Source organism: Phyllostomus discolor, chromosome 3 (assembly GCF_004126475.2).
Source record: "Phyllostomus discolor isolate MPI-MPIP mPhyDis1 chromosome 3, mPhyDis1.pri.v3, whole genome shotgun sequence".
In the NCBI taxonomy this organism is placed as follows: domain Eukaryota; kingdom Metazoa; phylum Chordata; class Mammalia; order Chiroptera; family Phyllostomidae; genus Phyllostomus; species Phyllostomus discolor.
In genome coordinates this window covers 147061183-147133271 of record NC_040905.2, presented here as the reverse complement: position 1 = coordinate 147133271, position 72089 = coordinate 147061183, and positions in this window count along the sequence as shown.

Below are 72089 nucleotides of genomic sequence, written 5' to 3'. Positions count from 1 at the left end.
AGTGAGCTTGAGTTCCCTACTGAATAAAGTTCAAACTCAGTTCCCCTTAAAATAATTTTTAGTGTTTTATTAGACAAATATACCAGAATTTATCTACTTTTCTATTCTTGAAGATTTATATTTTTTCTTTCTTTTGCTATTATGAGCAATGTTCCCTTAGTATTCTTGTAAGTAACATGATGCATCAGTCACTTTTAAAAGGGCATCTAAAGAATTTTATTCACAGAACTTTACGGCACTTCATTTAACATGTAGCACAAGATTCATGTTTGTTAATTACTTGCTCTGTGAGTAACAAATGGACTAACTCTGCCATGGATTAGTGAGCTATGAGCTACAGAATCTCAGGTTAATGAATACAGTTCCAATAATTAAGTTCTAACAGAAAGCATCAAAAGTGAAATAAAAAAGGTGGAGAAGAAAGAACATGAAAGAGCCTTGAGAATTTAATACACTAGAGTTAGTGCAGATAAGTCCAGCTGCTATAACAAATAAACACCTTATTAATTGTTTAACACAAAATAAAACTTTATTTTTTACTGAAGTAATAGTTTAATATTGATCTTTATGTTTGGAGAGAGAAAGAGGGTAGATAGCTATGGTGGTAGTTATGCAGGAGCTGGGCTGACAGAGGCTCTGTTGTCTTCAACAAAGTAGCTTCCAAGGGTGCTAATGTCTAGTAGGAAGAGCAGAGAAGAGGAATGGTGAATAAGGCATACCTGATTCTTAATGACCTTGACCTGGAATTACTAGTTACATGGCTCTATTTAGATCAAATGGTGGCTGGAACAAATAGTCCCTGGTTGGGCAGCCTCATCTCAGCAGCGACTCTGCACCAGGGAGAGGAGCTGAAAGGGAGAGACAGATGGAGGACAGCCATCTGTCTCTCCTACATCGGCATTAACTGAAAAACACAAAATGACTTAAAATCGAAGTAGATCACATATACATGGAGGGGAGAGGAATTTAAAGGAGTGTACTTTTGGTCTTCCTCATTTTACTTCTCTCACCATCAAAATAGTGTTCATATATTCTTTGTTTTCTTTATCATTGAGCATGAGTCTTAAGAGTAGCCTCTCTCTTCTATTTGATACTTAGGTTGGAAATAAATACAAGACTAGGTAACTGCTGAACTCACACTTTCTGAATGTGAGTTACCATTGTAAAATGGTAAGAGCCTGGGGTTTTGAATCACACAGATTTAAGCTTACACACTGGCTAGCCACAGCTAATTATGTGTTTTGATGCAAATAATTTAACATGTCTTAGCTTCAATGTGCCCATCTGTAAAATAGGGAGAAGCATTTGGCTGGCATAAGGCAATAAATGTAAAATGCTTGGCTTCAGTGTTTTGCCTTTTTAAAGACTTGATCCCACCCAGAATGGATATGTTAGGTGATCTTACATAATGTTGAAAAATTTATTTTCCTATTTCACCCATTCTTATTTAATCTATAGCTGGCTCCTTTTTCTAGACTTTCTCCCTATATGGTAACAAAGCTACTCATTCCTTCTGCTTTTCTCATCATATCCCTTTGTTTAATGGCAAATCTAACTTCCCTCTGCTAATAAAATCTTAGCTTGTTTTCTGAGATTTAGCTAAGATTCTGCAAACAAAATCTTAGTTTTTTTTTATCTCTGTTCTAGTCAAATTCACTCATAATCTCTTCTGAGTAATTCTCCTCTCAACTTAATGCAGAGCCTGAAATGCTCTTTTTTGTAGACTCCCTTTGTGATTTCCCTGTTGGTTTTAAAAAACAAATCAATATATCCCTATTGCCTTCCTCTGGGTAAATCCCAGAGCCCTTAAAACCATTCTCCTGCTCTCTGCCCCCGTCCCATTTTGAGCCTTCTCTCCGAGTACAGAGAGATACTTGGTAGACTGCACATGTGAGACTCTCACACTCTGCTAAGGATTGTCGTGCAGGAGATTCATTGATAGGCCTTCTTGCATGTCTCTCTGAAAAATACAATTTTTACTCAGACCATGCTGTTGTAATCTTGGCCTCAAAGAGAGTTAACATAATTCTGACTTTCACACTATCATATTTTCTGATTGTTTTACATTGACAGACAAATAAACACAGGCATTGCTATCATGGGAACAGGAATATGTCCCAAGCTTCAGCCAACTTTTCCCTCTTCTTTTTGTCTTTCATTTACCAGCTACAGAGGACAGAAACTAAGCCTCCATAAGTGGGCTGCATTAACAAATATCTCGGGTTCAGCCAGGCACTCCTCACTTTCATCTCCTTGCATCCTTGCCACAAACCATTACATTCCCAATGAGAATGGTGTGTTCCATATGTAACTTCATGTTTGAAGTGGGAAAAACACTTTGCATACAGGCAAAACTGCATACTGAAAACACTTGCTGTTATTTCTGGCTAGGCAGCAATCAAGACCTTATTTTATTTTGGGGAAGTACCTCCTGCAACCCTGTATGTGCCTTGGTGAGAGGTAGGCACACTGGCTTAGGTGTTTCTTTTCCAAACAGCCACCTGGAAGCTTGAGCATGCGACCAAGGCTTGACTAATCAGCTGTTTCCACCTGGCAGTGTTATTTTACACTCTTCGGACATGAGGTGATTAATGCAGTAATAGATAACCAAGATATGCTATCTAAGTGTATTTATTATTAGATGAATGAATAAAGATCTCACTTGAGCTTTCTCTTGTGACAACCCATGGTAAATGAATGAGATTCTAGTAACATGCCTTAGAGCATAACTAGCTGCCACATGACCCAGGAGCCACCACATCTGCTGAAGAATGGGCTGATATATCCCAGTACTTTGTTTCTCTGAGAGTACCCTTGACCTCCTGCCATCACTGAGTCTTATGCAGCCAATGGCCTACAAAGACATTTATCTTTTATAATCAAATATTGTATTTTATTTTAAACAAGAAAATATTTTTAAGAACACAGCTTAAGTGTCCATCAATAGGTAAGTGGATACCTGTGATACATTTATACAATGGAATACCATGCAGCAGAAAAAAGAAGTTCCTACATTTGGCAACAGCATGGTTGGAACTGGAGACTATTATGCTAAGTGAAATAAGCCAGTTGGTGAAAGGTAAATACCATGTGATCTCACCTATAAGAGGAATATGAGGAATAAAATAAACCAATGAGCAAAATAGAACCAGAGGCATAGAAGTATGGAACAGACTGACAGCAGTAAGAAGGGAGGATGGAAGAGGGGACTATTCAAAAGAGGGTAAAGGAAATAAAGAACATACATGAATGACCCATAGACAGTGGTGTGGGGACTGATTATGGAAGTTGGGGGCAGGCTGGTTAGAGGGGGCAAAGGTGCAAAATATTGGGACAACTGTAACAGTAAAAACAATACTAATAAAAAAGTGTGCTATAACCTGAAGTGTTATTTGGTTTTGTCCAGAATCCAAACTTCTTTTTCTCTATCAGAATATTTTCATACTAACACTGAGAGCAATGGGGGAATGTACCTGATAGCCACCTTCGCTAGAATATCGACTCATAATTGAGGGTATCCCTAGGGATGTAACTCACAGGTAAACATGAACAGTGACAAACAAAGGTAAGATGAACAAAATGCAAGACAAATGTCCAAAGATTTTCCTGCTTTGACAAAATATCGATGTCTCTGGCTACATCTCACCTGACTACAACTCCAGGGGTAACTGGATCACAAAAGACTCCTCTGCAGAGGAAAGAGAGTCTTTGGCTGACAAACTTGGATTCTGAGCCTGCATTCCCATGGGTACCTCTGTAAGAAATACTCGACCAGCATTTGGGATGAATCCAGTCTAGATAAATGTTTTAATGTCTTACTACAATATTTCTTCCATTCAGGTCATTTAATGTCTCTGAGTCTCAGGCTCCTGGGAAAATGGTACCAGCCATTGCAAATATTCAAGATATAGCTAGCTAATGCTTGTAAAAGAGCCTGGGTCAAAATTGGACTCTAAAAGTGGTCATTATTATAACCAGCTGTCTCCTACTTGGGAGAAAACAAATCATAACAGGTCCTCCCGGGGTTCCAATTTTCTTCTAGAATAGGATAAATAACTGTTTAAAAGGAAATCCATCTTTTAGGCAATCTGTTTTCCTCTTTTTTTTTTTTTTTTTTTAAATTACCTGAGCCCAAAACCGGTGACTCGAGTTTGGCTTGAAGAGGATGGCTGCCATAAGAGCAGATCAACTTTCTGGGGTGCAAGAAACAATGCCCTGGAATTTTAAGTGACATTGGGGTAGTCCTTGAAGCAATTTTGTATCTTTACAGAACGCCACAAAAAGAATTGTTGGCTGTCCTGGCTATGTTCCTTTGGAATCTATGCCCTGGCTTGCCTGGTAACTCATCTAAGAGGCGCTGCTGGTTGAAAATAGCATTGGGTCTGCCCTGTTCCTGCCTAGTGGGAGCAGACAGGAACTGAGTCCTGTGCAGGCAAGGTCATGTTGGCAGTGGGAGGTCTGTCCTCTTGTTTACAAAATGTTATAAATATGTTCCTGCAAGAAAACCTGGAGAGAAAGAACTCTAAACTACGTACTGAATAGCAACAATATTTAAATTTTTGACACACACCCAAAGGTTTGTCTTATTTCCAAAAGTGCCACTTTACACACATATGTATGGGACCATCAACTGAGACAGCTAGTTCATTTACATGTGATTTTGTTGATTGTAGAATGGTCTAAATGTTTAACATTCCTCCTTAAAATTTTACTTGGGACACTACCTAGAATCACCTCTGACCCCAACCACATCCCTAGCAGTATCTTTTGCTGTATTTAATCTCACGGTTTTGCAGACTATTTACACTACTGTCTCTTCTACTAGAATGGGAACTCCCAGAGAGAACATAATTTCTTTTTGCATTTTTATGTTTATATTACCCTTATATCTATATCCTTTCATTTTACATTTATTTTTGTATATGTATATAGCAGTTAGTGGGGGTTTAATAAGCGTGAGTTAATTAAGCTAAACCATCTGCTCCCCACGAAGCCCAGTACATGCAGTGTTAGAAATGTTTTAGACACTTGTTACACCTCCCACATTGGCTTACCCGGAGCTTAAATTTAGAGGAGCTTAAAATGGAGGGCAAAAAACACCAAGTCCAACTAACAAACATTACACATAATGGCTCTAAAAGGCAGAGAGGTTAAATAAATTACCTAAGGCCGCAGCTCTGACCAATGGCAGAGGCAGAATTGGCATCAACTGACTCTTCAGTCAGTATTTTTCAGATGATATGTAATAAAACATCATTTTAAAACCAGAAAGCCCTTTCTTTCAGTGTTAGTGTTTCTTTGGTTGCCCATGGCAACTAGGTTAGAGTGGGATCTCGCCTGGTCCATGGAACCCACAGCACTAGCTTCCTGATCTCCTCTCCATCCCACTCCTTAAAATTCTGCCTTGGATGTTCCAAAAGGAAAATAAAAATTCTCCCTGAGGATCCCATTCCGATTTTCCATTGGAACATTCATCTTCTTTTTGTCAAAATCAATTGAAAACAAAATTTAAAGTAGTGTTTTTTTTTCCTTTTTGGATAATTTTCTTGCAAATTGGAGTCATCACCACTTCCCGAAGTTTTAAAACAAAATATTGAAACTTGTTTGTGACAGATCTTAGGAGTGAGATATTTTAGTTGGGTTTTCTTAAGCTGAAAAGAGTTTTATCAACTGTACAAACTGAAGACATAAACATCATTTAAACTGCTATATCAGCTATGTTAGGGTTTGAATCCTGTTACAAAGTTGACAAAAAAATGTTTATTTCTATTGAGATTTTTCAGCATTTCATCCTAGAAAGAATTCTTTTAAGAAGAAAAAGTTAAGTAGGAGGCCTATCCTCAAAAAAATATGGCACATAAATTATAAACTTTAAATAGGTTAGCTTTAAAAAATAATAATAATGACCAACATTTATATTTGGCGTTATTATGTGTCAGGCATGTTTCTGATAGCTTTGCTTTTCTGTGATTCAATGCTTATACCCACTGTATAAAGTGCTCACTACTCCTGTGCCTATTTTACATAATAACAATAATGTCTAGCACGAGAACATCTTCTGAGCAACATCTATGTGCCAAATGCTAAGTTAAGCACTGCATGTACTTTTCATGATTTAACTCTCATGTTGCTCATGAAAGATTAGTAACATCTCTAAGTAAAAAGCTGAGGTTCTGCAAAGTCAGGTCCTTTGCCAAAAGCAAAGTGAATGGTGGAGTGAGAGGCAAACTCACTTCTATCTAATCCAAAGCCCATGTTCAGTCCACAGGTGGCAGCTCCCCTGAACACGGGCAGAGATCTGTGATTTCTCTCCAACCTTTGTTGAGGAACTTGGTGAACCTCTCCTCCTACCCTACCGCTATCGACAGGTTGAGGTTCATACACAGACTTGGTTATGCTTAGGGTGATAGTCACTATATTTCTCAAGCAGAGTTACATGAATACTAGTCCATTACCATCACTGGGTCATAGACCTGGAGAGGGGGTCGGGGTCACTCCAGGCTTTATTCTTGTCTGTGTCTGTGTGTGTGTGTTACTCAGGAGTCTCAGGACAGTGCCTGCTTATCAAACACCATAGAAATATTTTAACATTTTTTGAAGTGATACTTGTGTAAAGCAAAGGAACATCGAGTAATAAGTTTCATGAAAAAAGAAAAATCCTGGCAAAATAATCTCATGACAGGAAGTAATTAACAGTAGTATAGTATAGATGCTAGGAGCTTAGTCTCTGGATCCAAATTACTGCCTCCTAGTCAAGTGATGTTGACGAATTGCTCAGCCTCCATGCCTTGGTTTTTTTCATCTGTGGATGAGGTACTGTAAATGCCCCACTGGTGGGAGGGAGGGGAAGGGACTTCCCAGGCAAGAGAAGAATATGTACAAAGTAACAACACAAAGGATAGAAAGAGTGTGATGCATTCAGGGAACCAGGAAGAAGCTCAGGTGGCTATAGAGAGTGATGCACGTGGGAGGGTATTAGTGAAGAGGCAGGTAAGAGGATCCAGAACAAGAGGAATCTTATGTGCTGTTCTCAGGAACTTGGATCTAATCCTGTTGACAAAGGATCTCCTCAGGAGTGACCTGTCACAAAGAGAACACAGAGTCAGTGGCAGCAGTGGCAGGACGATCTGAGGGGATGTCAGGAAGAAAGTTAGCTTTTCATTTATGCTCACTTGTATTGACAGTGGATATGCGATATCCCTTTGCAGTGTGACACCCGAGACGCGCCAGGTAGCAGAGGGCAGCCAGACTGTGAGTCATATACTGTGCTGTGGACAGCGCTCTCAACAAGGTAGGCCTGTGCTCCTGGAAGGAGACTCCCCTACACAGGCTTTATGTGTCCCTAACTTGCATTCCCACACCATTTGTTTTGATCTCTACAGTGCTCTTAGCACAGAGACTTGTTCCTTTCATGTCTACCTGACATTTTGGAATTCAGCAGCCAAGAATAATGCCTCTTCCTCAGGCCCGTAAGGTTTGTGAGGCACAGGGTATGAGAATAGGCAGCAGTGTGACCCGAGCTTCGGGTGGAAGCCCTCATTGATGCTCTGTTGCACTTTGGATACAATCCCAACAGATTCCTTTTACTTCCCCTCGACAACTTCCCAACACAGTGGCCTAGAGCCCTGCCCACAGCAGGATGTGTCCACATGCTGTTCCCTCAGTCCCCTTCTCTCCTCCACCTAACTCTGCAAGGCTGACTCTCATTCTTCATCAAAATGTAAGTATCGCTTCCTAGGGAGGTCATCTCCCTCAGTAGCAGGCTCCCTCGCTGTCTCCGTACCTGTATTCTTCATCACTGTGCCTTTTTGCCCGTTTGTAGCAGTTGTGGCAGTTTGTAATTATACCTCCTTTTTTTTAATGCAGTGTAACTCCTTATTGAAAATTCACAGTATGCAAAGCATATTAAAGGCTCTGAAAAGAACTGTAGTTAAAAATGTATTTTAAACTTTGTTTTATGCTGTGTTTATCAAGCTTTTTGGAAGACAGAAACCCCCCTTCCTGACTTGGTTTTCCCCTCAGGAACCAAGCACAACATTCTTTGGGACTAGTGTCTGCAGAGCATATTTTGCAAGTGAGAGGTAACTGGGATGTGCTGACCAGGGCGTATTTAATGCTATCACCTAGAAAGGTCATGGCTTCATAAAAGGATACAAATAGAAGACATATTTTCAGCTCCCGCTCCAGGCAGAAAGAAATTCTTCCCTCTGAATATCTAAACAGCCCACTCCAGAGCCACGGCTCCCAGAGCACAGCGCAGAGTCTCTTGGAGGGGCTGGCAGCACACAGACGCCCCACAGGCACAGCTCAGGCGAGTCCTGTACCGTCTGTAGCTGTTTCTGGACAGTAACATTAGCCTAGTGCACATGAGGCCACCTGGAACCAGCACAGTGGGGGGCAAGGGACAAGCCGTTGTGGGTCAGAGAAGAGCCTGTCTCCTTCAGCCACTCTGGTCATGGGACCACTCCTATGATGAGGGGGGCTGGAGGCCCTATTCTGACCTCCTGGTATAAACTTGATACATGTTTAAAAAATACTCACGACAAGCAATGTACATTTGCTCATGGAGCACAGTCTTTTATACAAATTCTTGTCGCTGCCTGCATTTTTCTGAAGTAATAATTCTAGGATTACATTGCAAGTTGCCCCAGCTGAGCTCTTTAAAGAAGTCTGTATGTTGGCAGGTTGGGTAGATTATTTGCATAAACTGATATATTTGAGGTTTTATCTTTTGAGTGGGTTGGAGTAGGAGGGAGGGATTTATTTTACCCTACTTCCTCTCTTTTGTCTTCTCTCTCTCCTTCTTCAAGATAAGGAGGTGAATGGGTGGGCTGGGGGCACCACCTTAGTCATTGGTACCAGGTGCCCACCGTGGTGAGGGATTATCTGTGCTCCTGGCTGGGAGAGTGCAGGCTGTTGGGAGGCCCAGGTGCCAAATGGGTGGGAGGCACAGAACCAGGAGAGAGCTAGTTCCTTGGCACATGGCACACATGCAAACACATATATACAGACATGCACACATGAGCACATATATCCACATGCATGCACACATACATGCTCATCCTTTGTCTCAGATGACATAGCACCTTTGTAGCCATGAGAGCTCAAGCAGCATAGTCCTAGAGAGCACAGCCAGCAGACGCCATGACAAGTGCTATAGATGTGAATGTTTGCATCCCTCCTGAATTCCTGTGTGGAAACCCAATCCCCAACTTGATGGTAGAAGGAGCTGGCCTTTGGCAAGTAATTAGGCTATGGGAGTGGAGCCTCATAAATGGAGTAGTGTCCTTATAAAAGAGACCCCAGAGGGTTCCTTTGCCATGTTTTCCATGTGTAGACACAGCAAGAAGACACCTGTCTATAACCAAGAGCAGGTCCTCACCAGAACAAGCAGATCTGCAGGCACCTTGATCTTGGGCTTCCCAGCCCCTACAACTGTGAGAAGGAAGTTCCTGTCGTTTATAAGCTTCCCCTGCCTCCCCACCCCCTGCAGTGATATCCTGGTATAGCAGCTCAGTGGGCTAAAACAACAGGGCTGCAGTGGAAGGATGTGAGGAGCCTTGTTCCCGCAGACGCAAGAGATACCAGGGACCCACACTGGTGTCCTTTGCCTTTGGACCAGGGTCCTGAGCTGGCAGATTGGGCTACAAGCCATTGTGGTTTGGGTGTTAGTGTTAACTTGTCCTCATTTGTGTTTTTTGAGAAATGGAAGAAATGTAGAAAAGTTCAAAGGATAATATATTGAATACTCATATTCCCACCACCCAGAATTAACAATTGTTAATGTTTTGTCATTGTTGCTGCCTGTTTATTAAGAAATATTTACAGATAAATCTAAATATCTCTCAAATATGACCCTCTAAGGCTCATTACTTTCCCCACTTTCCCAGAGGCTATGACCAAAATAAGCTTTGAATGTATACTTCCAAATTGGTTTTCATTCTTTTATGTGTATATAGTAGTATCCATATGCTGTCATTTTATTTGTGTGTTTAAACTTACATGTCCCAGTCAGGGTACATGCCTGGGTTGCAGGCCATGATCCCCAGCAACCGCACATTGATGTTTCTCTCTCTCTCTTTCTCCCTCCCTTCCCTCTCTAAAAATAAATAAATAAATCTTTAAAAAAAAACTTACATGTCAATATGTAATTTTGAAATTTTTTTCACTCATCAATATTATTTTTGGATACATTCATGATGATTTTAACTGGTCTGGACCATCATATAAGTTCCACCACAATTTTTTTATTTTTTAAAATATTTTATTGATTATGCTATTACACTTGTCCCATTTCCCCCCTTCACTCCCCTCCATCCTGCATACCCTCTCCCACGCACATTCCCCCCCTTTAGTTCATGTCCATGTGTCATGAGTTCTTTAGCTTCTACATTTTTTTTTTTTAAAGATTTTATTTATTTATTTTTAGGTAGGGAAGGGAGGGAGGTAGAGAGAGAGAGAGAGAGAGAGAGAGATATCAATGTGTGGTTGCTGGGGGTTATGGCCTGCAACCCAGGAATGTACCCTGGCTGGGAATCGAACCTGGGACACTTTGGTTCCCAGCCCGCGCTCAATCCACTGAGCTATGCCAGCCAGGGCAGCTTCTACATTTTCCATACTATTCTTGCCCTCCCCCTATTTTCTACCTACCATCTATGCTACTTATTCTCCTTACCTTTTCCCCCTCTCTCCTCCTCCCACTCCCCTGTTGCTAACCCTCCATGTATTCTCCATTTCTGTGGTTCTGTTCCTGTTCTAGTTGTTTGCTTAGTATCTTTTGGTTTTGCTTTAGGTGTGGTTGTTAATAATTGTGAGTTTGCTGTCATTTTACTATATATGTTTTTTATCTTCTTTTTCTTAGATAAGTCCCTTTCACATTTCATATAATAAGGGCTTGGTGGTGATGAACTCCTTTAACTTGATCTTATCTAAGAAGCACTTGATCTGCCCTTCCATTCTAAATGAAAGCTTTGTTGGATAGAGCAATCTTAGATGTAGGTCCTTGCCTTTCATGACTTTGAATACTTCTTTCCAGCCCCTTCTTGTCTGCAAGGTCTCTTTTGAAAAATCAGCTGACAGTCTGATGGGAACTCGTTTGTAGGTTACTGCCTCCTTATCTCTTGCTGCTTCTAGGATTCTCTCCTTCATTTTTACCTTGGCTAATGTAATTATGATGTGCCTTGGTGTGTTCCTGCTTGGGTCCAACTTCTTTGGGACTCTCTGAGCTTCCTGGATTTCCTGGAAGTCTATTTCATTTGCCCAATTGGGGAAGTTCTCCTTCATTATTTGTTCAAATGAGTTTTCAATTTGTTGGTCTTCCTCTTCCCCTTCTGATACCCCAATAATTCCGATGTTGGAATGTTTAAAGATGTCCTGGAGGTTCCTAAGCCTCTCCTCATTTTTTGAATTCTTGTTTCTTCATTCTTTTCTGTGTGGTTGTTTCTTTCTTCCTTCTGGTCCACTCCACTGATTTGAGTCCCAGTTTCCTTTCCAGCACTATTGGTTCCCTGTGCATTTTCCTTCATTTCACTTATCATAGCCTTCATTTTTTCATCTAATCTGTGACCAAATTCAACCAATTCTGTGAGCATCCTGATCACCAGTGTTTTGAACTGTGCATTTGATAGGTTGGCTATCTCTTCGTTGCTTAGTTGTATTTGCTGTGGAGCTCTGATTTGTTCTTCCATTTGGGCCTGTTTGGGTTTTTTTTTTTTGGTCTTGTCGTGCCTGTTATGTATGAGGAGCAGAGCCTTAGGTGTTCACCAGGGCAGGGCAACCCGGTAGCTGGGTTGTGATGCTGTGTATGTGGGGGCAGAGTCCAAGAGGTAACAATGGCACTTGCTCTACTCTCAGTCAAATTTCAGTCCCTTCTGCTGGTTTCCCCAAGCAAACTGGGTTCTCTTGGTGGCTGTTTCCCATGTGGGTGGGCTTGTGTACATTCTAGGACCTTGTGGGTCTCTCCAACAAACTCTCCTGTGAGTCTGGAAATCTCTCCCTACACCTTAACCCCCACTGGTGTTTTCAATTGGTGTTTTGAGGCTTTATTTCCCAGCGCTGGGACCCTGGGTTGCACAGTGTGTCTCGCTTCCCAGTTTCACCTGGTTTATCTGTACGTGAATGCGGGACCACCTGGTCAGCCAGCTGCCTTGTGCACAGTGCCTCGCTTCACAATCACCGCCTTGCTGAGTCTTCCCATTGCCACCCCATGCCCAGGGTCTGCCAGCTGCTGCCTGCACTTCCAGGGTCCACCCGCTGCCATCTGGTGCACCCAGGGTGTCTTGCACGCCCAGTGCCACCACTTTTTGTGCCTTGACCCCTCTCCGCCTGGCCACCTGACTCCGCCCTTCCTACTGGTCTGGATGAATGTGTCTATTTTAACTCCTTGGTTGTCTGACTTCCATACACTTCAATTTCCTGTCAGTTCTGGTTGTTATTTTGTTTTTAAATTGTCGTCGTCCTTATTTTGGTTGTGCGAGGAGGCACAGTGTGTCTACCTATGCCTCCACCTTGGTGGGAAGTCTTTTTTTTTTATTTTCTTACCAATAGAAATTAAGGGAGTAGTCAATTTTATCTATTTACTTATTGATAAAAGGTACATTGCAATGAACATGTCTAGATTGAGAGGGTTTCTGTTTTGTTTTTAAAGAAATATACTTAGGTGGAAAAGCTGAGTCACAGGGCAAACACACTTTCAGTTTTTCTATATATTTATCAAGTTGTTCATGAGAGTGACTTTAGCAATTTACACCTGTGCCAGCAATGTGTGAAAGTGTAATTTACCCTATGTGAGTACCAATATCTGCTATTCTCATGCTCTAAAGTTGCAATACTTTAGATATCATAGGCAAAGGGTGACTATACCTCACTGTAGTTTTAATTTATATTTTCCAAATTATAAATGAAATTGAATTATATAGAGGCCCTACCCCATTTTTTGAAGACTTGGGTGACTACAGAAGGTTAGGTTAGATAGCCAATCCTTTTATGGAATTGCGCCTTAAGTAGGCTTTATTTTTCTATCAGGGTATCATAAACATCACACCTGTGCAGTTGTTGCACATGGTAGTTGCATGAATGAAGGATGGAAATGTGATAAGTAAATGGAAGAAGGACCAGTTAAAAAGCTACTTAAATGTCTTTTAGACTTGTTATTTATCATAGCTATACCCATGAATAATATTACTGGGGATCCACAGCTTTTAAAAATAAGCTAGTGTTATTTTTCAAAGTATTATTAAAAACTTTTAGAATACATTGCTTTCTAAGCAAATGGATTTTTAAAAGAGTTTGAAAGTAATTGTGTTTTAATATTGCTTCTCCGATGCACCTGCTTGAGAGCCCTTTGTATTTTTGTCATGGGCAATAATACTGCAGCTGCATTTTCACATACACAAATTTTAATTAGGGATATAGTCTCAATTTAGTCTCTAAATTGGGTTCACCATGTTGAATACAGAAAGACATAACCACCGTATTTCTGTTTTCAAAGAGGTCTTTATGATTCTCCCTTTTCTTCACATAAAATTACAGAAACTATTTATGTTCATCGTAACAAGTCAAGCAGGATAAAGGGAAATTAACAACAGTATTCATTTAATCCAAAAATATTTATTGAGGGCCCACTGTATTCCAAGCAATCTGGTAAAGCAGGTGGATGTAATGAGATAAATAGGTGGGAAATTGGAGGTTCACACCCATTGCTGTATATTAGGCACTAACTCATGCCCTGAGGATACCAGAATGAGTAAAACACCACAATTGCTGTTTAAGAGCTTTCTACCTGGTAAAGACGTAATAACAACACAGGATGGTCTCTACTAGAGAAGAACAGAGCACACAGTTTTATGGGATCCCTAGGGGAACTGAAGATTCTTGGTTGGTTGGGGTGAGGTAAACATGCCAGTGTGCCAGCCTAGAGAGTCTGATAAAATAGTAAGCCCCACAGCTGAGTGGAGTAATCAAGGCAGATGACACAAATGAAAGTTGCAAACTGACATCAAAGGCCAGAGTCAGATCTAGTTTCTCAGCAACTTTGAAGTTTATAATACAGTATTGTTGTCTATAATCGCTATGCTGTGCATTGGATCTCCAGGACTTATTTTATCTCCTGGTTACAAGTTTGTACCCCTAAATAACACATTCCCGAGTACTTTCACCCACCCTTCCCCTAGCACCTGGTAACCATCCTTCTACACTCTGTTTTTATGAGTTTGGCCTTTTAAGGTTCTGCATGTAAGTGATCTCATTCAGCATTTGTCTTTTTCTGTCTGACTTATTTCACAGAGCATAATGCCCTCAGGATTTATCCATGTCATGACAAATGGCAGGACTGCATTCTTATGGTTGAATAATATGCCCCACAAATTCTTTATCTTTTCACTTACTGAGGGACACAGTTTGTTTCCATATCTCAGCTATTATGAATAATGCTTCAAGAAATATGGACAATATGAAGGCATCTTAAGTGTTCTTACCATACACACAAAACAATGATAACAATGTGATGTGGTAAAGGTATTAGCCAATATGATGGTGGTATATGTAAGTATATCAAATCAACACACTTAAACTTACACAATGTTATATGTTAATTATATCTCATTAAAAGTAAATTTTTAAAAATGGTCAGGGATAAACTGGAGGCTGGAGACTGGGAAGGCATGGAGTTAGGGGTGGTGAACTTGAGATACATAACAATAGTGAGTTCAGGCAGAAGCTGTAGCCAATATAAGGGTGACCAACATGTGTTTTCATGTGGTGTCAGCTGTGGGATGTGGAACCAGGACTGTTCAATTAAAGGAGCCCAGTATGACCACATGGACAGATAGAGTGGCATGGGTTTGTTTCTTAAAGAATGGGTAGCAGGCAGATGAAATGGGGTGCATTACTGAAAAGGGGGCAGGAACTGGCCAAGGCATTAGACACTTTAGAGGACCTGAAGTTCCAGGCAATGGTGGGGGATGTAACTTCAGCAGAGGGTAGGTAGTGGTGTGTGGCAGGCAGAGACTGTTGTCAGGGAATGGTAGGAAGTTTAGAGATCATCAAATTGCTTTAAGTTATGAGAGAGCTTGATTAGGTCTATGTTTTAGTTACCAATGGAGTGTGTACAGGAGAATACTTAGAAAGGCATTGAAACAGGTCAGCAAGAACAGAAATAGGGGGTGCAAAGTAAAGCATTTGACATGTGAATAGAGAGAGGAGGAGCTAGGAAGTTCAGAAACATGTCAGGATTCAGGGAAAGAACATTTCTTGTTCTGAAATAACCAACTGCAGAGAAAATATAAGAATGGAATCAAACATTTCTTACTCCTTTTTATACAACTTCATTTTTAAAAGGAATTTAACTAAATTGGAGAGAATATTACAAGTACAGTGTGAGAAGCATTTTTCTTTCAATTTCCTCTGAAGGTAAGAAATATGCAACTACATCAAAATAAAAATTTAGCACAAAAAACTTTCCAAACCTTTAATAGAGGTCTGTGTCTGCCCTTATGTTTTCTGATACAGATTTTTTTTTAACAAACTGTAATTGATTTTCAATGAAGCTATAAGCATGGTAAATGTGTCTTATGTTAGAGAATAAGAACATTCATCTGAATCCTCTATCTTATTACACATGTGTTGGTGTATGTAATGTATTACTATACTGACAGATGAAAAAGAAATAAAATGATAAAAGAATAAATTCCACTTCTCATAACCTGAATTTCAAATCCTAATGTGGGAACAGTTTCCTCTCTACAACAGTGATAGACATAAGATCCAAAGTATTCTCTTAGAAGCACAATTTTAAGTTGCTTTTCAAAGAATCATTAATCTTGACATGTGTCCCTGGCTTCAATAAGAAAATAATTTCCTTAATCTTTCTTTCCCTGAATCTGGCCAACTCCTCTCTCTAATCTGTTTTGTTTTCCACAAGGTCCTTTCAAACATGAAATGCCCATATGTGTGTTCCTTTCTGCCCTTCAGCAGCTGCATTCTCCGCCACATATTTACATAATCTGGTGGCCAGCTCATCAGTCCAGTCCTTCATGTGGAAATCACTGGAGTCCAAAGGCCTCTCTGGGGTGGCACTGCACTAATTATTTGTATGACATTGCTAGGGGAGCCATGCTTGCTCCAGACTCATTTTGAACTTATCAAGGAAGGATGTGGATGACATCAGGGAAGGATTTTACAAGACTCTGTCTAGACTGCCAAAACAATCTGTGGTGAAAGAAAATTGCGTAAATATGGGCTACCAGGAAACAGTCATTTTTCTTCTCCCCTCCTTGTGGTCTTTTTTTGGTGTGGGACAGAGTGCAGCCTGGGCTGGCAAGTCTGTAAATTATACTCTTTGAATCATGTAATAATAACTCAAGGACCAGAATGATTTAATGCCATATGGTAAGTGAATGTGGGAATCATCTCAGACCAAATAAATAAATAGAAGAAGCAAGTGACTTTGAGCTAGTTTTAACTTACATGTTTCTTCCAAATTTCTTAGCTTTATCCATGGTTTTGTGGGCATTTTAGATAGACACTCCAAGGATAAATAGTAGAGGGACAAGTGATGATCCAGTGTTTCTCCTTTGGATGGAAGACAGTGAGGGCCCAGAACCAATCCATGGGAATATATGAGACTCTCTTCACCTGCACCTTCTCCATCCACTCAGGGATCTGACAGGGTCCCTGGTCAGTTAAACTGGAAAAAAAAAACCCTACCAAATTTCTCCCATGTGCTGAACAATGTGCTTTTTTTTTTCCTGTCCAGAAACACAAAGATCTACTGGCTTAAAGTGATTATTTGCTTGGTTCAATCCCTAAAAAGTATGACTGGGGAGTTTTCTTCATTAACTATCTTTTTCATTTCTTGCACCCAGGAATAATGACCAAAGAAAGAGAGAGAGGGAGAGGAGGGGAGAAAGAGAGAAAGAGAGAGAGAGGAAATAAATATACTCCTTGAAATTTTAGGTCCAGGCAAACGTGTGCTATGTGCAACATTTTTCTCTATTTTAAATATAACCTGGGACACAAGAGAGTTATATTTTCATTTTCTGGGTTTCTGTTCCATCTTTGGTATAAATTGTCTTCTCCTGGCCCACCGACCACCATGTATGTTAGATCACCCAAATCTGTTCCAAACTGGCCTATTTTGGACCTGAACTTTTCAGACACTTACTGAAGGTCATTGACATTCAGATCAGGGGTTAAATTACCAATTATACTGCATAAAAATATCTTAAAAACTTATTGGCTTAGCCCTGGCTGGTGTGGCTCAGCGGATGGGGTGCCAGCCTGTGGATCAAAGGGTCACTGGCTTGGTTCTCAGTCAGGGCACAGCCTGGATTGTGGGCCAGGTCCCCGGTTGGGGACATGTGAGAGGCAACTGATGGGTTTTTCTCTCCCTCTCTTTCTGCTTTCCTTCTCCTCTCTCTAAAAATATTTTTTTAAAAAATGTATTGCTTTAAAACACAACAAATTTTACTATATTTTATGATTCTTTGCATTGGTAAGGACATGGTTGGGTGGTTTCTCTATCTATCTCTGTCTAGTTGAGGCTTCTCTTTTTCTCTTTCTTTTCACAATTTACTTTTGATTTTATTTGTATTGGTTTTAGGTGTACAGCTTAGTAGATAGATAACAATATAATTTACATAGAGTTCTCTTTGATATTTCTAGTACCCAACTGGCACCATACATAATTATCACAATATTATTGACTACCATATTTTTTGGACCATAAGATGCACGTAGCTTTTAGAGGAGGAAGATAGGGAAAAAATTGAAGCAAAAGTGTGGTAAAATATTTAATAACATAAATAACATAATATTTTACCAATGTAAATGTAAACAGAACTCAACAGCAACATTAACAACCATTATTCCTCACAAATTTGGGCGGGTATGCCTTATAGTCTGAAAAATACGGTATATTCCCTATGCTGTATTTTATATCCCTGTGACTATTTTGTGACTACCAGTTTGTACTTCTTAATTCCTTCACCTTTTTTACCTAGTTCTCCAACCCCCTTTGAAGTTTCTTATAAGGTTGTAGTCAGATGGCCGTTGGGCAACTGATGGTACTTGGTGGTTGATGCCTTGTTACTCCTCCACAGTCCCCTTTTCACAGGCCTCTCATCTTCCAGGGCCTCCCCATATGGTCTCTCTCCCCATCAAGGTAATCTGGATTTCTGACATGGTGGCTTATGGTTCCAAAATAAAGAAAGCAAAAGCTTCTAGGCCTTCTTAATGCCTGGATTTAGAAGTCTCAGCACATTACTTTCTTCATAGGCCTCATCTAGATTCATGGGTAGGAAACATAAGCTCCACCTCTTGATGGGAGAGACAGTGTATATCCACATGGAGACAGAATTGTTTGGGTTCATCTCTAAAGATTAATTACTATACGAGACGAGAGAGAGAGAGAGAGAGATTGAGAGAGGGAGGGAGACAGGGAGAAGAAGAAGAAGAGGAGGAGGAAGAAAAAGAAGGAGGAGGAGGGAGAGGGGGAGGGGGAGGGGAGGGGAAGGAGAAGAAGAAGAAGAGGGAGGAGGAGGAGAACTAGAAGAAAAGAAGGAGGAGGAGGACAAGGAGGATGAGGAGGATGGGGAAAAAGAATGAATGAAAGAAGAAAACAAAGAGAAAAACAATGTCATCAAAGTCATGTGCTTAAGAAGTACACCTCTTCTGTTGGGTATGTTAGGCAGTATGAGTACATTGCAGGGGAGATGATTTGAAGTACCCCTCCTGCTCAGATTGCACTTTGTGGAGACATTTTACAATGCCTGAAGTCAGTCTATTCTGGTCACCCTTCCACATCTCTCCTGAAAGTTACATAGCCTCCTCATCAGCCTTCATTTACAAAGAATTGGAGAGGACCAACTAGCCTCATTACACACCGCAGTCCTCTTCCACACAATGTGGAATCTTGGAGAATGTATGAGTTGGATAGGTAGTAGAAGCTATATATACCTATAGCTGGGTAGAAGTAGAGGCAAGCAAGGGTGACATTAGTGTATGCAAAGGCTTTGAGACCGAAAAGTATGTGGTGTGGATGAGCAACAGTGAGCTGGGATTAAAAGGGAATTTAGCATTTAAAACCCAAGGTTCCAGTCACAATCCTGTCATTTGCTGGCAATGTGATTTAAAAAAAATCATTGGAGCTTTTGAACATCCAGTTTCCTCCACTGGACAATGAGGATGTAAAGCTGCCAACCTCATAGGTTGTGGGATAGAAAATAAAAATAAATGCATGTGTAAAGTTCCTTTGTAAAGTCTGAAGTGCTTTGCAAAATATCAAAAGTATGAGATGAAAGATAATAGGAATAAGGTAGAAAAATGGCTTATTACAGATCATACAAAGAAAATAATAGGAAATTTAAGTTTAGTGAATCTGAAAGAAATGAAAAAGCACATAAGCTGCATAGATGGCCCAAGTAATAAATCTGTTAAATCTAAAATTACACTTTAGAAATCATAATTTAAAAATAAAAAATTGCACTTTCCATTACCCTTAAAGTTGAATTTATACTCCTAGTTCTTTGTAAATTATTGTAAAAGTTTTAGTTAGCTAGTGTTAAATGTAACGACTGTATAATTGTTTTCACTTGTTTTTTTGAGATAGGTCTGTAATGCTATGAATTTCCCTTTTAGGACTGCTTTCCCAGTGTCCCACAGATTTTGGATTGTGTTATCCTTATTTTCACTTGTTTCAAGGTATCTTTAGATTTCTTCCTTGATCTCTTTGTTGACCCACTCATTGTTTAATAACATGTTTTCAGTTTCCATGTCTTTGTGTATTTTTCAGTGTTCTTCATGTGATTGATTTCTAGTTTCATAGCATTGTGGTCACAGAAGATGCTTGATATGATTTCAATCTTCTTAAATTTATTGAGACTTGCTTTGTGTCTTAACATTTGGTCTATCCTAGAAAACATTCCATGTACACTGGAAGAGTATGAATATGCTGCTGCTTTGGGGTGAAATGCTCAAACATATCAATTAAAGTCATTTGATCTAGTGTGTTATTTAAGGCTGCTGTCTCCTTGTTGATTTTCTGTCTGGAAGATCTATCCACTGAAGTCAATGGGATGTTAAAATCCCCAACTGTGACTGTGTTTCTGTCAGTCTTTCCCTTTATGCCCATCAAGATTTGCTTCACACATTTAGGTGCTCTTATGTTGGCTGTGTAAATATATACTAGGGTTACATCATCTTCTTGGATTGTTCCCTTTATTAGTATGTAGTGTCCTTCTTTGTCTCTTACTGAAGCCTTCATTTTAAAGTCTGTTTTGTTGGAATAAGTACTGCTACCCCAGCTTTTTTTCTTCCCATTCACATGAAATATCTTTTTCCATCCCTTTACTTTTAGTCTGTGTGTATCTTTCACTCTAAGAAAGGGTCTCTTGGAGGGAGCATACATATGGGTCTTGTTTTCTTATCCATCCGGCTACCCTATATTTTTTGGTTGGAGGATTTAAGCCATTTACATTTAAGGTGATTACTGATAGACCTGTATGTAGTGATACTTTATTGTAAGACTGTTTTCCTCTGTTTTCTTCTTTATTCTCCTCCCCTTCAACAATCTTCTTTTTCTCCTCCCTCTCCCCTCCTCTCCCCCTCCCTCTCCCCTCCACTCCCCCTCTCTCTCCCCACTCCTTCTCCTCCTCCTCCTTCTTCTTCTTTTTTCTTCTGGTAAGCCCTTTAACATTTGTTGCTGTATTAATTTGGTGTTAACAAACTCCTTCAGCTTTTTCTTGTTTGGGAAGCTCCTTATTTCTCCTTTGATTTTCAATGATAGCCTTGCTAGGTAAAGTAGCCTTAGTTGTAGGTACTTGCTTTTCATCATTCTGAATATTTCTGGTCACTCCCTTCTGCTTTGAAATGTTTCTGTTGGGTAATCTGATGCCAGTCTAATTGGTGCTGCCTTGTAGATAACTACCTGCTTTTCTTTTGCAGCTTTTAGGATTCTCTCCTTGTCTTTAAGCCTTTTCACTTTAATTTTGATGTATCTTGGTGTAGGCCTCCTTGGATACAACTTGTTTGGGACTCTATGAGCTTCCTGGACTTGTGTGTCTTATTCCTTCACCAGATTAGGGAAGATTTTGGTTATTATTTCTTCAAATAGGTCCTTAATCCCTCATACACTCTCTTCTCCTTATGGTATTCCCATGATGCAGATATTATTATGCTTCATGTTGTCCAAAATGTTTCTTAAGCTCTCATTTTTTAAAAATTCTTTTTTTCTGCCCTGGCTGGCGTAGCTCAGTGGATTGACCGTGGGCTGGGAACCAAAGTCTCCCAGGTTCGATTCCCAGCCAGGGTACATTCCTGGGTTGCAGGCCATAACCCCCAGCAACCGCACCATTGATGTTTCTCTCTCTCTCTCTCTCTCTCTCTCTCTCTCTCTCTCTCTCTCTCTCTCCCCTCTCCCTCTCCCTCTCCCTCCCTCCCCCCCTTCCTTCTTTAAAAATAAATAAAATCTTTTAAAAAAATTCTTTTTTTCTTTTTGCTGCTCTGCCTGAGGGTTTTTCTACCTTGTCTTCCAAATCACTGATTCAGTTTTTACTTCACCTAACCTACTACTTATTCTTTACAGTGTATTATTTACTTTAGATGTTGCATTCTTTATTTCTGACTGATCCTTTTTATGGTTTCTTGTCTTTTTTCATAGTGATGAATATCCTTATAATCATGCTAAACTCTCTATCTGATAAATTGCTTGCCTCCATTTCATCTAGTTCTTCTTCGGGAGAATTCTCTTGTTCTTTCATTTGAGGTTGTGTCTTTGTCTTTGCATTTGGGCTGCTTTATATTTTCTGTCTTAGTTGTTAAACTAATCAGGCTGTAATCAGTAGTCTGGCTTAAGCTCCACTGGGTGAGGCAGAGTAATTCCTGTGGATGGGGCTATTGCTTTCCATCAGGTTGATGCCACTTGGAGAGGAGTTCTGTGCCTGAGAAAGATGGTTTCTGCAGTATGGGGAATGACTCAGCACAGAAATCCTGGTGGCTATTCCTTCAGTTCTCTCCCCATTACCACCAAACCCAGACTTTCTTCAAGTATCTCTACTTCACTCTGCCCTCCCTCTTTCAGAGCCCAGGGTAAGTGGCTGCAACAGAAATTGTGTTCATTAGCTTGTTAAGAAGCTCTCTGAGTCTCCAGCTGTCTTTCCCTTGCTGACAGAAACTCTGCTGCTTTTCACAGCTGTGTGTTATCTGAATTCCCTTCTGGCTCTGGTGCTGTAGGCTGTGGGGCCCTGCTTGGGATTTAGACCTCGCATTTCTCAAGGGAAGCCCCCTGGCCACTTAAATATCCCTCTGGAATTTCAGCTGTCACTCATGGGAGCCCAGCCAGTCCTCTTGTGCCTCCTCTGCACTCCCTACCAGTCACGTTGTGGTGAAGTGGCTTCTTTTGTCTGCCCTTGGTTATAAAACTTCTCTCCAGCTACTGTGTAGTTAGTTACTCAAGGTGATTTCTCTATAATTTAATTGTAATTCCAGATTGGTCCTGGGAGGAGGTGGCACTTACTCCTCTGCCACCTTGGATCTCTAAGTCATTGCCTTCCAGGAGTAAGCATTCATGTTCCAGAGTACTCTTCATCAGGCTTTCATTGAAGAGTTAAGATCAAGGCAAAAAGAAACAGCCCACAGTAGTGGAACCAGTCCCTGGCCAGCTTCAACCATGGAATGGAAACCACAGGCACTGACAAGCCCAGCATCAGGCAGCTAAAGCTACAGCTGCTTTCCTTCTTCCCAGCATTCACTGCCACCATCTGCTGCTCTCCATGCACCTGCTACAATTGCTTTTAAAGCAGAGAAAGCAGAGATAATTTATCAAGAACCTGAGATACTACTTTATTTTAAGTTCCATAGATGTTGGCCTTTCAGGTCCTAAGACAATTAGCAAACTTGCACAAATGTTACAGTTGGCACATATAAGACCTCAACAACAACAATGAATCACAGGGGAAATTGTTTTACACTGAGCAATTTACTCCTTGTCCTTGACTCAGAATAATTGACTGGTTTTTGACCAGATGTAGTGAGGACACAGGGAGTACAAAAGTGAAAAAGCTATTTCCCCTGCCCTAGGCACATGGTTCAAAGGGTGTGTCTGTGCATGACACACTGGGCCAGCACTGACACAGGAGTTTTCACACACAAATGGAGTGAGAAGTTAGTTGAGGGTGTGCCTGCAGCCCTGTGTGGGTTTTCCTTTGTTTTCTTGATGAAAAATAAAATGCTGTGTTCATGTATAAAGAATGACTCATTTGAAGAGCCTCTTTTGAAACCTGAGGCTCCTCCTGGAGTAGTAGATTAACCTTTGTGTAATCTCCAGGAGGACCAAAGTGGTCCAGAGCTGAACAAGCATGATGGAGCACTTGCCAGCAGCCAATTGCATGGGATTTGAGATGGTGCAATTGGTAATGATTCAGCATTTGGGAAAGTGGATCAAGGCTTGGGGGTGATCCTGCCTTTTCCCCACTTCATTCAAATTGACATTGAAATTGATGACTCCTTGAACAAGTGAGGATGTCACAATGACTCATGTTTATATTTTATCACCTGCTCTTGAAATATAGTATAAGACCAGTCCATGGATTTCTCTCTCTTCCATAGTTGAAAATCTAGAAAGCACTACCACCTGAAGAAAGCCTGATACAGGAGTCTAAAAGAGCAAGATCCAAAGGTATATGATGGACTGGTTCTTGGGGAAAGAAAATTTCTTGGCATATTTGATTTGGGAACACAGCATTTAAATTTTACAACAAAGCCAGTTTTGAATTTTAGGAGTGGATCCACAGATAAAGTGTCCTCACACGTGTCATCCTTGGATTCAAAGAATAGACACAAGTACTTCTAAAATAATTCCTTTTAAAAATTATTCAGTTTTGCTTATATATTTAAAACCCTAGAATGAGAATATCTTCAAATTTTTATTTTTAAAAAAATTTTAGAGGAAATTTTTGCACCAATGTTACAGTTGGCACATATAAGACCTCAACAACAGTGTAAACAATATTTTATTGTTCTTTAACTTTTTTTTATTGCTGTTCAAGTACAGTTGTCTCCATCCCCCCACTGACTCCAGCCATCCCCACCTCCCTCCCCTGATCCCACCCGCCTTGGTTCTGTCCATGTGTCCTTTATAGTTGTTCCTGAAAACTCTTCCCTCTTTTCTCCCCATTATCCCCTCCTACCTCCCTTCTGGTTACTGTCAGTTTGTTCTTAATTTCAGTGTCTCTGATTATGTTTGGCTTGCTTGTTTGTTTTGTTGATTAGGTTCCACTTAAAGGTGAAATCATATGGTATTTGTCTTTCACTGCCTGGCTTATTTCACTTAGCTTAATGCTTTCCAGATCCATCCATGCTGTCACAGAGTATAGGAGCTCCTCCTTTCTTTCTGCTGCATAGTATTCCATAGTATAAATGTCCCATAGTTTTTTGATCCATTCATTTACTGACGGGCACTTAGGTTGCTTTCAGCACCTGTCTATTGTAAATTGTGCTGCTATGAAAATTGGGGTACATAAGTTCTTTTGGATTGATGCTTCAGGGTTGTGAGGGTAAAATCCTAGCAGTGGAATTTCTGGGTCAAAAGACACTTCCATTTTTAGTTTTCTGATGAAATTCCATACTGTTTTCCACAGTGGCTGCACCAGTCTGCATTCCCACCAACAGTGCACTAGGGTTCCCTTTTCTCTGCCTCCTCTCCAACGTTTGTTTGTTGATTTTATAAAGATTTAACTCTGGCTGGTGTGGCTCAGTGGATTGAGAGCCAGGCTGTGAACTCGATTCCCAGTCAGGGCACAGCCTGGGTTGCGGGTCAGGTCCCCAGTTGGGGGCTTGCAAGAGGAAACCACATGTTGATGTTTCTCTCTCTCTCCACTCTCTCTTTCTCTAAAAATAAATGAATAAAATCTTTTTAAGAAAGACTTATTGGTACTACCTACATTATTTGAGTGTCAGTGTTTACTTAAAAAGGAAAGAGGGGGTCTTGGAAGAAAAATAAGTACCCAGTTATTTGAGGACATAAATGTCTTTTGGACCCCTTAAGGCAAATTAAGTTAAAAGATAAGATACCAAGGAGAAAATTGCTGATAGCAAGTAGAAGAAGAGGAAAAGGCTGTCTGACCTCCAGTGGCCTCACATAAACTCCATTAAACCTACCATTCTCCTGGTGGCTCTGTGGGATTTTGGCTCTAAGAGAGGTAGAACTATGCTTTGAAAAACCAAGTAGAGCTGTTGAATCAGTCACAGCAGTAATTCCTGTCAGCAGAGTTAAAATCTAAAACAGGAAGCCAAACCCCTATCCATGATACCAAAGGACTTCCTTCTGAAGGTGACTCACTTGGCACTCTTCAACTGAATGGGGCATTTAATTGATCCTTTAAAAAAAATCTCCTACTAATTTCTCTTTCCTCATGTGAATTATCTCAGGATGTATTTGAAACACAATGATTTGGTTCTTTTATTTTCCTTAGCCTTCTTAAGAAACTTATTCCAGAGGAGACAGAAAAAAAAATGTGTGTGTGTGTGCACACATATGTATGTATATACATACAACTAGATAGATATAAGTGTAGTCTAAAGTTGCATCTACATGAAGCCCAAATGATTCAGTCAAATCAGTTTGGCATCGCTATTGTCAAAATTATGCTTTGTTGGTTTTAGTTTTTAAATTGGCATTATGTATAGGAAAAGCCTATACATAAAAAGAAGTGCTGACTACAAAGATTTTTTTCCTGTCACATGTACTTTTAATTTGTTGGAGAAAGAAGTGCTGACTACAAAGAGAATTTTTTTCTGTCACATGCACTTTTAATTTTCTCTGTCCATTTACGATGCAGAATATTGGGGTAAACTTCTCAAATTCACATATTTATTATGTAGATAGTTCATGGAGATGTCTCATCTATATTCTGTTTCTGGATTCAGTTTTACTGTTTTTATTTTTAAGCTTTACAGAGAAATAGGAAAGAAAGTGTGCTTGCTTAAAGACTAATTTCTACGTGTAGTAAAACGATTTTGGGTGGGTCCATGGGTGCTTTGGGAGACTAGGCAAAGAGATCTAGAGGTGGGATCAAGAAACCTGGATTTTAGTCTCAACTCTGCCTTTCCTTGATCTTACTGAGTGAGTTAACCACTTGGGTTCTACATTTCCTAACCCTGTAAAATTGACCAGAAAGTGAATGATTTTAGGTTGAACATTCTATTAGCTTACAAAGAATATAAAAAATACATGTGGGAAGAAAAAATATAATAGATACCAGTTTACCTAGTCTTACTTTTCTTTCTCTGATATTAACCCCAAGGAGAATTTTATGATGGAAAATCCATGTTGATTTACACTGAAGAAACCCAAAGCTTAGAGACAGCTCTTAAGTGCCAATCATGTTGCCTCAACAATATTTTCATACTTCAAATATGAAACCTTTCCTACCATCATTTTCAGAAAAAAAAATAGATAACATAAGCTTTTCTTAACAAATTAAGAACAAGACTGTGATGCCTTCTCTTTTTGATCTCTTCATAGGCAAGTCCATCCAATCTCATAACTATTATAGGCATCACTATTATTTTTATATGGACAAACACCTAAGCACCAAACCAATATTGTCTGTGGAAAATCTCCACTTGGAAGATTGCCTCTGTGATGGTTTAAATTCAACCTTGCCTTCCTGCCAAAATTGCTCCTCCTCCTGGGTTTCATACCTTAGTCGTTGGATCTTTCTGCCAGCCATCCAAGTTAAAATCTGGCACTTATCTCTACACATATTTCTGCCTCACATACCACAATCAATTGTTTTAAGAATTAGGAAATTAGGAATGACTCCATTTGTGTATATGTGTGTATGTGGCTAAACTGTTCTTATTTTCTTTGCAACAAGATGGAAATTTCAGTGAACCAAGAGACAGAGCCCAGTTAAAGAATCTCACATTAAAATGTATTTCCTGCCAAATGCAATACTCCCAAAGAATTGAATATTACCTACGTGACTTTTAGTTCTATGTTTCAGTGCGGAAATTTCTAATTGTCCGAGTGGTCCTAACGTTGAAATTAATAAGGCTCATTCATGATTGGGGCAAATGACAGAACTCATTAACCAAAACTTACAAACTGAAACTCTGAAGGTAATGTCAAGGCTATATAGCTTCCACAGGAGGAAAAGGATGGACTAGTCTCTAGATTACTTTTCTTTAAAAGAGTTTGAAATAGCTCTTTCATTCACCCCAATGGGCTAATACAATTAGCTCTTACCCAGGGTGAAACCCACTAGCCTTAATCAAAAGGAAAAGCCTTTATGTATGTACAACAGTGGATCTCAAAGCATAGTACCTACATCAGCAAAATGGATGCTACTCCAGACCTACTGAATCAGACAGAAAGTCTGGACATATGTGCAGCAGTCTGCTTTAACAAGCCCTCTAGGTGATTCTGATGCACACTAGTCTGAGACCACTGCCCTCTTAGAACAAAGAATTGCAGACATTGAATTTAAATTTACATCAAATCTCCTTCAGTGTAGATATGCAAATATGTATCAGAAAGGATATTGTGACCCTAGACCTGTTTGTTAAAAAATAAGTCAACTATTATAACAGGCAAGATTATTAATCATTTAATCTGCAAAAGAGGAAAAAACTTGGATGTAATGGATCTAAATCTTACAAGTTTGGGCCCCCAAAGAAAGGGGGCCCAAACTTGTTTGCAAATTTCTTTATTTTGCAAATTTCACTATAGAATCCTTTTTTATAGCCATGTTCTCATGTCTGTTCTTAGCATTATGGCCTGAATTTATGTCACCATCATTTACAAAAGCAATTTAGTAGCCTCTGAAATGTTCACAGATAGTCATTCTTCACATGGCTAACTAAGTTATTTTTCTGAAATTTTGTCAAATCATGTTACTTCATTTTCTCAATATTGCTTTGTTAAAGTTATTTTTCCTATTTTTTATATTTATTGCTAATTATTTCCTCATGCCTTGGGATTCAAACCTTCTTCCTATGTTGTCTTATTTGGTTAGAATGGATCATTCACCACAGCCCAAATGTGTGTGTGTGCTTCAACAACTCTGCCCCTACTCATTCTGTTCTGCAAATTAAATCACCTCGCCACATCAGTTAAAGTCTATAGCTTCGTCTCTGATACTGTCTTTGATTCTTCTTAATGGAATTAATTTTATTCATCCCTAACCCTGAAAAGAACAAAATAAATATAATACATATTAGTTTAGCACTCTCTGTGTACTATCCAATTTAGTTATTATGATTATATAAAGCCATTCTTATGGACCCCATTTTACAGATGAGGAAGTTGAGGTTCAGAGAAATTAAGTAACTTTCCCAGTATCACACAGATAATAACCCTTAGAGACATGGTTCAAACTCAGATCTATTTGTGGTACAGGGCTGATAATCTATTGATTTATCATAATATGTCTCTATCTAACTTTTATTTCAATACCTCTTATTATTATATGTGACTACTATATCTTTCATAAACTACTTGAAGGAAGGTATGAATTCCTTCTTTCTATCTTCCTTGCAATATATATACATTTAGTCAATGAAATGTGTTATGTATGTAAATAAGTGTTCATTGTTAATTAAATTGAATCCAATTTCTTTTCAGCCAGTTTCAACTGACATATTTCTCAAATGCAGTAATATCTCATCACTGCATGAGGGGGTGAGGGATCAATGCTGACACTGGTAGAATTTTCATTTTTTTTTTACTTCTGCAATGCTGACAATGCTGCCAGTGTATGACAGACATCTTGGCTCAGCTCAGACTTAATAAGCCAAACTGTTTGTACATGCTAATGTAATAGATGGCACCCTTTCTTCTTGCAGAAATTGCAGCTTGATTATTAATTATGAACACCCAAGACTGTGTTTTCTGCAAACCAGAAGTCCTTACTTGTCAAAGCTTTTCTTATTTTTCAGAATGAAAAATGAAGAAATGAACCATATTTGTATAAAGGGATATAGCAGTGGTTTTGAGAATTTAATTACTATTGTCAAACTGCTTAAAAGCGACTGAAGCCAAATAATTGACTTCAATTTCTGCTTCACATATTCTTTGTAGAGGCAAAATAGATTGACCCATCCAAACCAAGAAGTTTTATCAGAGCAGCAACTGGCTTGGCTCTAGACCTGTGTAATTCTCTCCTAGCTTGATCTCCTCAAGAACTGGAGAGTATCAGCACATTTCTCCAACTCCCAGTTGCCCAATTAGCATCTCCTACTGCCCTATGCCCAATCACAGGCTTATCAAATGATTGGAGCCCTGATTGGCTACATCTTGACAGATGTTTTTTTCTCTAGACATCATCTTCCTTTCCTCTTTATTGGTTTTTCTGAGGTTCTTTCTTTGAACTTACCTGTTCTTTTGAAGGACCCAGCAGGCTTCTTGTGTTCAAAGCAGATGCAAGGGTTGAAAAGCTCAGCTAACTTACACTGTAAAAACAAAGTCCAAAGGGACAGAGGGAAGGAGGGAGAATTAAGATAGCTCTAAGAGAGGCAATGGTGGAAGTGAACTATTGATTTTTCTGTAGAGATCAAGCACCATCTGGGAGGTATAAGGAGAAGAAAATTAAGCTGAATCAGTTATCTATTTTAAGACACCCAACACAAATGATCAAAGCAAAGAATTTTATTAAATGACTTGAAATATCATTGGTTATTGAAGACATAAAAATTATTTGAAGTCATCAAGATAACCCCTATTTGTCTAAATCAATGGAATTATTCAATGCTCATCCAGTATTTGAGCACAGCAAGGAACTATGAGGATGAGCAACATCCTGGTTATTTTTACAACCTTAATTGCTTTCTTACATTTCCAAATGAAGCAATTCACTTCAGAAAGCCACTCCCAACTGAATTTCCTGCTCTTCATCTATTTTTCACCAATTTCTCTTCGTGACCTTATTCTTTCACTCACCTTTTTTTCTCAACATCTTTTCAAATTTTCAAAGAAGCAAACATTGGGGCATAGCCAGGTTTGGGCAATAAGCTTAGGGCAGGAAGGTGTGGTTAGGGTGGAGGTGGTAAGAGGCATTCTAGTTCTTTTATTTTTTCATTTCAGGTCTGGGTAAAAATGCAGCCTTTGTATGTGTGGGTGTTTTCCTGTGATGCACAGGTATGCAAAACTCTATTCCCTCAAATGACTAACTATGAGTATGCCCATCTTGGAATGGCCTATGAATTTATATTAGCTACAATGGAAATTGTACACTCATATGCGATTTCTCATGAGTGCTCAACTTTTCAAATAATGCAAGCAAGCAAATTAGTTCACAATAAATTAGGAAGATTGATTTTTTATTTGATTTTTATTTTAAATGTGAATAAACATATGCTTTCTTTTCAAAATATCATTCTGAATGGATAAATGCCTTTATAGGCATGAGTCAGATTTAATTCAACTTTGCTTTCATAACATCAACATAATGGAAGTGATATAGTAGGCAGTTATACAGACATAAGTACAGTAGGAATATAGGCCATGTACTGAAGGCCCAGGGTACCTAGCAACAGGCAAAACTGGGCTGGGACCTTGCCTCCAGGGTGAACTTTCCTTCCTTAGCATGTCACAGGTCATGTAGTTTAGAACCCCTGACCTTTCATATCTCACTGGTCATGAGGTTTGGATCCTCTCCTGACCTTTCCTCTCCTGGCATGTCACTAATCATGTGGTGGAACCCCCTAGAAGATGAACAAGGGGGCCAGAGAATTGCCTCATACAACTCCCATTCAAGCCATTGCACAACCACTTCCGTAAGCATTAAGCCCTAGAGCAGTGGTGTCAGACTCATTTTCACGGGGGCCACATCAGCCTCACAGTTGCCTTCAAAGGGCTGAATGCAATTTCAACTCCTTAAGAGTTAAGGAGTAGTTACATTTACAGAGTCTTAAAATTATTTCAGCCCTGTGAAGGCAACTGCAAGGCTGATGTGGCTCCCAGTGAAAATGAGTTTGACACCCCTGCCCTAGAGATAACATCTAGGCCTCAGTTGTGTTTCAGCTCCAAAAGCACACAAAGCCAGGAGGGGCAATGCCATGGCTAACACCAGGAACAGCTGCATGACTAATGACCCACTGCCCTCATGCCAACCAATCAGTAGAGACTACCCCTCTGAAAAGACACACCTGGGAAACTGATGAATATTCTCTTGAGATTGTCCCCTGAGACCTCCAGATAAAAACCCTTAAGGCAAAGGACCCAGAGCATGCTCTCTCTAACACATCCATGCCTTTTCCCACCCCCTTTTTTCCCCAGCATGCTCTCTTTTTTTTTTTAGCAGGCCTTTACCTATCCTCATCACCTTACCCCAGGAACATTTTTGCTTTCTTTCCTCTAAGCTCCAAGGGCCCTTCTTTTGCTTCTGTAGGTTGCTTCCTGAGCCCATGCAGCCCAGCTGGCTCTTTTTCCACAGCTCACTTCTACCTCTGTGGCTTTGTAAATAATCTTTTGCCTGTATTTGACTTGTGGCTCTAAATTCTTTCTTAGCCAAAACTCAAGGACCAACATCTATCATCTGGTGCCATTTCATCATTAACAAAATTATCCTGGAAATATTAATTTCCCAAGAAAAAGGAGATACTTTAGTGATGTACAGGGGATTTCTAAGACTATGTGCCCAGAATCTATATAGAAAGATGGTTTTAGATGGTCTATGATTTGGGGGTTGGGTGGTTAGAAATGATGCTCCAGAATCAAAGAGTGTTGAAGCAGCAAGAGACCTTGGAGACTACCAAATACAATCTCTCATTTTATAGACAAAGGTTCCATAGCTCCCAGATGAGTAACTCCAGATAGTCCATTCATGAGGAGCAGACACAGGTCTGGCTTTTCTGCACTTTTCATTAAACCACACTCCTTTTCATTCTAGGATACTATGACTCTGAGCAAACTCCATTAGGTTTTAAGTAATGACAAAAGTACAACACTGTTGGGTTTTTAACATTATAAAAAATAGTGTGTCCTTTGTAGGTGTTCCTGAAAACCTTTCCCCTTTTCCCCCTCATCAACCCCTTCCACGTCCCCTCTGGTTACTGTCAATTTGTTCTTAATTTCAGTGCCTCTGGTTATATTTTGCTTGCTTGTTTGTTTTGTTAATTAGGTTCCACTTAAAGGGGGGAAAATGCAGACAACTATACTTGGACAATAATAAAAAAAAGATAGTGTGGATGGAATAAATGTTTATCACAAGTTAAATTCAATCAGCTATAGTTGTGTTCTTATTTTAATGTGCATATACTGGTTTTGTCTCTTGCCAAAGTAATTATTTTATACTTATAGCCATCTAAAAAAGTCCCAATGGATTGTAAATAAATGTTTGTAATATGTGGGAAACATTATGATTCCCAAATTCATGACAAATGTCACATAAGGAGTATAAAAGAGGATAAATTTCACCTTTATTTCTTATTAGAAAAGTCAATATATATTTTTAAAGATTTTACTTATTTATTTTTAGAGAGCGGGTAGAGAGGGAGAAAAAGAAGGAGAAAAACATCAATGTGTGTTTGCCTCTTGCATGTGCCCCACTGGGGACCTGGCCCACAAACCAAACATGTGCCCTGGCTGGGAATCAAACTGGTGACCTTTTGGTTTGCATGCCAGCATGCAATCCACTGAGCCACACCAGCCAGGGCAGAAAAGTCAATATTGAATTGAAGTTTTCCTGAAAGTAGATTTTCAATAGTAAAAGAAAATAAGTGCATCAAAATGACTGAATGAAAATTACCAGGTTGAGTGGAAAAGCCTTGGCTAACTCCTAGGAGAGGATCAATTCCATCCTGATCTTACTAAATGACATGCATTTATTCTAAATAGTCTCTAGATTTCAACACTGAAAATGACTGAAAATGTCATTTTCTTTTTAATTTTTAAAAATTTAAATCTACTTTAATTGTTTGACATGGAATGATCTGGGGGGAACAAGAAAGTAAATATGAAGCATAGTCAGGGTAATTAACAGATATTATTTTCCCTAGTCTTAATTCTGTCAATTTGTATGCATAGATCTACCAAAATTACATACTTCTGTGCAATTTCCAGATGCAGCCTAAAATATTTCTTCTTTCCATAATTTCACTTTTCCTATTTTTCCCTGTGACATCAGAGAAGAGAAAGGGGAACAAAGTGCAACAGAAAGAGAATATACATAAAGCTTATTCTGTTTCTGTTTATGATCAAGATTAACATCAACTGTGATAAGTCATATTGACAGCATATACTTTTGACATGCTGCGATTACAGAGGCACTTTACCTCTGTGGTCTCTCTCCCCAAAACACACAACCTCAATCTAATCATGAAGAAACCATGAGTCAAATTCCAGTTGTAGGGAGTTCTATAAAATGCTTGACTAGTACTCCTCAAATCTGTGAAAATTATCAAAAGTAAGGAAAGTCTGAGAAACTGTCAAAACCAAGAGTAGCCTAAGAAGACGTGTATTAATTGTTCTGTGGTATCCTGATGGAACCTGGAACAGGTAAAGGATATTAGGGAACAAAATGAGGACACCTGATAAAATAAGTATGGACTTTAGTTTATAAAAATATGTCAAACCTGGTTCATTAATTGTGACAAATGTACATACTAAGGAAAATGTCAATAATAGGGAGAATTGAATGTGGAGTGTGTGGGAACTGTCTGTACCATCTGCATAATAATTCTATAAATCTAAAGCTGCTCTAAAATATATCTCTTTCTTTCTTTCTTTTACAACACACTGGGGGTTGCCCTCATTGGTGTAGCTCAGTGGATTGAGCCCTGGCCTGCAAACCAAAGGGTCTCTGGTTTGATTCCCAGTCAGGGCACATGCCTGGGTTGCAGGCCAGGTCAGTCCCCAGTAAGGGGCATATGAGAAACACATTGATGTTTCTCGCCCTCTCTTTCTCCCTCCCTTCCCCTCTAAAATAAATAAATAAAAAATTTAAAAAATAAATAAAACACATTGGGTCTTTGTACAGATGAGGGAAGAAAGGCAGGGAAGGTATTTCAGCAGAAGGTACATGTGCAGAAAGGCACAGACATCATAGCCTATTTCCCTCCTCTCCCTCCATTTTACTTTTGAAGAAACCAAGACCCAGGAGCCTCAGTATCCTACTTAAATAAGATTATTGAAAGAATAATGAAATCAGAGGTAGAAGTCTGGGCTTCATTATTGTTTCTGCTTCTTTCTAGTCATTTGACCTTGGGCAAAGTGATTAAATTTTTTAAGCTTTTACTCTCATTTGTAAAATAAAACTAACAATGTCTGCTTAATTAGCAAGACTGTTGTATGGATCAAATGGGAAAAAAAGGATGGCAAAGAACAAGTGGGTTATTCCCCTGTCACACATTCTGAGTGCTCTTTCCGGTTCCGCCCCTTCCAACTACACCCCAGACCCACGTGGTAGGAGATTGACTGTTTTTTCCCTAATCAGCCTCCTTGTGCTGGAACAAGGTGCAAAGCTGCAACACCAGTAGTGAAGAACCATGAGCCTGGTCCTGGGCCTCACTTGGCCACATCTGCAAACCCAGGAGATAACTTTACTGGGAGTGTTTTATTTATTTTTTTGCCCATTGCCTTTTTTAATTTATAGTTTTTATTATTTTTAATTACAGTTGACATACAATATTATGCTAGTTTCAGGTATACAACATAGTGATTAAACATTTATATAACTTATGAAATAATTGCCCCATAAATCTAGTTCCCATCTGATGTTGTACATAATTCCCTGTGCTGTGCTCTACATCTTCGTGACTATATTGGAATGTCTTCATGCAAGCATAGCATCTGTGGTCAGAAAGCCAAGATTCAAAACTCACATCCATCGCCCTTTGCTGCATCCATTAACAGTTCTCCTTTCAGTTCCTTCACTCATAGATGTGAATTATATTATTTACTCTACCAGTTCCCTTAGCCTCCTAAATTTATAGCAAATTCCATAAAATAAAATTTTCCTGTTACTTTGTCTCTATAAGATTGTATATTCCTTCATATCATTAAGCAGTTCTTGTTTACAGTTACATACTCAGTATTGAGATATATTAGAGGCTAAACAAATGACTGGTACTTTTAAGATGGGAGTTTCTATGTGTCACATTTCATACCCATGACAAAATCCATGATCTCATTTAACCTTTAAAATTACTCTGATAGGAGAGAATTATTATGTCCTTTTAAAACTTAGGTTTCGAGAAGTGGCCAAATATATACTCCCATTCCAAGCCTTGGCTTGTGCAAATCTGAATACCTCTGTCTGGAATGTTCTTTTCCCTGTTTTCAACAGTTCACTCCCTCACCTCTTACAAGTTTTTATTCAAATGTCACTTTCTCCTCAAGGGCTTCTCTAACCATCCTACATGAAACTTCAAACCTTATCTCCACCCTCTCTTTATTCTCCCATAGCACACTCCATTTTTCACTTTAACAATTATTATATTCTGATTTTCTAAATAACCTACTTTCATAATTTATTTACTACCTGCCATCCTATTTGCCCCCCTCAACCCCACCCCACACACATACTCACTAGAATGTAAGCATTATCAGGCCAGAGTTTTTTGTCAATTTTGTTTACAGCAATTTCCCCAGAGCCTGAAAGAGTGCCTGGCACATTGAGTAAAGGAATAACTAAATGAATAAAAGAATGAATGAATGAATGAATGAATGAATGAATGAATGAATTCAGTTTAATCGCATTTATCTTAGCAGGATGACTTCAGGGAAGATGATATGTCCTTTGAGGTTGTGTTGATATTGCTGTTATCTTATTTGTTTCAGTGTCACTTAGATTCCTTCATTAGGGATTAGAAGTACTGCTCAGAATGTCCCAAATGAAATGTCAGTTGCCTAAGCTGAGCTGTAGAGAAAGAATTGAAATAAAATGAGAAGTTTTTTTACAACACCTTTAAAGAATCACTGGCTTACAATGTCCCATTTGTACTAAGGGAAAATAAAAACACAGGATGAGAATGGTGGGGGTGGAATAATTTTAAGACTCAAAAAGATTACAGATAGCACTGACTGGTGTGGCTCAGTGGATTGAGTGCCAGCCTTCAAACTACAGGGTCATCAGTTCGATTCTCAGTCAGAGCACATGCCTGGGTTGTGGGCCAGGTCACCAATAGGGGGCATGTGAGAAGCAACTACACACTGATGTTTCTCTCCCTCTTTCTCCCTTCCCCTCTGTCTAAAAATAAAATAAACAAAGTAAAATAAAAAGATTAGGGACAGAAAGGGGTGGTATCTGAAGGTCAGAAGGACAATTAGAAAATTATATTTGCCAGGATGGTCTTCTTCTTTTGACCCATATTAGCCTAAGAGTTCTAATTTATATAAAAATTCTTTAGATTTTCTGTGATGTGAGAGGAACTAATTATTTTTAAATTCTAAGTTTATTAATGTCTTTCTGTAAGTGTGAACTGGGAAGGATTTAAAGAAAGTTTGACACATACACTAGTGGTTTCATATTAAGAATCACTTAGAAAACCTGCAAAAATACAAATTTGGGAGTATTTCAGAAGCCCCATTAGATAGTAAGCTCCAGGAGAGTATGGCTTTGTCATTTTTGTTCACCGAAGTGTCCTCAGCACTGACAGTTCCTGACACATAGCAGGTGCTCAACAAACACTGTTGAGTGAAAGAGTGAGAATCTGGGGTGGAGGAGTCATGAGAGCTTGCATCTTTAAAAGTCCCCTTGGTGCTTCTGCTGTAGGTGGTCCCCCCACTCAAACACAACTCAGAAGCCCTCATTTATAATTTCAAATTATTCACCGCCGTATAGTAGAGATGTCATCACTATTGTATGGTTCTGCAGTGCTTAATATTTGTAACACTTTCCTGAATTTTCAACACTCTTATTATTAAAAATCACGCACATAGAGAACATTTAAATATCAACTTCATGAACTATTTTAAGATAAATAGCTTGTACTCACTAGCCACGTCAAGAAATAGAAAGCTGCCATCCTCTAGAAGCCCTCCTGTGCCTTCTCCCGCTGTAACAGCCTCTTTCTCTCCTGAGGAGACTCATAATCATGACTTTTCTGGTACTCAAGTCCTGAATTTTCTTTACTGTCTTCCCATTCAAACATGCATCTGTAGACACAATAGTTTATTTTTGTTTATCTATAATGAAATCATACAATAATTATTATTTTGGGTCAACCTATGTTTGAGCAATTCATCCACATTGCTGTGCATGTTTGAGTGTGTTCAGTCTCTTGCTGTTTGCCACTCCATCACATAAAGGGTTAATCTGCATGTCCTTGTTATTATTACTAGAAGTGGAAGTCAGAGTGGGTTTCCTGAACTTTTCATCAGCAAGAGGAATTATAGGTATAAATATATAGATACCATGCAATGTGCTACATATAAAACTATATCTTGCAAAGCATACCCAATGGACAAGTTGTGTTCATCAAAATATGTATAACTGCTGCTCCGAGCCTCTGAGTAGCTGAGTTGGTAAGTGCTCTCTGCCTCTTACAGTGAAGGGTGCAGAGCCCAGGGAGTGTCCAAAGCTTAATGTGGATGAGCGTGGGCTTTGGAGTCAGGCTGCACCCGTTAGATCACTGCCTCCAGTATTTACTATCTTAGTGCTCTTGAGCTGCTTGTTTACTCCTCCTGAACCTTGACTTTCTTGTCTATAAAGTGAGGATTTACCTAATATTTACCTCATAGGATCATCGCACTAAGTTAAAAAGATGGTGTTTGAGAAGCACTTGATTAATTCTGGTCACTTGCCATGTGCCAGGCATGCTACTAAGCCTTCTAAAGGCTTTATATGTAATTAATTCACTTAACCCTGCTTTACTTAGAGACGAGCAAAGGAAATATGAGAAATGCAAAGGTATGAAAGACAAAAGCAACCTGAGGTCTGAGTTTCTAAGGTCAAATGAATTTGATTCCAGTTCTCCTGAGCATTTTAAAATAGCACAGAATAACTTCTAAAAGTGAGCCTTGGAAGTTATTTAGAGATATACTTGTAAGGGATGCTATTTTTCAATGTCTTTGCTTTTTTAATGAAGTGACTCATTTTATAAATAAAACTGTCTCTCTTCGGTTGTTTCCTTTGAACAAAGAAACTTTATGCTGACAGTTTATACTAGATCAAGAGCTTCTTTATCTTTTTCTAGAAAGGCATACATTATAGATCTAGAGCACTATATAAGTGAAAAGAATCTAAAATGAGAGATATATCATGAGAAAGGTCTTACTTAAAACAGTAATGATACTTAATATTTATTAGCTGCTCATGTTTGGACAGTAATGAGGCACTAAAGTACACACAATAAAATGATGTTTTGAGATAATAATGTTTGTTTTTCTCTATATGTTCTTTTTTCCTTTCACCTCACTTAATTAGAAAGTCAAAGCAGGCCCTGGCTGGCATAGCTCAGTGGATTGAGCGCGGGCTGGGAACCAAAGTGTCCCAGGTTCGATTCCCAGCCAGGGTACATTCCTGGGTTGCAGGCCATAACCCCCAGCAACCACACCATTGATGTTTCTCTCTCTCTCTCTCTTTCTCTCTCCCTTTCTCTCTCTCTCCCTCCCTTCCCTCCCTAAAAATAAATAAATAAAATCTTAAAAAAGAATATATATAAAAAAAGGATTCTTTAAAAAAAAAAAAAAGAAAGTCAAAGCAGAAGGAGAAATGGGACCTGGGCAGGATCTCAGCATTGAGCAGCATGGTCCTGCATCTCCTTCTACCACTCTCAGTCACCTTGTGGTTGTACAGGAGACTGGAGCTGTGCCCAATATGTGAGCCATGAGACCCATGTGCTGTGAAATGTGCTATGAATGTGAAATACACACCAAGTTTTGGTAACTTAGTACAAAAATAATGTAAACAGTCTCATTATATTGATTGTATTTTAAAATAACTTTTTTGATATGAGTTAAAATATAATGTATTATTAATATCAAATTTATAAGTGAAATAAATCGGTCAGAGAAAGAAAAATACCATATGATTTCACTTGTATGTGGAATTTAAAGAATAAAATAAATGAACAAACAAAACTGAAACAGAGTCATAGATGTAGAGAGTGGACTGGTGGTCACCAGAGGGAAGGAGGGGAGAGGCACTGGGTGAAAGAAACGAAGGGACCAAGAAGTACAAATTATTAGTCACAATATAGTCATGAGATGTAAAGTACAGTCAGTTTACAGTTGTGAGTATGTGAAACACAGAGTTTATTCTTGTATTATTATTTATCAATTACTGTATTATTTTCCATACGAACAACTATACACTTACTTTTGTCCCACTCTGTAATCAATAATATTGTGATAATTGTGCATGGTGCTGGTTGGGTACTGGAAATATGGAAGGGAACACTTGCTAAAGTATATGATTTTCTAATCACTATGCTATACACCTGAGACTAATACAAAATAATATTGAATGCAAACTGTAATTGAAAATAAAATTTAAAAAATTGTTTTTAAATAAAGAAAGTTCATTCTGGATGAGAAAAACATCAAATTCATGTGTTTCTTCTAGCTTTTAAAAATATGGCTTGTCAGAAATTTAAAATTACATATACAGCTTGCATTGCATTTCTATTAACTGGTCTAGAATGTGGGAAAACTCAAGAGAGTAAAGGGGCAATCTGTGAAACACTGAGGTTAAGTTTCAAAGCAGCCAGTGCAAGAAGTTTAAAAACAAATTAAATTGAGTTTTTAAGATAAAGTCCTATTTCTTACATGCCTGTGTTTGGGAGTTGATACTCATAACTAATGCCTTTGTCTGACTTCTTTGAATCCTCACAACAGTCCTAAGAAGATACTATTCCTATTTTAAAGCTGAAGATACTAAAAGTGGAAGAGTTAGTGAGTCTTTTCCTGAAGGTGAAGAGAGGGCAGAGGCAGATGGAAGACAATCACAGAGATGTATCTGTGGGCCAAGATTTGAGTGAATAGAAACTTTTACAGTGAATAAAAAAGAGGAGATTCCAAGTAGAGGGAACAGTTTGTATGAGGACACAGGATCTTAGGAGAAAATAGCTAGTAATGCCATAAAGCTGGTACCGTGGGGGACTTGCAAGAGAGAGTCAGGCCGTGCTTTGAAAATGTGAGCAGATACTAGATCACAGAGCGGGGGTTGCACCACACCCTCAGGAAAAGTCCCTGAAAACTCACTGGAGGGTTTGGAGAAAGAATGAAAATAAAAATCACTCTAAAGGAAAGGAAATGTTTAAGAAGGGAGAGAGAGAAAGAGAGAGAGAGAAAGAGAGAGAGAATATGAGGCACTGAAGGAGAAGAGCAGACATATGTGAAAGATTTGAGACATATGTGAAAGCAGAGTGCATAAGATTTGGTGCCTGATAAAGTACTTGTGATGGCTAATTTTACACATCAACTTGACTGGGCATGGGCTTCCCAGATACTTGGTTAAACACTATTTTATTTCTGGGTGTGTCTGTGAAGTTGTTCTGCATAAGATTAGCATTTGAATCCAATAGACTGAGTAAAGCAGTTTGGGTGGGCATCATCTAACTGAATAGAATAAAAAAGCAACAGGAGAGAGAATTTCCTATATTTGCCTGATGTCTTCAAACTGGGACTTTGTTTCTTCTTGCCAAATACAGATCGATTTCTCATTTCTTTTTTCTTTCTTTGTTTCATTCCTTCCTTCCTTCCTTCCTCTCTTTCTCTTTTCTCCCTCTCTCTGTCTCATATTGATATATATATATAGATAGATAGATAGATAGATAGATAGATATATAACTATATATCTATCATATATATATAGAGAGAGAGATAGACATAGATATATATTTCATATTGGTTCTGCTTCTCTGGAGAATACTGACTAATACATATATTGAAGGAAAGGGAGAGGAAAAAGGCAATGATGACTTCCAGGTTTATGATTTGAGCACTTAGAGATATTGGGGATGTTGACCAATTTCAGTGATGCAAAGGCAAAAAAATCACTCTCCATTTTTCAGATGATGATAGTTTTCCATTTCCTCCTCTTTCTAGTAAGCACAAATTCATCAGAGCTACAGTTTTTACAAACTCACATGTATACACATTTAGCTCTCTTTCTCCAAGTAGGTTTGACTTTTTGTGTACTTTTCCTTGTTATGTTGAATTGATAGGACTGAATAACTGAAAGGAATTCAGTTTTGGTATACATATCATATTAAGTGTACCAAACGCTGGAGAGGAAAAATGGTTATAAAATCTGAATAGATGGATATCAGTAAGAGTGAGCCTGTAGAAAGGTTGGGCAAAGAGAGAACCTCATGAGATTTTATCCTTTTCCAATTATGCTGAGACTACCATTGGCTCCCAGATGAACGGTGAGAGATAGGATGTCTAGGGTTTTTGTTTAATTCACTACCTCCAAATCACCCCCCTTTTTATTGTGCACTTGACTCCATTTAAAAGATCAAATGAGGAAGTCTTGGAAAACAAGCAGAAAAAATTCTATAGGTACTTGAGAGAGAAGTGGGTCCTTATGCTGCTGAAAGGAGCTTGGTCAACGCATTCACTTTCTAGAAGCAAGTAAGGCTGTGCATTTCTCTTTTCTCCCTTTGTCTCCTGCTAATGGTTTCCTTTAATGTTATCTTCCCTTTGATGATATCTCTGATGGAGACTCCAAAGAAGGTCAACAGAGAAAATGAGATGCTCAAAATGCTTCACAGCAGATTTTAAAAAGATCTGTAGGGCAGCACATTGGGCATAGCAGCTGTACAAAAGTTTCAAGCAATCTAAGGACCGGGAATATTTTCACTGCACAAGCTGCACGACACTCACTAGCCCTTCCTGCCTTAATGCTGTCTGGTAGGGTGGGGTTTGTACAAGTGAGCACATGCAGCTGGAATAAGTAGAGACCCAGTTCAGAAACTCAATTTTTTTACAGTATGCCCTAGTTTCTGTTGGGAGCTATATCTCTGGGCCACTAGAGATGGCATAGGAGATGAAAAATGGTTTGCAAACTTTTAATAGCTGTAAATAGGTCTTCAAACAAAATCTTACACTGAATTCCAAGAGCATAAATCCAATACAAGTTGAAAGCTAGAATAGATCCCTTATTCAGTCCCCTTTGTCCCTTGCAGTATCCCTTAAATGAATGAATTGTACTATTAGGGCTCTGTACAGGAAGGTTGAAAACCATTAATTCAGACAATATGTAGATTTCATTATGTACTTCATAAATTTATTCATGGATAATAATTGTTGATATTTTGAAGCACTTTTATTCTGGATATGATGCTAAGTGCAAATATTTTACATTCTTTAAATAATTAGGGGTTTTTTGGGAAGAAAGCATGTCTGATGGATATTACCATGTGTTTAGTTGGTAAAATCCATTAAAATTACTGCCCAAGATGTATGATTAGGGTTTTGATGGATTAACAGTTTATGATCAAGTCATTTGGAGGTATCCATTTCTGGTAATATGACAGAAAAAAATCCTGAAATCCTCCAGGTACAAAACTTCTAGTAACATGGGGATCAGAATACACATACACACATACAGAGACAAACACACACACACTTTTAAATCAATGGAGGAGAATAGAAGGAGATAAGAATCACTAAGAACAAAGCAGAACTAACCAGTCCATGAAGGAAAATGGACACTGGAACTGCCCCACACCCTAAGTGCCCAGAAAGAGCTCTGGGAGCAGGAGCTTCCACACAAAGAAGTTAACCGGCATGAAGAGGACTGGGATCTTAGCGTGGAGTTGTGCAGGGGAGATACCTTTAGTCTTGCTCACACAAAGCTAAGCACAGGAAGGTTTGTACTTGATTGCAAATATTGATTGTTAAATTTTCAGAAATTTTGCATGCTGGTTGACTTTACATAGGTGGTTAAAAAAAAAAACTATGGCGAGAGTACTTACACCACAGAAATCTACACCCACACAGGCTGTGAATCACGTTCCCTCTTTTTTTTTCAGATGGTCATTTTCTAAATATCTGGTTACTTTACAAAAAAATCATAACTTACACTAGATGATAATACTCGCAAACAGGCAAATAGCACAGGAAAATGTCTACCTTATATTAAGCTCTGGGTAGATGTGAAATTAAGCCATCCTCTGAGATTTCAAGGCCCCATTTGACTCTCAAAATATATGTAACCCTGAATATGTATAATTTTCATGGTTCAAAAAAAGCCCTTTCTAAGGAAAATTTTTGAAGTTAAAATTTAAGGTTAATTGAACATGGGCTGCTAACTAAAGCATCGCAGGTTCGATTCCCACTCAGGGCACATGCCTGGGTTGCAGGCCATGGCCCCCAGCAACCGCACATTGATGTTTCTCTCTCTCTCCCTTTCTCCCTCCCTTCCCTCTCTAAAAATAAATAAATAAATATCTTTAAAAAATTTAAGGTTAAATTTTCAGTTAAAATCTAGAACTGGTTCAGTTGAGGTATAAGATGAATCTAGAATATCTTGTGCCAGAAAGCAAGGAAGTGATCAAAATGATGAGGAAACATCAAAATGACACAGATGAGTTTCAAAGGAGCTCCTGGTGAAATCTGGGACAATTTGTATCATATTAATACCATGGAGTATTAGTTAGAAATAGAAAGAAACTACTGACTCCTCCAACAATATGGATAAATCTAAAATGAATCATATTTAATGATACAAAATGAGACATTAAGACTGCATATCATGTCATTCCACTTAAATAAAACATTAGAAAAAAACTGTAGTAACAGAAACCAATCAGTTATTGCCAGGGGTCAGTTGAGGGATGGTGGATTGACTACAAATGGGCACCAGGGAACTTTTTAGGGTGATGGAATTGTTTTGTGTTATGATTGTCATGGTGGCTTCCTCAGTAATAGTTGATGAAAATAAAATAAAAAGAAAGCTGGCATGACTGTATTAACATCAAACAGAATGGACTTTAAATCAAGATACACTACTAAAAAGAAAGAAGGAAACTTCATTATGATGAAGGGATCAATCTGCCAGAGAAATGTTAGAATTCTAAAGTAGTATTCCCTAAATAATACAGCCTCACCATATGTATAAAACAATGGTTCTGAGAGCTAGAAGGTGAAATAGTAATCCCAAAATCATGGTGAGAGTCGTTAATATCTTTTCCATTGGCTTTTAGAACAAGTACACTTCCCACACAAAAATTGTAAAGTAACAAACAATTGCTAACAAACTTGACCTTACTGATACCCAGCCACTGCAGAGTACATATTTTTTTCATGTGCATATGGAATATTAATCAAAATCATATTCTGAGTCAAAGAGCATTTCTCGACATTTTAGATAATTCAACTCATTCACAGTATGTTCTCTGAACACATTGAAAATTGGCTAGGAAAAATGTTGAGAAGAAATAACTAGAAAATTTCCGACTACTTGTGTATTAAAGAGTATACCTGATCTCTATTGTTAATTCCTGCTTCATGACCCAAAACTTCAAAAACTCTTGGAATCTCCTGATAGGATGGTCTTTATTTTTCATAGTGAGTCATTTTGACTATACCTGAGTTTATGCAAGTGAGATGACTCATGGTGAGCCCTTAAATAGTGTCAAGGGAGCAGCTAGCCACAGAGCAACAAAGCACCTAATTAGAGGGTTAGAATCTTCAGCCCCATTCCCCTACCTCCAGGGAAGGGAGTGGGCTAAGGATTGAGTTTGGTCATGTGGCCAATAATGTAATCCATCATGACTGCATAACAAAAACTTGATTAAATGTTCTGAACATAAAGCCAGAGGGAGCTTCCTGGTTAGTAATATTTTTATGTTTCTAGAGGGTGGCTGCATCGACTGCATGGAGACAGAAGCTGCTTCTATATTCAGGATTCTTCCCATCTTGCCCTACGTACCTTTTCATCAGGATGTTCATTTGTATCCTTTATAATAAAACAGTAATTGTAAATGTAGTGCTTTCATAAGTACCATGAATTGTTCTAGGAAATTATCAAGTCTGAGGATATTATGGGAAGCCCTAAGTTTGTAGCCAGTCAAGCAGAAGCATAGGTAAATTGGGGACACCCAGGACTTTCAGGCAACATCTGAAATGGAGCAGTTCTGTGGGACTAAGTCCTTAACTTGTGAGGTCCGGACTAACTTTGTACAGTTAATGTCAGAACTGAATTGAATTGTAGAATACCCAGATGAGGTCAGAGAACTGAGGTTGGAAAGTAAGTTGGAAGTTATGAAATATATCTCTTAATAGTTCTTGGATTAAAAAAGCAGTATGCAGTTTTAAACTATTGGGAAATATTTTGAGCAAAATTATAATGAAGAAACAGCATATAAAAACTTACAGGCTGTAGCTAAGCAGTGCTTAGAGAAAAATTAGTAGATAAATGCATATTAAAAATTAAATATTATATACATGGTAAAGTATTTGACAATTTAGACAAAATTAGAAAATTCCTATAAAAATACAACTTATCAAAACTCTCAAAAGAAGAGCCAGAAAATCTGAATAGGCCAGTATTTATAAAAGAAACTGAATACATAATTTAAAACCTTCTCACAAAGAGAACTTCAGGACACATTCAATTCTACAAACATTTTTTAAAGATTTTATTTATTTTTTTAGAGAGGGAAGGAAGGGAGAAAGAGAGAGAGAAAGATCAATGTGCAGTTGCTGGGGGTCATGGCCTGCAACCCAGGAATGTACCCTGACTGGGAATCGACCCTGTGACACTTTGGTTCGCAGCCCACGCTCAGTCCACTGAGCTACGCCAGCTAGGGCTCAATTCTACAAACATTTTAAGTACACTGTTAAAACTTAAATATATACATAATATATTATACATTATGTTATATATTACATGGATTATCTATCATATACTATAATAGATTTTATCTATAAAAGATAATATATAAAATACAAACCTCACAGAAATTCTTCCAGAAAATGGGAAAAATAGGGATTCCTCCTAATGAATTTTATGAAGACACAATGATTAAATGTAATGTGGAATCCTGGATGGGACCCTGGTGCAGGAATGATATTAGATAAAAACTAAGGAAATCTGAATAACTATGAACTTTAGTTAATATTTTATCAGTGTCAGTTCATTAATTATAACAAATGTACCAACTACCGTAAGATGTTAATAATAAGAAAAACTGAGTGAGGAGGAATAGAGCAACTTCCAATGTACTATCTTCTCAATTCTTCCGTAAATCTAAAACTTTTAAAATATGAAGTCTATTTAAGAAAACTTAGGAGAAAAGAAAAATACTGTATATAGTAAATACATGGATTAGTAAATACATGGACCATAGTAAATACATGGATTATGCAATAAAATGACAGCCTTTACATTAAAATGACTACAAAAAGCAAATATGCAAAAGTAGATTTTAAGTCTGAAGAGCATTAGGGAAGTTAAAAAGGGTCAGTGTATAATGATAAAGGCTTCAAATCACTAGGAGGATATAGTAGTTCTGAATTGTATGCACCTAAAATATAAATTCAAACACCTGAAGAAAAAGTTGACCAAACAGCCCTGGCTGGCGTACCTCAGTGGATTGAGCGCGGGCTGGGAACTAAAGTGTCCCAGGTTCGATTCCCAGCCAGGGTACATTCCTGGGTTGCAGGCCATAACCCCCAGCAACCGCACATTGATGTTTCTCTCTCCCTATCTCCCCCCTTCCCTCTCTAAAAAATAAACAAAATAAAAATAAATAAATAAATAAATAAATAGTCTGACGCCAAACACTATGGAAACAAATGCTATTAAAAAAAGAAAAGTTGACCAAACTATCAAATAAATGTATAAACCCACCATCAAAATGAGAGACATTAACTCACTTTTCTCAGTAACTGATAGATCACATAGACAACTAAGTCAGCAAGAATATAAAATATTTGAACAACATACTAATACACTTGACCTGACGCCTATGTATAGAGATGCCCAGTCACTGGGGATTGGACAGTTTTTTCAAGCACACATGGGATCTGAAAACTGGCCACATACTGAATGGTACAGCAAGCCAAAATAAACTTTAAAAATTAGTTTCATACAAATCACTTCTCTGGCTCCAGCAGAATTAAATGAGAAATCAGTAACAAAAAGAGTAAGTTAAAATTTCATGTCCAAAACACTTTTTAAAAAGACCTCTAAAGAAGAAATTGGGTAAAGAAGAAATCATAGCATATATTCATATTTTATATATATAAAATGTGTGATGCACCTAAAGCAGTATTTAGAGATATGAACAAAAATTAATAAGGCAAGAAATGAAGCTAAAAAAGAGATAATTGATAAAGCCAGGAGCTTATTTGAAAATATTAATAACACCAGCAAAACATTGTTAATAATGGTCATAAAATATAGAGAGCAAAACCACCAATATTATAATTTTTGAAAGAATAGAACTAATATGCAGCAAGTTTAGAAGATAAGAAATTGTCAGGAATAAGTTTATGCCAATAAATTAAAAAATGTATTTGAAAAATTGACTCAAAGAGTCATATTAATTCTATAACCACTAAAGAAAAATAATTCATATTTTAAAATCTTTCCATGAAGAAAACAGCAGGCCTGGATGGTTTTAGAAGATTAGTTTTAGCAAACTTTCAAGGATCAGATAATTACAACCTTACACAAATTTTTCCAGCGGCTCAGAGAGGAGGAAATGCTCTCCAATTCATTCTGAGGCCAGTAGTACTTCACCAAACTGGAAATGACAGTATGAAAAAAAAAAATTAAAGGTCACTCTCACTCCTGAGCACAGATTTTCTAAAAATGTGAAACAAAATGTGAACAAATTAAACCTAGCATTATATGAAAAGGAAAATACTTCATGTCCAAGGATAGCTCATTCTAGAATGCAAAGTTATTTTAACATTAGACAATGTGACAGTGGAGGGATGGGTAGGAAAACCCCTGTTAAACTTGCCCTTCCATGCTCCAAGTAAAAATCAAAATTGGATCTTCTCCAATTTGTGCAGAATCACTGCACAGTGATAAGTCCTGGGTAATACCATTCAACGATTTTCAGACATTATAATATTATATCTATCTGTTCAAGAGATTAAAATGTTACCCTTTCTCATATTTCCTAATTAAAAGCCTTTTCCTAACTGGAATTCCAGTGTTTATATCTCTATCCAGCATTAGAGACCGTGACCTTGATTTAGAGGGACCATATCCAGAAACCTCTTATCAAATGAGTTATTAGCCTACAAGCACATACCAGTTCCCTAGACTGGTTTCCCCATAACAGGTAGCTGAGATCTAGATTCTGAGGGAATGAGATGTAGGAATGTAAGTTCCAGTGGGAAGAGAACAAAAAGAGTTTCAGAAAATTGGGCTCTTCAGGGGATAAATGTATCAACTTCAGAAAGCACCATTGTACTGGCACCTTTCTGAGCTCAGAGCTACAGTCGCATGGTAAGTGGGTGTCTTGGCTAGCACCAGTATTCAAAACAGTATTTGGTTCAGATATAGGATCTTCCACATAATTCAGAGGAAGAAGCCAACTTAACAGCGAGGGAAGTATGGTTTGTGGGCATGCAATCAAAGAGCCGACATCTCCTCTAGCATCTGCAATCACCCAGAAGCAGCTGGCCTGATAGAACATAGGTCCACCCAATTGTAAGTGCAGCTGAGGCTCCAGCTCCACTCCAAGGATGGGGCAACATCCTTCAGAATACAATATATACTCCAAATCAACACCACATATATGGTGCTGTGTCCCTAAAGGTAGAACAAAGGTGTGGAAGTAGCAGTGGTCTTACTTACCATCACTCCCTGTGACCCACCTGGACAAGTGGCTCTTCCTACCTTTGCAACTCTGGGCAATGCTCATCTAGAGGGCCTGCGTCCAGTGGGGAAATGCCTCCATCAGGAGACACAGTGACAGCCTTTTTTAAAGTATATTTTATTGATTATGCTATTACAATTATCCCAATTTCCCCCTTTTCTCCCCTCCATCCAGTACCTACCTTCCCTCCAGCAATCCCCTCCTTTGTGTCCATGGGTCATGCATATAAGTTCTTTGGATTCTCCATTCCCTATACTATTCTTAACCTCCCCCTGTCTATTTTATACCTATCAATTATGTTTCTTAATTCCTGTACCTTTTCTCCCATGCTCCTCTTGCCCCCTCTCTGTGGATAACCCTTTATGTGATCCTGTTTCTACAATTCTGTTCCTGTTCTACTTGTTTCCTTAGTTTGTTTTTGTTTTTGTTTTTTAGGTTCACTTGTTGATAGTTGTGAGTTTGTTGTCATTTTAAGGGCTTGGTGATAATGAACTCCTTTAGCTTTACCTTTACTCTATCCTGCTGGATAGAATAATCTTCACTGTAGGTCCTTGCCTTTCATGACTTCAAATATTTCTTTCCATCCTCTTCTTGCCTGCAAGATTTCTTTTGAGAAATCAGTGGATAACCTTATGGGAACTCCTTTGTAGGTAACTCTCTGCTTTTCTCTTACTGCTTTTAAGATTTTCTCTTTCTCTTTAACCTTTGCCATTCTAATTATGTGTCTTGGTGTGGTCCTCTTTGGGTCTAACTTGTTTGAGACTCTCTGTGCTTCCTGGATTTGTATATCTAGTTCCTTCACCAAATTAGGGAAACCTTCCTTCATTATTTTTTCAAATAAGTTTTCACATTCTTGCTCTTCCTCTTCTTCTTCTGGCATCCCTATGATTCAGATGTTGGCACTTTTTGAGATGTTCCAGAGTCTTCTTATTCTCTCCTTGTTTTATTAAATTCCTGTTTTTTCATTCTCTTCTGATTGACTGTTTATTTCTTCCTTCTGTTCCAAATCATTGATTTCAACACTAGCTTCTTTCCCTTCACTGTTGGTTCCCTGTGGATTTTTCTTTATTTCACTTAGTGTAGCCTTCATGTCTTCCCTTATGCTTTTGCCATACTCAGTGAGTTCTCTGAGCATCCTTATCACCAGTGTTTTGAACTCTATATCTGATAAGTTGGCTATCTCCATTTTGTTTAGTTCTTTTTCTGGGCTTTTGTTCTGTTCTTTCATTTGAGCCATATTACTTTGTCTCCTCAATGTGGCAGCCTCCCTGTGTTTGTTTCTGTGTGTTGGGTAGAACAGCTTTGGCTCCCTGTCTTAGCACATCTGTTAAGTTGTAAAAGACAGAGCCTTAGGTATTCACCAAGGCAGGGCAACCTGCTTCATTGCTTTGTCACTCTGTATGTAGGGGAGGGGTCGGAGAGGGGACAATGCCACTGCCTGGCTGCTGGAGGCTCTCTTTCCAGTCACTTAACCCACTTCCTGTTTGTGACTGGCACCCCTGTAACTGTTGCTCTTGTGGTGGTTCCCAGAGTAGGTGGGTTTGTGTACATTCTAGAACTGTGAGGGCCCTTTAAACAGACTCCCCTGAGACTGGCAGTTTCTTCTGCCACCCCAAACCCCACTGGTTTTTACAGCCCAAAGTTATGTGGCTTTATTTTCCCAGAGCTGGAACCCTGGGCAGCATGGTCCAGCTTAGGGCTGGGATCATTCACTCCCCAGTTGTCCCTTCCAACTTTTATATACCTCACATGAATGTGAGACTGCCCATTCCACTGGCCACTGCTGCTGCCTTGTAGCCACCACACTGCATCCCCTCTGCCCCTGGATCCCTGGCTCTGCCCCTGCTATGAATCTGGATGAATATGGCTTGTTCAAATTCTTGGTTGTCAAACTTCCATAAAATTTAATTTTCTGGTAGTTCTGGGTATTTTTTTGTTTTGAGATTAGTTGTGATCCTTGTTATAGTTGTGCAAAGAGGAAAAGTATGTCTACCTATGTCTCCATCTTGATGGAAGTAAGCAAGAGTCTTATTAAACTTTAAAACATGGCTGCTGCCCAGACTCTTCAGGATCCTTGTGCCAGGAGACCAGCAGCCCAGGGGAGGAGCCATGATTCCGGCAGGAAACACTTACTGTGACTATCAGGAGCAGGTGGGGCTGCTGTTATACAAAGAAGCAGGTGGGAACTTGGTATCCAGATGACCCATTGGACATTTCTTGGTAAACTTAAAGGACATGTGAGGAAACTACAGCTTGAAAAGAGCATGGTAACCAGGGATGAAGGTCTAAATCACCTCTCTAGGACTGTCATCTAGACCAGCAGATCTGCTAGTTGAGAACAAGAGGAATAGAGAATAGAAAGTCCATTACTGCTCTAAGACTAGCTTCAGGGACTATAGTTTGTTCCACAAACATTTCTCAAAGTGTGTGCATGGAAAAACCAAAGAAGTCTTGGAGGATGCCCTGGCTGGTGTGGCTCAGTGGACTGAGTGCCAACCTGTGAACCAAAGGGTTGCTGGTTCGATTCTCAGTCAGGGCACATGCATGGGTTGCAGACCAGGTCCCCAGTAGGGGTACAAGAGAGGCAACCACACATTGATGTTTCTCTCCCTGTTTTTCTCTCTCTCTTCCCTTCTGTCTAAAAATAAATAAAGTCTTTATTAAAAAAGAAATCCTAGAGGGGTTGTCCCCGGGTGGAATGAACTTACAAAGGGCACTTCCCCAAAACTGGAATTTATAAAAAAACTGTATTTATTCTTACATGTTTAAACTTCAGTAATTTTCAAAGTACTCTCCATTTGATGAAATACAGCTATTGATTGCTCTAAACAGTTTTGAACTCATCAATTTTGATGCCTGTTAGTGTTTCTGCCATTTTTTGTTTTGTCTCTTCTACCACTGCAAAATGTTTCCCTTTGAGGACTCTTTTTCATCCAGGGAAGCAAAAAAAATCGCTCAGGGCAAGACTGGGTGAAAAGGGAGGGTGGGGCATTGGGAATCCTGCCATTTTTTTGGTTAAAAACTGCTGAACACTCAGTGTGGTGTGGACAGGTGTGCTTGTAAACAACCCATCATGAAATGGGTAAACACGTTGAAAGAGTCTTCAAAAAAAATTCACTGAAACCCAATGTGCCTCTTACAACAACAACACCTGGTACACTGATACAGATGGGTTCCTAAAACACTCGCCTAGTGGGGCAAGCCTGTACTACAAGGGGCATGTCTGCCAGAAAATTATTCCATTTTGGGGGGGGTCTCATGAGGGAGGCCTCATGTTATATAAAACAAGCAGAAGCCCCAGTGCAAAGGATGACTATAGTTGGTTCTGTGGTATCCTGCACAGACTTCCCCCTTCAGGATTAAGTCATAGATGCCCCTAATGGCTGACAGCTGAAAGCTGAGCCCCTAACTGGAACCTGTCTCAGTCAAAGGAAGCTGCCTTGCCCAAGGTTTTCTGTCCCCTGCATGCTGCCTGTATCACATGACTGATCGATGATGGGGGTACAAAGGCCTAGCCCCTTTTCCTCAGCTCTGAAGGAACGACTGCTCAGCTCCAAATGGGCCTTTTATGTGACCCATCACAGTTCAACTTTCCCTTTTGACCAAATGCTGGGGCCTTCATTTCTCATTGCTCTTTTTCCTAGAGAAGACCAATAAACTTTGCACACTCAAATATTTCTTGAAAGAATGCAGGACACAAATGTCCTTCTGTTTTGTGGAGCTGATATGCTTGAGCATGTAATACAAAATAGAAAAAGCTCTCTTTACATAAGCAAAGTAACAAAATCAACATACTTTTATTAATAACAAATAAAAATATGGAAATTTGAGTCAGGACTCATTCAGTCTTTCATTGACAGAAAACACATTTTTATCACCTATTTTATATAAAACTATTTCAGGTTATGGGGATGCAGAGATGATTTAAACATAGCCTCTAACCATAAGGAGCTTACAATTAAATTGAAAATGAGAGAGGTATATGGGAAACTTACATATACTAAAATAGGCTTGACGACACAGAAAAAAAACAGCATGAAGAAGTCATGTGTGGGAATTTAGATCACTTTAGATCACTACCTTCCAAAGGGTATATCAGTAAGTCTTCTTGCAGGAGGTGAAGTCTGAGCTTGCACTTAGCAATAGGTATGAATTGGGGGTGCACCTGAGCAGAGAGAACTGAATGAGCAAAAGTGTCCAAGTGTTGTGACATGGAGCTAATAATGTAGGGGATGACAATAGCTGAGTTTGGCTGTGTCCTGGTTGTTTGGAAGAGAGCTGTGGTAGACAGCCTAGAGAGAGAACTTGGGACTGTACTGTAAAAAGCTCTCGATGCTAGTTTGAAAATATTATATTGCATTCAACAAGTAATAAAGAATCAAGGAAAATTTGAGCAAGTGAGTGATGGTTTCAGATCTGTGTTTTAGGAAGATTGGCCAATGACCTGTCATCAAGAAATGTGCCTTTAATTCTAGCCTCTTCTAGTTGCGTGTTCTTGAATAAAATATATAACCTCTCTCTATTTTGAATCATCACCTAGAAATAAGGTTGGGGTTCAGCTACTTTTTTAAGCAAAGGGATTGTTTACTGACAATAAGGGATTATAGGAAATGCTATGTCTACAATATGTGATGAGAATTTATTGTCTGGTTATTAACAGATTTTTTCATCTTAATAAACCCAAACTGTGGGAGTGATCCCTTCTTCATTCCTCCAGCCTTGAGACCTCAGAGAATGTATTGAGTGGTTCTGTTCAGAGTGGACCTCTTAATCATAAACATCTGTGTGTGTGCATGTGTTTTGGTGGAGTTAGAGGGAAATGATAGAGATGAGAGATGTCTTGACTATTTTTCAATAATAATACCTCCCATATATTACAGGTTTACTATGTTCCAGACACAATAGTAAGTGCTTTAAATATATCTTCTCATTTAATCAACACATTAATTGTGTAAGAAAGATTACATTCTACAGTAAAATTTCCTGTGGGAACATTGGGCCACTTGTTCATGCTTCTGCTGTCAAGATGTTAGTAGAGCAAAGTTTTCTGACTATATAATAAAGTTATTTCCCCCTTATGTAGTGACTGGAAGATCTGATTATAATCAACTAAATAGTCAGCAGATGCTGAATGTACATGCATTTAACTGATGTGGGCAGAGTTCAATCCCAAGTTGACACCCTCCGCATATTAAAATAATGAGAAGTTTTTTTGGATTCTAGCCTGGGAAAATGAGTATAGGTGACTCATTTATTAATTTGCTGAATGGCAGATATCTGAGCTGATGCTGATGCTGGAAGAAATATAATCTTCTATTTTTTTTCTAATATCAGAAATGTACGATAAACAAAAAACAATATTTCTTCATCACACAATATAATAAGCCATGATTTTCATCTCAATGGAAGCAGCCAGGTCTATGTAAACCTTTCATCCTCTCTGAGCTACATTTTTCTCATCTGTAAAATAGGATTAATATTCAACTTATAAAGTTATTAGAAATAAGTGTGGAAGGCACCTCATACACTGCCTGTCACACAGTAATTGCTCAGTTAAAGCATCTATGCAATCACTTCTGCTTCACTTTCTCTATAAGCAGATTATTATGATTTCACACAAGTAGGGCATCTGTCTTTTCACTACAATATCTTTCAAATTATTTGATTTCTGTTATCATGAAAAGTGGGGAAATGTGTAAAAGTCTAACAGAAAAAGCTCAAAATGCTATCTTCAGGCTAAAGTGTAGGGACTTACAAGGCTTCTGTGAGGTGATCTCTGCGTAACACTTTTTTTTCAGCCATCTCACGAGTTCTGTGTCTGAAAACTTGTACAGCAGCTGAATTTAGCTACTATATCTCTCCTACACATGATGTTCCCTTGTGATACTGAAATGACTTTTTCTTGTTTCTCTGCCTGGTTAATTCCTATGCAGCCATTATGTCCTCCAAAAAGTGCTTCCTTCTCCAACCCCAGCCCCACCCTCCAGCTCTATTTAGTACTTTCTGTTTCCACACAAATCCATGTTTACCTTTGCTATGATGTACACTGAATTGTCCAAGATGTCATAGGTGGCTTTATCAATTGTTTCTCCCACTAGACAAGAAGTCTTTAACGGGGCTTCTGTGTTCCTAACCTACATATTGCCAGAGTCTGATACAGCCCCTGGCTCACGGTCAGTGTTCCTCTACCACGTGTAACTTGTTGAATGAGGTAGATGGTTTCTTCTCGAGGGAAGTGGGGCCCCAACAGTGAGCACCTTAGAATGTAAAAATAAGAAAATCATACCATGCCAGTCAAGACTTTTATTTTGATAGTGGCAGTATAACATACCTTTGGAAATAAGGAAAGTCTGTCACAATGACAAGTCTTTAATCAATCATCTTTAGTAGTTCATGACAAATGATAATCAACACAGGATTTATCTAACATCTTCTCAAAACCATATATTCAACCTGTATACACTCTTTAACAAAAAGTCAAACATAATGCCAGCTACATAATAGTATTTGATATGGAGGCCCCAAATCATCTTGATTCAAGTTTTAAGGGGGTAGCTCCTAGATTTAAAATAAGGATTTTATTAATAAGTGAATTTATTTATAGCTACCTTATTGTTTCTTTCTGATTTTTTAAACTTTAATCATAGCTCCTTTGTTGAAATCATTCTAGCCTCAGGAGTTGTAACTTTATTTCTTGTTCTTTTCCTTTGAAATATGGGAGGAGAATGTTCATATTTTGAATGTAATTATCATTTATAATGAGACAAAAACAAAGTCTACACAAAGCTAATAGGCCAAGAAAGGCATTTTAATTTATATTTATAACAACTCAAATGGTTATAAAATGCAAGCTGAAAAATTCAAAGTGTAAAATGCTGTGAACGTATGTAGTTAGGAGAATTCGAGTGGTGATCTCAGGCCTATAAGTGACTCGCAATGATTTTCTCTTGGTTAAAAGCCAGTTTGCTATAAAATCTATCACTATTTTGGGGAACAAATGCATTTTAAAAGTGCTGTGAAAAAGTGAGTGTTTTTCTACCATGTTTACTGTGGTCTTTTCTCTCTTATAGAGCCTGTCCTATTTCACCAACAAGAGCTGCTTGGTAGGAGAGATTTTCTAAAGGAAGATAGGTCTGTCACCATGCATATTGAAGCACATGCTCTTATTGTGCTGACGTCATGAACTACCATGGCACAAGTAAGCATTTTCTATGATTTTAACCTACCTTTTAGCATCCCTGTGACTGCATATGCCTTATTTACTGGCCCCCCTCATTGACTATATCAAGTTCTACTTGAGATCATTTATATGTAGATGGTTGGAATCACCAAGGATAAACTGGAATGCTTTCTGCATGACTTGCCGCCTTTCCATAGCGACTTTAGACACAGAAGTAGGAGTGTCATAGTAAGAAGCACATTAGACTAAGAGTAAAAAAAAAAAAAACCATGTTTCTGGCACTTTCTAGTTGTTCTTACCTTGGGTAAGTCTGTAAGGCTTCAAGTGGTCATAGCACCAGTATAAGGTAGAGGCCCTTTCTGTCTAAGGGATTTTACAGGTCTTCAGTGGTCATGGCATTTGACTCCGCAGCAGCACTCCATTCCAGATGATTCATGCAGGACAGTGGTTCTCAAATTTGGCTGTACATTGGAGTCACCTAGGAAACTCTGGGTGTCTTGGCCACTGATCTTGGGAATTCTATAACCTTTGCTAGTAACCAGTTTATAAATGAGCATGTGATCCAATTCTGGTTCACAAAATGGGAAGCAAAGGCTGCAGGAAAGCTTTGGGAAAAGCTTTCTTTTCCCCAAAAGAAACACAAGAGACAATGGGACCTGTTAAAACTCTCAGGTTGAAAATACCTCCCAGAGAAAGAAAGCTGCCAAATCAGACAAAAGTGAAACCAAAACATGCAGCAACCCCAACCTCTAAGCTTCCAGTTATCTGACATTATAAATTCCCTCATTGGATAAATCAAATTCACAGTTTTTCTGTTACTAGCAATTGAAAGATCCTAACTGATTTGCTCCAAATGAGAAATATTGATTATACTACTAGCTTTTGTAAATCTAGGTTAGTGGTTCTCAAGCATGATTATGTACTAGAATTAATAGCACCTTGAAAAAATGCAAAACCTTGAACTCCACCCTCGACCTACTGAATCAGAATCTCTGGGGCAGAGCTTAAGATTCTATATTTTTATAAAATTTATGAACATATTTCAATGAAGCCAGTCTGTACACTAGTGTTTGGGAATATTTATAAGAGATAGAATATAATTATTCCACCATGCAAATAAAGAAGGAAAGAATTTTAAACATTATCTAATACAACTTTATCACCTCACAGATGCACAAACTAAGACCCAGAGAGGTGAAATTATTTGCTTAAAAAATTAGTTCCTCAATACAAGTATAAATTCCAAGTCTGAAGTTGCATTTTGGTCTTTCTACAACTAAATGTTTCTTTCATTCTGAATCACTGGATTAGGATATGGGTTTATAGATTATGGACACTATACTAAAAAACCAGCTTGGAAACTGTCTGAACTACATACTAAAAGATAAATGAATAGATTGTCCAGCTAGCATGTAGCTTATACCAGAAACTTGTTTCACACACTTGCTCAGAAATATTATAAGTTCATTCCACTGGAATTTCCTTGCCCTTTGTTCTGCTGAGGTAAAATGTGGTTAGAAACCAGAGGTCTAGGGTGAAAATTGCCAATAGTTCAAGCTTTCCTGTCAGGCTTGTTTGATCTCCTTGTGTTTATTACCCTTTATTTTTTTATTTTTTTATTTTAATTGTTGATCAAGTACAGTTTTCTGTCTTTTACTCCCATTCAAGCCCAACCACCCAGCCCAACTCCCCACCTCCCTCCCATTCCCACCCCACCCCCTAATTTTTGTCCATGTGTCCTTTATAGTTGTTCCTGTAAACCCTTCCCCCTTTCATCTGAAATTCCCTTCCCTCTGGTCACTGTCAGCCTGTTCTCTATGTCAGTGCTTTGGTTATATTTTGCTTGTTTGTTTGTTTTGTTATTTAGGTTCCTGTTAAAGGTGAGATCATATGGCATTTGTCTTTCACCACCTGGCTTATTTCACTCACCATAATACTTTCCAGTTCCATCCATGTTGCTGCAAAGGGAAGGAACTCCTTCTTTCTGCTGCATAGAATTCCACTGTGTAAATATACCATAGTTTTTTGATCCATTCATTTACTGATGGGCAACTAGATAGCTTCCAACACTTGGCTATTGTAAATTGTGCTGCTATGTACATTGGGGTGCATAGGTTCTTTTGGATTGGTGCTTCAAGGTTCTTAGGATACAATCCTAGCAGTGGAATTGCTGGATCAAAAGGCAGGCCCATTTTTAATTTTCTGATAAAATTCTATATTGTTTTCCATAGTGGTTGTACCAGTCTGCAATTCCACCAACAGTGCACTAGGGTCCCCTTTTCTCCACAACCTCTCCAACACTGTTGTTTGTTGCTTTGTTTATGATGACCATTCTGACTGGTGTGAAGTGGTATCTCATTGTGGCTTTAATTTGCATCTCTCTGATAGCTAGCAGAGAGATGCAAATTAGCATCTTTTGCTAATTTGCAAAAGAGCATCTTTTCATGTGTCTCTGGATCCTCTGTATGTCCTCCTTGGAGAAGTGTCTGTTCAAGTCCTTTGCCCATTTTTTAATTGGGTTGCTTGTCTTCTTAGAGTGGAGTTGTGTAAGTTCTTTACACATTTTGGAGATTAAACCCTTGTCTGAGGTATCATTGGCAAATATGTTTTCCCATAGGGTTGGTTCTCTTTTTATTTTAATACTGTTTTCTTTAGCTGTGCAGAAGCTTTTTATTTTGATGAGATCCTATTTGTTTATTTTTTTCTTTATGTCCCTTGTTCTAGGAGACATATCAGTGAAAATGTTGCTGAGTGAAATATCTGAGATTTTCCTGCCTATGTTCTCCTCTGGAATTTTAATGGTGTCACGGCTTATATTTAAATATTTTATCCACCTTGAATTTATTTTTGTGTATGGTGTAAGTTGGTGCTCGAGTTTCATTTTTTGCTCGTAGCTGTCCAGTTCTCCCAACACCATTTGTTGAAGAGGCTATTTTTACTCTATTTTATGTTACTACCCCCTTTGTTGAATATTAATTGACCATAGAGACTTGGGTTTATTTCTGGGCTCTCTGTTCTGTTCCATTGGTCCATGTGCCTGTTTTTATGTCAGTACCAGGCTGTTTTGATTACAGTGGCCTTGTCATACAGTTTGGTTTGGGGTCATTTATGGTTCCATATAAATTTTTGAAGTGTTTGTTCTATGTCTGTGAAATACGCCATTGGTACTTTAATAGATATTGCATTGAATGTATAAATTGCTTTGGGTAGTATGGACATTTTGATGATGTTAATTCTTCCGATCCGAGAACACGGTATATGTTCCCATTTGTTTGTGTCTTCCTTAATTTCTTTCTTCAGTGTTGTGTAGTTTTCTGCATACATGTCTTTTACTTCTTTGGTTAGGTTTATTCCTAGGTATTTTATTCTTCTTTTTGTTATTTCAAATGGGATTTTTTTCTTGATTTCTGCTTCTGCTGTTTCATTGTTGGTGTACAAAAATGCCTTTGATTTCTGGATATTGACTTTGTATCCAGGTGGAGCAGTTTTTTGGCCAAGTCTATAGGATTTTCTATGTACAGTATCATGTCATCTGCAAACAATGACAGTTTTGTTTCCTCCTTTCCGATTTGGATGTCTTTTATTTCCTTTTGTTGTCTGATCACTGTGGCTAAAATCTCCAATACTATGTTGAATAGAAGTGGTGAAAGTGGACAGCCTTGTCTTGTTCCTGATCTTAGTGGAAAAGATTTTAGCTTTTTCCCATTGAGTATGATGTTGGCTGTAGGTCTCTCATATATGGCCTTTATTATGTTGAGGAATGCTCCCTCTATTCCCACTTTGCTGAGTGTTTTTATCATGAATGGGTGCTGTACCTTATCAAATGCTTTTTCTGCATCTATTGATATGATCATATGTTTTTTGTCTTTGCTTTTGTTTACATGGTATATTACATTTACTGATTTGTGAATGTTGAACCATCCTTGCATCCCTGAGATGGATCCCACTTGGTCATGGTGTATGATCTTTTTAATGTATTGTTGGATGCAGTTTGCCAATATTTTATTGAGGATTTTAGCATCAATGTTCATCAGCGATATTGGCCTGAAGTTGTCCTTCTTTGTTGTGTCTTTATCTATTTTTGGAATTAGGATGATGTTGCTTTCATAAAAAGAGTTTGGGAGTCTTCCATCATTTTGGATCTTTTGGAATAGTCTGTGAAGGATAGGGGTTAGTTCTTCCTTAAATGCTTTGTAGAATTCTCCTGTGAAACCATCAGGTCAGGGCTTTTGTGTGTTGGGAGTTTTTTGATTACTGCTTCAATTTCATCTGCTGTTATTGGTCTGTTCAGGCTTACTGCTTCTTCTTCACTGAGTTTTGGAAGATTATATTTTTCTAGAAATTTGTCCATTTCACCTAGGTTTTCAAATTTCTTGGCATACAGCTCTTTGTAGTAATTTCTTACAATCCTTTTATTTCTGTGGTATCTGTTGTAATCTCTCCTCTTTCATTTCTGATTGTGTTTATTTGGGTCCTCTTTTTTTCTTGATGTGCCTGCTTAAAGGCTTGTTGATTTTGTTTATCTTTTCAAAGAACCAGCTCCTGGATTCATTGATCCTTAGAATTGTGCTTTTAGTCTCTATGTCATTTAATTCTGCTCTGGTCTTGGCTATTTCCTTCTTTCTACTTCCTCTGGGCTATCTTTGCTGTTGTTCCTCGAGTTCTTGTAGGTGTAGGGTTAGGTTGTTTGTTTGAAATGTTTCTATCTTTTTTAGGTAGGCTTGTATCACTATGAACTTCCCTCTGAGGATGCATTCACTGTGTCCCATAAGCTTTGGGCTGTTGTGAGTTCATTTTCATTTGTTTCCAGAAACTTTTTGATTTCCTCCCTAATTTCATTCTTGACCCATTCATTGTTTGGTAGCATACTATTTAATCTCCATGATTTTTAGCATTTTGGGTTTTTTCCCTTGGGGTTGGTTTCTAGTTTCAGTCCCTTGTGGTCAGAGAAAATACTTGGTATGATTTCAATTTTTTTGAATTTGTTGAGGCTTGTTTTGTGTCCTATCATGCAGTCTATCTTTGAAAATATTCCACGTGCATTTGAAAAGAATGTGTATGTTGCTTCTTTGGGATGAAAGGCTGGATATAAATCAGTTAAGTCCATTTCATCTAGGGCATTGTTCAATGCCACAATATCTTTGTTGACATTTTGTTTGGAAGATCTGTCTATTTTTGACAGTGGGGTGGTTAAAATCTCCTACTATAATTGTGTTGCTGTCAATATCTTTCTTGAAGTCCTCTAAGATTTTTTTTATGTATTTGGGTGCTCCTTTGTTGGGTGCATATATATTCACAATATTTATGTCTTCTTGATGGATTCTTCCCTTGAGTATTATGAAGTGACCTTCTGGGTCTCTCTTTATGGCCTTTTTTTTTTAAAGTCTATTTTGTCTGATATGAGTATTGCTACCCTGTTGCTTTTTTTTTTCTGTCTGTTTGCTTGGAAAATTTGTTTCCAGCCCTTCACTTTTAGTCTGTGTTGGTGTTTTGTCCTGAGGTGGGTCTCTTGTAGGCAGCATATGTGTGGGGCATGCTTTCTTATCCATTCAGCTATTCTATGTCTTTTGATTGGAGCATTTAACCCATTTACTTTTAAGGTTATTATTGACAGGTACTTATTCATTGCCATTTTTGTACTTGTGTTCCTCTCTGTCTCTCTCTTTTCCTTCCTTTCCTTAAAGTAGTCCCTTTAGCATCTCTTGCAGAGCTGGTTTGGTGGAGGTGTATTCTTTTAGACTTCTTTTGTCTGGGAAGCTCCTTATTTGGCCTTCTATCTTGATTGAGGGCCTTGCTGGGTAAAGTAGTCTTGGTTGCAGGCCTCTGCTTCTTGTTACTTGGAATATTTCTTGCCATTCTCTTCGGGCTTGGAGCATTTCCATTGAGTGTTTACTACCCTTTAGATTTGACTTGGTATATTTCCCCCTGCATTAGCATTCTTTAGCTTTCTACTAAGACCATTTTAGATAATTGACATCATGTGAAAATTGGTATTTAGGTTGGGGATTCTTATTCAACATCCTGTAGAATGTTCTTTACATTGTACCACCAGTGAGGAAAATTTGCCTCTACCTAGCATAATAATAACAGTAATAATAATAATAATAATAATAATAATAAGCAACTGCAATAATAACTATAGTATTCCATTTTGAAGGGTGCTAGAAATAGAACATCTTCATCAATTAGGTTCATATCTATAGGTTAATTGTAAGTGGCTACTATACTGAAATGACAAAGTTCAGCTTGTTTCTGAGAAGCAGTAATACAGGGTGGGGCAAAAGTAGGTTTGCAGTTGTTTGTATTAAATCACACAAGAATACCCTCTGTTTCATGTAGTCACAACTATTAATTTACTTTTGCCCCACTCTGCATATACCTTCTCCACATTTACTATAAAATTTAGTGTTCTCAGGGTGGAACTGTGAATCCAGACAGACTTGCTATTTATGGATCCCTTACCAGTTCAGCATCCAAAGAGTGAGTATGTAAGGATTCTGTATTCTTCACACTCAGGTTACCTTTGACTGTGATGTATGTGGCTGGGGCTGTGTACATAGAGGATTCATGCTCCTTTATGTCTGATGGATAAAATAATGTTTGTAAATATGTGCATTTAAAATATTAGTATTATTAGTTTCTGTTTTCCTGTTTCTTAGTATTACCTTTTTCCTCCATCAGATCTAAACTCAAGGATATTTGAGATGCTGAAGCTCAATACATTGGCCACAAAATGTAGGGAAAACAGAGGTCAGAAAGGGAAACACATTGTACACTTTGTAATAGCAGGAGAGTTAAGCCTCAATTAGTGTTTCCCATAGTATGTTCTGCAGGACAATAATTGTGCAGGATACCAAATAAAGTTACATGAAAAAATTTAAGTGAGCAAATAGTTTGGAATAGTTGAGTGAAATAGAATCTCTCAAGCCTATGATACTCTACCACTCAGTGTAAATATCCAAAATCTGCTACCTTTCCCAAACATATCTGATCATATGCTTATTTTTTTAATGAGCTTTTTGCAGGACTAAAGTGATATGTCCATCTGTGGTATCTCAAGGGCTAAAATAAGGACAAATATTAGATCAGCTCACTGGTCTGAGGACAAGGGGAGTGGATTTCGGAAAGTTGGAGAGCGGAGCCAGAGGTGAATAGGCTCCCCAGTGTGACTGTACCTGCAAATAAGGAACATTACAAGGGCTGGTCCCACAGCCTCCAGATGCATGGGGACACTGTTCTCTGGTCCCTTGAGATTTACTGGTGCCCTCTTTACAGATAACTACCTACAGATTCTTTTTATAATTTGATTGGATTTTTATTAAAACGCCTCCTTCTATGTGAACAGAACAAGACATAATACACAAACACACACCCTCCCCAACAGGAGTCAAACTTTCAGTCATACCACAATCGAGGTCATTCTGTTACTGTAGTTGACGTCACGAATTGGTGAGCCAGCTTCCCTGTGAAGGGCTGGCTCTCATCCATATTAACAAGGAGCCACGTAAGGAGGATCAGAATGAGGCACTCCATTCTGACTCCGGCTCTCTCCTCCAGCATTAAAATAACCCTCATCCACTGAACCATGTAAAGCACCTCTGTGTTACCCCTTCTCTTTAAAACAACCTTCTGAAGTCGCCATTATTTTCATTTTACAAGGGAAGAAACTGAATCTCAGAGAGTTTAAGTAACTTGCCAAGAAAACAAGTTTGTCTCCCAATAAGCCTGCACTTGAATAAATGTTGAGAAGCAGTATATTGATAGTTTCAAGAGGTCAGTAAAGAGGAACCATTACTCTTGACAGTGTATTAATTTGTAAGTATCTAAGACATCAACATGGTGGCTATTTCTCTTTTCTCTCCAGGTTTGGTTAAAACCCTTGTAAATCTTTTTTTCAGTGGCCATTTACACCAAATTCCTATCAAAATGATCAAATCCAATATGTGTGTGTATTAGATTGGATAAATGACAAAATATCTAAATGATTCTGTAATCAAAACCTTGCATTTATAAGCTGGTAAGCCAACTATGGAAAAAAACTCAAATGTAAAGTTAATGCAATAATGGTGTTTATGTTTTATTACCCTATAATTATATCATTCCTGTGATTGTTTTTCTTTTCATGCTGGTCTATAAATTGGTGCTGCCTCAACCTGTTTTAAACATCTACATTTGTAGGATTAGGACTAGTGATGTTTTGCCAGTTTCCATGAAACTGAAGAAGCCACATGCACCCAACCCACCTTCTCCGATAAAGTCCTTCATTAATTTGACACCTGGCACCCTCAGCTGTTTTCTTTTTGGTGGAATTGCCCTGGTCTTTAAATAACAGTATACTCTTCATCATGAGAAACAGGTTATGAAATTAGTTATTGTACTGATTTTATACTTGACTGTTATAACTTACATTAGTTATTTTGTAAATGTTGACTTATTGCAAAGTTAAGACTCATCATTTTTAGAATGGTTTTATTCAAATAAAAATTTCCATATTATTTTTTCTTGCTATAAAATTCTTTATTCCAAAAGCACTTTTTACTTGCCTTTATTCCTTTTTGCAGTATCCCAAATGCTACCAAAATTTGATTTAAAGTATAGAGACACAATTCATCTAAATTTGCCAAGATGCATCAATTTTTTATTTTCCACAAAAGGATTAATTATAGAATTCCTGTAAATGGCAAGTTTTTAGTATATCACTTTTCTAAAAGTCTATTTTCTGTCAAGTTTTCAGTAATAATTTTTTTACATTTAGTGAGGTACATTAAGTGATGTATGTATATCTGCATAAGTAAAAAGTGTTCTACCTAAAAATGTTTTATTTGTATCTGGAAACAAGAAATTGCTACTAGAAAATGTGTTAACCTGAACTGCCCACTTTCATTAGCAATTAACAGGATATCTTTTCTACCATGGCTCCAACATTACTCATTATTTTTTAATTAAATTACCTATTAAAACACTTTGAGAGTAAATATTTAATAGTATATATTTTTCTGGCATGAAATATTTCTACATTCAATATTACTCATTATTTTAACAAAGGAAATCCCTAATAAACCTCCAGATTTTACTTAAGCTAATAAATGATTAGCCTTTGGTCCAGAATTATTTTCAAAAGATAAAATGTTAAATTTTCAAATAGATATTTTCTGATAAAGTTGACCTCTGGGTTTATCTGTTCTTGGAGAGATTCCAGACCCTCCTGGCTTTGACCTTGTAATCCAGTATTTTGCAGTCAGAGCAGCATTGTGTAGAAGCATCCCATGGCTCTTCCTTGACCTACATCTCCCCAGATTTCCTAGTCCCCTCATTTCTTCCCCCTCCTGCGGCACTGAGGAGCAATGAGGGTAGTTTCATGACTAATCCTTTGATTTCATAATAAATGATGCTGGAGGAACAGGGGCCGTGGGCTAAATGTGGAGATGACTGCTACTAGAGACCTATACTGCTTTTTTATAGTCTATAAATTTTAACACGCTCCCAAGTGTTTCTTATGAGCAATGACGTTCAAAAACTGTTGTTCTAGATATCCCGACTATCTTCACTATACGCTCTGAAAAAAGAAGTACTGGAGACTCTATTGGAACAGTAGAAAATTGTAATGGTGGGAAATTATAACCCACCTTACCATTCTTTTAACATTGTTTCTGTAAGTGCTGACTCTGACTAATGTGTAGTTTGTAGATGAACAGCATGTTTGTATAAGAATCCTAGGAACTAACTTCAAAAGATATATTCCCCGACCTTCAGGTATCCGCAGCTTCGGGAAATTTGCTGGCCTTCTACTGTGGAGCCAGGATGACGTGAAGCCAGGATAACGCGCACTAGACCGCCACTTGCCTTATCAGAATGGACTGTGCTTGTCTGTGCTTGTCTGCACGTAGAGAACTTTGCAACTCCCTCCCTCGATCTCTTTGTTCTCTTCTCCTCTCCCTCTTTCTAAAAGCCTCTGCCTCCACTGAGAGGTAGAGATGAGCTTCGAGACATGAGTCCTCCATCTTCCCAGAAAGATGGGCTTTGAGACATGAGTACTCCATCTTCTCAGAAGGTGGACTTTATAATATGAGTCCCCCATCTTCCAGGTGTCCTGCACCTGAAAATAAACCACTTTCCTTACATTAGCGCCTGCCTCTCAAGCACTGACTTTCATAGAGGCAGGCAGCTGGACCTGCCTTCAATTACACGATGAAGAGATGATAAAACGAGGAGACCCCTACATTTCTTCTAGAGAAATTCTACTGAAATATTTATAAAACCATCAAAAAACATTTTCAGTAAGATCAGTGAGTGACAAGAAATAAGTATATACCAGGCTATGACATTTTTACAAGTATCTAATTCAAAAAACCTCAGTTTGATTAAATAGTGAACAAAGGAAGCTAGCAGAGCACCCAGTATATAGGCAGCATGTAAACACTGTCTGCTCTTCCCACCAAGATCTTGGTCAGCTTCTGTGTACCTCAAGCTAGGTGTGCAAACTAGCCTTTTGCTGGCATGTCACCTTGGAGGTCTGAGCCCCCTCCTTACGAGTCACAGGGTTTGGTGTTCTTCTGGGGCTACAAACCCAAAACTTTTAGGGCATTAGTTTCAGCAAGCTTATACTTCTGTCCTGATTGCTGGTGTTAACACAAATCCAGATCTCACTGGTTTACTAGCAAGTGTAGAGTTTGGTAAAGAGTGAGGATAAAGCTCCTGTTTACTGCATCTTTCATTAGAGAACTTGTAACTGCCTTGTTTTCAGTTGAATATAGGTGGCCATAACATGGAATATACCTTGGAAAATAGTTTTTGCTCTCTTTTGAATTAATCCAAAACATATCATGCCAGGGAACATGCTGTATGTGAAAAGAAAAACACAAAAAAGACTGAATCTAAACCCTCAAAGAACTTGTTTCTAACCAAGCAGGAATGTTAAAAGCTTGAAGGTACTTCATTAAAGTTTTGTTTTGCAATGGCTCTTGGAAAATGCAAGACAGAGTCATAAAAAATAGACATGTTGTGCTGTAAGTTCAACTGACTTCCTCAGTTTTTAAAAATAATAGCTATTCTGTAGTGAGTGCTTATCATATACCAGATATTATGTGAAGTACTTGACAAATTTTATTTCATGCAATCCTCACAGTGATTCCATTTTGCATAGCAGGAAGAGAGCCTTATCTCCATTTTACAAATTAAAAAACTGAACTTAGAGAAGTTATTAGTTGTAAGTCACATAAATAACAGATGGCAGAGAAAGGTGCAAACCCACCTCTACAACTCCAGAGTTGGAGGCTCCTGATCCTCTACTGGAGAGGGTGGCTGCCATACAGGTGGGTAGGGCAAACACACCGTGTGTCAGATGCTTAGATGAGATTAATTTGAATGCAAAATCTTCTCATGGAACCCTTTGGCCACACAGCATGATCTTAATTGGCATTGTTCCAATGAAGTGGTGAATTCGGGGTGTGACCATTTGAGCTGACGTAGAGGGTAGGGAGAAAGTGGGGATTTACAGCCCTTTCCACATTGTGTTGAAAGTATATGTTTATAATTATAGACCTCCTCTGTCAGACTGTGGCCATTTCTAAGGCATGACTTTTCTTATCTTGTTTTAATGAAGTCTCTGTCTGACAAAGAAGGCTGTTTGGTAGCTGATTTTGTAATGAACCATACAAAAAGAGAGGCAGATATGAGAAACCTACACATAATATTCATGAAGCCCCAGGCAAAAATGCAAATGTAAAGCTCCAATCCATGGCCTGTCCCCTTTCTTTTCTCATTCCCTGCTCAGTTCTATACCAGAAGGACGTTTGAAACTTGGGTGTGGGCACTCTAACCCAAATATTTAAGTCTGTCTGTTCTCCATGCAGATAGACACTACTCGGCCACTTCATAGGCCTGGGTGTGCTCCCCAGCAACGAGGTGTCAGTCAGGAGGATGGAGTAGATAACTCGTTCAAACTGTCCTAGAGCAGGGCCGGGTCCACTGGGGCAGAGAACTTGGAAGCCGTGTATCAGAGTATGGTCTAGAAGAGGGATGAATTGGTTCCGGGTGGGCCCAGACACACTTGGTGCCTTTCACGCTTAGCTCTGTAGGAAGGGACAAGTCAAAGAAAGGCTTTGAAGTGCACAATCTAAAAGTGGTCCTGAATCTGACCATGACCTACTTTATAGAATACGGAAACAAAAACTTGGATACTTTACATGTCTCATTCAAGTTTGAAAAACTACTGAAAAGAAGTTTTGGAATCAATGACTTCTAGTGTCAAATCTAAGACATTTTTTGTTCTACAATGCCCTTGTCCCTTTGTGTTTCTATAGGGAAAAACAACAAAATATCAAAAATATTTAAAAGCAATGAATTCTCTCAGGTTTTCTCTGCAGGTTAGTCTGGATTCTCCCTCCGAATATCATTAGAAGGTTCTTATCAGCTTTATAACCTCTGGACCTCTGACCTCTAAAACAGAGAATGGGGCCGATTGAGTGATAGCAAATTTGTAAGGGCTTCTGTCTCCAGTGGGGCAGGACTGTCAAAAGTGATGCTTGTTGTGTTGAAAGAAAACTGAAGTTTTGTAAGAGCCGTAACCAGATACTTTTTATCATAACAGGTCACTCATCCAAGTTGGTTTCTAGTCTAGACTGGATTGTGGGAAATGAGTATTTTCTTTCTTAGCAATTGCAAAGAATTAATAATATCAAGAAGTTCTCGCTATTTTTATTTATGGTTCTAATTAACTTTTTATTTAAAGATTAACTTTGATTCGATTCTTCCATCTTAAACATGCAGAAGGTTATGTTAAAATATTAGGGAAGACTAATACTAGTTTTTCTGTTTTATTTTAATTCTTTTGATAACTGAAACATCTCTAAATCAAAGGGGGAGATGGGCACTACATCTCCAGCTCTAGGCAAAATATTGACATGATTTAACAAAAAAATAGCAGCCTTTTAGTTTATCTTTTGTTTAATATGAAAGTGGCAAAGATGAAGGCTATTCAGTATCTTTTTTAAAACTATGGTTAAAAAACACATAACATGAAATTTGCCATCTATTTGAAGCACAGAGTTCAGTAGTGTTGAGTGTATTCACACTGTTGCACAATAGGCGTGCCTGTCTTGCCAAACAGAATTTTTTTTAAATGAAGATCACTTAGTATCTTTTTTAAAAGATTTTAAAAAGATTTTATTTATTTATTTTTAGAGAGGGAAGGGAGAGAGAAAGAGAGAGAGAGAAACATCAATGTGTGGTTGCTGGGGGTCATGGTCTGCAACCCAGGCATGTGCCCTGACTGGGAATCGAACCTGCAATGCTTTGGTTCACAGCCCATGCTCAAGCCACTGAGCTACGCCAGCCAGGGATCCCAAACAGAATTTCTACATCCAGGAGCAATGCTCCATTTCACCTTCCTCAGGCTCTGGCAACGACCATTTTACCTTCTGTTTCTGTGAGGGTGACTGCTTCAGGTGCCTCAGACAAGTGAAATCACAGACTACTTGTCTCTTTGTGACTAGCTTATTTTACTTAGTATAAAGTCCTCAAGGTTCATACATGTTGTCGCATGTGACACAGAATTTTCCTCTTTTTAAAGGACCGAGAAATATTTCGCTACATATATGATATGCATGTATCTATATACCAATGTCTATATATTATATATGTATGTGTGTTTATATATGTAATTTTTTTTTGTCCACTTATTCATCAATGGACATTAGGATTACTTCTACCTGTTAGTGACTCTGAATAACAGTGCAATGGACATGGGTGTACAAATATCTCTTCATGTGTTTTTCCAGTGTCTTTTATAAAATAAAAGAGTGCATAAACACCCAGAACTGAATATCTCAAATTATTCAAATAATAAGGGCTTGTTAATAAGTGAATTTATATTCAATTTAAATCTCTTTAATAAGCAGAAGCTTAAACTTTTTTATACTAAGAAGCTAGTTATTTTAAGTACACTTATCTATATCTATCTTAATTTTGTTATAAACTATTTGACAGTGATTTTCCCTGGTTACTTAAAATACAACTTATTGGAAATCAAGTAAGATTCTCTTCTATCATAAGGGTCACACCCTCCTATATTTTCCTAAAAGATAAAGTATAGTTACATATATGAAATGTGTATATGTAAATATTTATCTTCTCTGAAATCAAAACTAGTGTTACTTATTAGTCTATTATTGTTATCATTATTATATGTATTGAGTACTTGCCAGAAGTCGGTACTATACTATGTACTTTACATGTATTTTTGTCTTTTAATCTGCATCCAAGTGAAAGAAAATATTTTTTTTACAAATAAAGAAAATTAAGCTCAAAATTTAAATAAAGTTATCCAAGGTTACTTAGCTAGACTGGTTAAACTGAGAGTTCAAAACCACACCTGCCTGACTCTTATTAGCTGTTTGCCTTTTATTTTTAGAATCCATCTAATGGAGATCAAAGTTTTACTGTTTTACTTTACTCACTAATCTATTCGAAGTCATAGTTAATGATTCAATGGAAATGAAAAATAGGTAACATTTACGTTATCAATCTTATGAGAGAGATGGCATTTCTCATATGATTTTATATCCTCTCATGTGACCTACAATGCTTTGGAGACACCACAATTTTCTTTGACATCTGCCTTGGGTATCCGAAAGAGAATGAGGATGCTACAAGAATAAAGACAAAGTACTGAGCCTATGTTTGGGAAACATGGGTCTAGACTTGTGAGCCTACTTGTACATGTTGTATGTTGCTCACCACCATGCAATGAGTAAGCAACAGCCCTTCAGATGTATGCATGGGCTGGAGCAGGACCCGGTAAGGTTTCTAGGTTTCCTGCAAATCCTAGCAAGGTGAGCTGTTTCTTGGTCATTTTTCATTCTACTGTCAGCTCATCCTGGAGGCTTGCTGGAAGGTCTCACTGAGGGTGCTGATCATGTGGGCTTTCCTGCCCTACAGTCCCTCTGCCCTTTTGAAAACACATCTCCCTCTAGCAGAAGTAAGTCATTTTTTTCCTTAGGAAACCAAATCCAAACACTAGATCTTCTCTCCCAGCCTGCAATGAAATCTGGTGGGCAGGTCAGCAGTGCCACTGGGTCAGCAGAGAAGAAAAAGGAAGTGGAAGAAATGGCATTTGTTTCTTGGCTGGCCCTGATGCTTCTCTGAGACAGAGGCTCTGGCAGCCACACAGTGGAGTCCCTGTGTCCTGAATACTCGTGCTTGCTCAGGGGATGCCAGCTGGCTCCACAATTGCCCTTCTCTTCCACAAATCAAGGACTTGTGGGCTCACTCAGCACTCAAGGCTGAGGGACTTTGCTGGTGGTCTGTTAATGGTGTCTGTTTCCTAATTCACCACCTTGGATTATGATACAGCAAAACATCTCATTCTTCAATGTGTGTCACTGTCACTTGGAGGGCTTATTAAACAAAGATTCCTGGACCCCAGCCCAAGGATTCTGCTTTAGTGGGACCTTAGAACTTACAGATCTAACAAGCTTCCAGGTAATGCAAATGCTGCTGAATCACAGTATTGGTAGTCAAGGGGGAGAAATTAGTTGAGATCAAGTGTCTAGAGATTATGAAAACAAGAAGGTGACTTAGTGAGGATGTCTAGGAGCTCTGTGGTCCCTTAGACATACAAATCTGCTTCATAATTTGCTTTTAAACTAGTCAGAGCATTATTAATTTCAACAATTGAGTGACTAACAAAATAACTTTGTCCCTTTTCTAATTACATAAACATGGAATGCATGACTCTTAAGTGTACAGTTTGATGAATTTTGACAAATGCACACACCCATGTAATCCATACCCAATAATTTCAAGTACATTTCCATTACCCCAGAAAGTTCTCTCATGCCCCTTCCCAATTAATTTCCTCTTCCCCTTTCCCTACAGGAAACCACTAAACCATTTTGATTTTTAAAAAAATTTTTAAATTCATTTTTTAGAGAGAAGGGAAGGGAGGGAAAAAGAGAGACAGAGAATCAGCCATCGATTGTCTCTCACAAGCCCCCAAATGAGAATCTGGTCCACAACCCAGGCATGTGCCCTAGCTAGAATCTAATCGGTGACCTTTTGTTCACAGGTCAGAATTCAATCCACTGATGTACACTAGCCAGGGCTAAACCATTTTGGTTTTGTCAGCCAAAGCTTAGTGTTCTTGTTCTAAAACTTCATACAGTATATTTGAAGTATAATA